At 44.8% G+C, this 72,089-nt stretch overlaps 1 protein-coding gene across 6 annotated transcripts; it reads left to right on the forward strand.

The window, feature by feature from the left end:
• Nucleotides 1-8,976: 8,976 nt before the first annotated feature.
• On the forward strand, nt 8,977-54,317 carry ENTPD4 (ectonucleoside triphosphate diphosphohydrolase 4). Of its 6 annotated transcripts, none has more exons than XM_056571178.1 (14): nt 8,977-9,175; nt 17,449-17,558; nt 19,179-19,376; nt 22,225-22,430; nt 30,941-31,009; nt 42,549-42,699; nt 43,049-43,152; nt 43,312-43,371; nt 43,451-43,581; nt 48,137-48,303; nt 49,296-49,620; nt 50,461-50,546; nt 50,675-50,836; nt 51,873-54,317. In XM_056571178.1, exons 2-14 carry the CDS (start codon nt 17,551-17,553, stop codon nt 52,099-52,101), a joined length of 1,896 nt encoding a protein of 631 aa, XP_056427153.1. In that variant the 5' UTR covers nt 8,977-9,175; nt 17,449-17,550; the 3' UTR covers nt 52,102-54,317. The 6 variants fall into 6 exon arrangements, with proteins under 6 accessions (XP_056427153.1, XP_056427151.1, XP_056427150.1 ...); XM_056571176.1 differs by having other exon boundaries at nt 8,984-9,184; nt 43,451-43,605; nt 51,873-54,314; XM_056571175.1 differs by having other exon boundaries at nt 8,985-9,175; nt 43,451-43,605; nt 51,873-54,314.
• The last annotated feature ends 17,772 nt before the right edge of the window (nt 54,318-72,089 follow it).

The following is a 72,089-nucleotide window of genomic DNA, read 5'->3' on the forward strand; positions in this document are numbered from 1 at the left end:
GAGCCATCTTTTTTGGACACAAAGAAAAATCCAGCTCCGGCAGGAGAGGAGGATTTGCGGATAAACCCCTTTTTTAAATTTTCCTGGATGTACTCAGACATAGCAAGAGTCTCTGGGGCGGACAGAGGATAAATTCTGCCCCGGGGTGGAGTAGTGCCCGGGAGGAGGTCAATAGGACAGTCATAAGGCCTGTGAGGAGGTAGAGTCCCAGCTTGTTTTTTGCAAAACACATCAGCAAAGTCCATATAGGCCTTAGGGAGACCGGTTACAGGGGGAACCACAGGGTCACGGCAGGGAGTACTGGGAACCGGTTTAAGGCAGTCCTTGAAACAAGAGGTACCCCAGCTCTTGATCTCCCCCGTGGACCAATCCAGGGTTGGGGAATGGCGTTGGAGCCACGGTAGTCCAAGGAGAATTTCGGAAGTGCAATTGGGGAGGACCAAGAACTCAATTTTTTCTTGATGAGGTCCGATGCACATTAGAAGGGGCTCCGTGCGGTAACGTATGGTACAGTCCAATCTTTCATTGTTAACACAATTGATGTAGAGGGGCCTGGCGAGACTGGTTACCGGGATGTTGAACCTGTTGATGAGAGAGGCCAAAATAAAGTTTCCTGCAGATCCGGAATCCAAGAAGGCCATAGTAGAGAAGGAGAAGGTAGATGCAGATATCCGCACAGGCACAGTAAGACGTGGAGAAGCAGAGTAGACATCAAGGACTGTCTCACTTTTGTGCGGAGTCTGCGTGCGTCTTTCCAGGCGGGGAGGACGGATAGGACAATCCTTCAGGAAGTGTTCGGTACCGGCACAGTACAGGCAGAGATTCTCCATGCGGCGTCGTGTCCTCTCTTGAGGTGTCAGGCGAGACCGGTCAACTTGCATAGCCTCCACGGCGGGAGGCACAGGAACGGATTGCAGAGGACCAGAGGAGAGAGGAGCCGGGGAGAAAAAACGCCTTGTGCGAACAAAGTCCATATCCTGGCGGAGCTCCTGACGCCTTTCGGAAAAACGCATGTCAATGCGAGTGGCAAGATGAATGAGTTCATGTAGATTAGCAGGAATTTCTCGTGCGGCCAGAACATCTTTAATGTTGCTGGATAGGCCTTTTTTAAAGGTCGCGCAGAGGGCCTCATTATTCCAGGATAGTTCAGAAGCAAGAGTACGGAATTGTATGGCGTACTCGCCAACGGAAGAATTACCCTGGACCAGGTTCAGCAGGGCAGTCTCAGCAGAGGAGGCTCGGGCAGGTTCCTCAAAGACACTACGAATTTCCGAGAAGAAGGAGTGTACAGAGGCAGTGACGGGGTCATTGCGGTCCCAGAGCGGTGTGGCCCATGACAGAGCTTTTCCAGACAGAAGGCTGACTACGAAAGCCACCTTAGACCTTTCAGTAGGAAACTGGTCCGACATCATCTCCAAGTGCAGAGAACATTGTGAAAGAAAGCCACGGCAAAAGTTAGAGTCCCCATCAAATTTATCCGGCAAGGATAGTCGTAGGCCTGAAGCGGCCACTCGCTGCAGAGGAGGTGCAGGAGCTGGTGGAGGAGATGATTGCTGAAGCTGTGGTAGTAGCTGCTGTAGCATCACGGTCAGTTGAGACAGCTGGTGGCCTTGTTGCGCTATCTGTTGTGACTGCTGGGCGACCACCGTGGTGAGGTCAGCGACAACTGGCAGAGGTACTTCAGCGGGATCCATGGCCGGATCTACTGTCACGATGCCGGCTGGCAGGAGGTGGATCCTCTGTGCCAGAGAGGGATTGGCGTGGACCGTGCTAGTGGACCGGTTCTAAGTCACTACTGGTATTCACCAGAGCCCGCCGCAAAGCGGGATGGTCTTGCTGCGGCGGTAGTGACCAGGTCGTATCCACTAGCAACGGCTCAACCTCTCTGACTGCTGAAGATAGGTGCGGTACAAGGGAGTAGACAGAAGCAAGGTCGGACGTAGCAGAAGGTCGAGGCAGGCAGCAAGGATCGTAGTCAGGGGCAACGGCAGGAGGTCTGGAACACAGGCTAGGAACACACAAGGGAACGCTTTCACTAGGCACAAGGGCAACAAGATCCGGCGAGGGAGTGCAGGGGAAGTGAGGTATACATAGGGAGTGCACAGGTGAAGACACTAATTGGAACCACTGCGCCAATCAGTGGCGCAGTGGCCCTTTAAATCGCAGAGACCCGGCGCGCGCGCGCCCTAGGGAGCATCGCGAATCGCATCCCGGCTGGAGGCGGTATCGCAGCGCACCCGGTCAGTGGGTCTGACCGGGGCGCTGCCGTAGCGAGGATGTTGCGAGCGCTCCGGGGAGGAGCGGGGACCCGGAGCGCTCGGCGTAACACCTGTCCTTTCTCTAGTCAGCCATATACCCTGTCCCTTCTCTAGTCAGCCCCATACCCTGCCCTTTCTCTAGTCAGACCAATACCCTTTCCTTTCTCTAGTCAGCCCTATACCCTGTCCCTTCTTTAGTCAGCCCCATACCCTGTCCTTTCACTAGTCAGCCCTATACCCTGCCCTTTCTCCAGTCAGCCCCATACCCTGTCCTTTCTCTAGTCAGCCCTATACCCTGTCCTTTCTCTAGTCAGCCCAATACCGTGTCCTTTCTCTAGTCAGCCCTATACCCTGTCCTTTCTCTAGTCAGTCCTATACCCTGCCCTTTCTCTAGTCAGTCCTATACCCTGTCCTCCTCTAGTCAGCCCTATACCCTGTACTCCTCTAGTAAGCCCTATACCCTGCCGTCCTTCTAGTCAGTCCTATACCCTGCCCTTCCTCTAGTTCACCCTATACCTTGCCCTTCTTCTAGTCAACTCTATACCCTGTTCTTCTCTAGTCAGCCCCATACCCTGCCCTTCCTGTAGTCAGCCCTATACCCTGCCCTTCCTGTAGTCAGCCCTATACCCTGCCCTTCCTGTAGTCAGCCCTATACCCTGCCCTTCCTGTAGTCAGTCCTATACCCTGCCCTTCCTCTAGTCAGCCCTATACCCTGTCCTTTCTCTAGTCAGCCCTATACCCTGTCCTTCCTCTAGTCAGCCCTATACCCTGTCCTTTCTCTAGTCAGCCCTATACCCTGTCCCTTCTCTAGTCAGCCCCATACCCTGTCCTTTCTCTAGTCAGCCCTATACCCTGTCCTTTCTCTAGTCAGTCCTATACCCTGCTCTTCTAGTCAGTCCTATACCCTGCCCTTCTTGTAGTTAGTCCTATACCCTGTCCTTCCTCTAGTCAGTCTTATATCCTGCCCTTCCTCTAGTCAGTCCTATACCCTGCTCTTCTAGTCAGTCCTATATCCTGCCCTTCTCCTAGTCAGTCCTATACCCTGCCCTTCCTCTAGTTCACCCTATACCCTGCCCTTCTTCTAGTCAACTCTATACCCTGTTCTTCTCTAGTCAGCCCCATACCCTGCCCTTCCTGTAGTCAGCCCTATACCCTGCCCTTCCTGTAGTCAGCCCTATACCCTGCCCTTCCTGTAGTCAGCCCTATACCCTGCCCTTCCTGTAGTCAGTCCTATACCCTGCCCTTCCTCTAGTCAGCCCTATACCCTGTCCTTTCTCTAGTCAGCCCTATACCCTGTCCTTCCTCTAGTCAGCCCTATACCCTGTCCTTTCTCTAGTCAGCCCTATACCCTGTCCTTTCTCTAGTCAGCCCTATACCCTGTCCTTCCTCTAGTCAGCCCTATACCCTGTCCTTTCTCTAGTCAGCCCTATACCCTGTCCCTTCTCTAGTCAGCCCCATACCCTGTCCTTTCTCTAGTCAGCCCTATACCCTGTCCTTTCTCTAGTCAGTCCTATACCCTGCTCTTCTAGTCAGTCCTATACCCTGCCCTTCCTGTAGTTAGTCCTATACCCTGTCCTTCCTCTAGTCAGTCCTATATCCTGCCCTTCCTCTAGTCAGTCCTATACCCTGCTCTTCTAGTCAGTCCTATATCCTGCCCTTCTCCTAGTCAGTCCTATACCCTGCCCTTCTTCTAGTCAGCCCTATACCGTCCTTCCTCTAGTCAGCCCTATACCCTGTCCTTTCTCTAGTCAGCCCTATACCCTGTTCTTTCTCTAGTCAGCCGGATACCCTGTCCCTTCTCTAGTCAGCCCCATACCCTGTCCTTTCTCTAGTCAGTCCTATACCCTGTCCCTTCTCTAGTCAGCCCCATACCCTGTCCTTTCTCTAGTCAGCCCCATACCCTGTCCTTTCACTAGTCAGCCCTATACCCTGTCCCTTCTCTAGTCAGCCCTATACCCTGTCCTTTCTCTAGTCAGTCCTATACCCTGTCCTTTCTCTAGTCAGCCATATACCCTGTCCCTTCTCTAGTCAGCCCCATACCCTGTCCTTTCTCTAGTCAGCCCTATACCCTGTCCCTTCTTTAGTCAGCCCTATACCCTGTCTTTTCTCTAGTCAGCCCTATACCCTGTCCTTTCTCTAGTCAGCCCTATACCCTGTCCTTTCTCTAGTCAGTCCTATACCCTGTCCTTTCTCTAGTCAGTCCTATACCCTGTCCTTTCTCTAGTCAGCCCTATACCCTGTCCCTTCTCTAGTCAGCCCCATACCCTGTCCTTTCTCTAGTCAGTCCTATACCCTGTCCCTTCTCTAGTCAGCCCCATACCCTGTCCTCCTCTAGTCAGTCCTATACCCTGCCCTTCCTCCAGTCAGAACTATACCCTGTCCTTTCTCTAGTCAGTCCTATACCCTGCTCTTCTAGTCAGTCCTATACCCTGCCCTTCCTGTAGTTAGTCCTATACCCTGTCCTTCCTCTAGTCAGTCCTATATCCTGCCCTTCCTCTAGTCAGTCCTATACCCTGCTCTTCTAGTCAGTCCTATATCCTGCCCTTCTCCTAGTCAGTCCTATACCCTGCCCTTCTTCTAGTCAGCCCTATACCGTCCTTCCTCTAGTCAGCCCTATACCCTGTCCTTTCTCTAGTCAGCCCTATACCCTGTTCTTTCTCTAGTCAGCCGGATACCCTGTCCCTTCTCTAGTCAGCCCCATACCCTGTCCTTTCTCTAGTCAGTCCTATACCCTGTCCCTTCTCTAGTCAGCCCCATACCCTGTCCTTTCTCTAGTCAGCCCCATACCCTGTCCTTTCACTAGTCAGCCCTATACCCTGTCCCTTCTCTAGTCAGCCCTATACCCTGTCCTTTCTCTAGTCAGTCCTATACCCTGTCCTTTCTCTAGTCAGCCATATACCCTGTCCCTTCTCTAGTCAGCCCCATACCCTGTCCTTTCTCTAGTCAGCCCTATACCCTGTCCCTTCTTTAGTCAGCCCTATACCCTGTCCTTTCTCTAGTCAGCCCTATACCCTGTCCTTTCTCTAGTCAGCCCTATACCCTGTCCTTTCTCTAGTCAGCCCTATACCCTGTCCTTTCTCTAGTCAGTCCTATACCCTGTCCTTTCTCTAGTCAGCCCTATACCCTGTCCTTTCTCTAGTCAGCCCTATACCCTGTCCCTTCTCTAGTCAGCCCCATACCCTGTCCTTTCTCTAGTCAGTCCCATACCCTGTCCTCCTCTAGTCAGTCCTATACCCTGCCCTTCCTCCAGTCAGAACTATACCCTATCCTTTCTCTAGTCAGCCCTATACCCTGTCCTTCCTCTAGTCAGCCCTATACCCTGTCCTTTCTCTAGTCAGCCCTATACCCTGTCCCTTCTCTAGTCAGCCCCATACCCTGTCCTTTCTCTAGTCAGCCCTATACCCTGTCCTTTCTCTAGTCAGTCCTATACCCTGCTCTTCTAGTCAGTCCTATACCCTGCCCTTCCTGTAGTTAGTCCTATACCCTGTCCTTCCTCTAGTCAGTCCTATATCCTGCCCTTCCTCTAGTCAGTCCTATACCCTGCTCTTCTAGTCAGTCCTATATCCTGCCCTTCTCCTAGTCAGTCCTATACCCTGCCCTTCCTCTAGTTCACCCTATACCCTGCCCTTCTTCTAGTCAACTCTATACCCTGTTCTTCTCTAGTCAGCCCCATACCCTGCCCTTCCTGTAGTCAGCCCTATACCCTGCCCTTCCTGTAGTCAGCCCTATACCCTGCCCTTCCTGTAGTCAGTCCTATACCCTGCCCTTCCTCTAGTCAGCCCTATACCCTGTCCTTTCTCTAGTCAGCCCTATACCCTGTCCTTTCTCTAGTCAGCCCTATACCCTGTCCTTTCTCTAGTCAGCCCTATACCCTGTCCTTCCTCTAGTCAGCCCTATACCCTGTCCTTTCTCTAGTCAGCCCTATACCCTGTCCCTTCTCTAGTCAGCCCCATACCCTGTCCTTTCTCTAGTCAGCCCTATACCCTGTCCTTTCTCTAGTCAGTCCTATACCCTGCTCTTCTAGTCAGTCCTATACCCTGCCCTTCCTGTAGTTAGTCCTATACCCTGTCCTTCCTCTAGTCAGTCCTATATCCTGCCCTTCCTCTAGTCAGTCCTATACCCTGCTCTTCTAGTCAGTCCTATATCCTGCCCTTCTCCTAGTCAGTCCTATACCCTGCCCTTCTTCTAGTCAGCCCTATACCGTCCTTCCTCTAGTCAGCCCTATACCCTGTCCTTTCTCTAGTCAGCCCTATACCCTGTTCTTTCTCTAGTCAGCCGGATACCCTGTCCCTTCTCTAGTCAGCCCCATACCCTGTCCTTTCTCTAGTCAGTCCTATACCCTGTCCCTTCTCTAGTCAGCTCCATACCCTGTCCTTTCTCTAGTCAGCCCCATACCCTGTCCTTTCACTAGTCAGCCCTATACCCTGTCCCTTCTCTAGTCAGCCCTATACCCTGTCCTTTCTCTAGTCAGTCCTATACCCTGTCCTTTCTCTAGTCAGCCATATACCCTGTCCCTTCTCTAGTCAGCCCCATACCCTGTCCTTTCTCTAGTCAGCCCTATACCCTGTCCCTTCTTTAGTCAGCCCTATACCCTGTCCTTTCTCTAGTCAGCCCTATACCCTGTCCTTTCTCTAGTCAGCCCTATACCCTGTCCTTTCTCTAGTCAGTCCTATACCCTGTCCTTTCTCTAGTCAGTCCTATACCCTGTCCTTTCTCTAGTCAGCCCTATACCCTGTCCCTTCTCTAGTCAGCCCCATACCCTGTCCTTTCTCTAGTCAGTCCTATACCCTAGCCCTTCTCTAGTCAGCCCCATACCCTGTCCTCCTCTAGTCAGTCCTATACCCTGCCCTTCCTCCAGTCAGAACTATACCCTGTCCTTTCTCTAGTCAGTCCTATACCCTGTCCTTTCTCTAGCCAGTCCTATACCCTGTCCTTTCTCTAGTCAGTCCTATACCCTGTCCCTTCTCTAGTCAGCCCTATACCCTGTCCTTTCTCTAGTCAGTCCTATACCCTGTTCTTTCTCTAGTCAGCCCTATACCCTGTCCTTTCTCTAGTCAGCCCTATACCCTGTCCCTTCTCTAGTCAGCCCCATACCCTGTCCTCCTCTAGTCAGCCCTATACCCTGTCCTTTCTCTAGTCAGTCCTATACCCTGTTCTTTCTCTAGTCAGCCCTATACCCTGCTCTTCTAGTCAGTCCTATACCCTGTCCTTTCTCTAGTCAGTCCTATACCCTGTTCTTTCTCTAGTCAGCCCTATACCCAGTCCTCCTCTAGTCAGCCCCATACCCTGTCCTCCTCTAGTCAGCCCTATACCCTGCCCTTCCTCCAGTCAGAACTATACCCTGCCCTTTCTCTAGTCAGCACCATACCCTGTCCTTTCTCTAGTCAGCCCTATACCCTGTCCTCCTCTAGTCAGCCCTATACCCTGCCCTTTCTCTAGTCAGCACCATACCCTGTCCTTTCTCTAGTCAGCCCTATACCCTGTCCTTTCTCTAGTCAGCCCTATACCCTGTCCCTTCTCTAGTCAGCCCCTTACCCTGTCCTTTCTCTAGTCAGTCCTATACCCTGTCCTCCTCTAGTCAGCCCTATACCCTGCCCTTCCTCCAGTCAGAACTATACCCTGTCATTTCTCTAGTCAGCCCTATACCCTGTCCTTTCTCTAGTCAGCCCCATACCCTGTCCTTTCTCTAGTCAGCACCATACCCTGTCCTTTCTCTAGTCAGCCCTATACCCTGTCCTCCTCTAGTCAGCCCTATACCCTGCCCTTTCTCTAGTCAGCACCATACCCTGTCCTTTCTCTAGTCAGCCCTATACCCTGTCCTTTCTCTAGTCAGCCCTATACCCTGTCCCTTCTCTAGTCAGCCCCTTACCCTGTCCTTTCTCTAGTCAGTCCTATACCCTGTCCTTTCTCTAGTCAGCCCTATACCCTGCCCTTCCTCCAGTCAGAACTATACCCTGTCATTTCTCTAGTCAGCCCCTTACCCTGTCCTTTCTCTAGTCAGTCCTATACCCTGTCCTCCTCTAGTCAGCCCTATACCCTGCCCTTCCTCCAGTCAGAACTATACCCTGTCATTTCTCTAGTCAGCCCTATACCCTGTCCTTTCTCTAGTCAGCCCCATACCCTGTCCTTTCTCTAGTCAGCACCATACCCTGTCCTTTCTCTAGTCAGTCCTATACCCTGTCCTCCTCTAGTCAGCCCCATACCCTGTCCTTTCTCTAGTCAGCACCATACCCTGTCCTTTCTCTAGTCAGTCCTATACCCTGTCCTTTCTCTAGTCAGTCCTATACCCTGTTCTTTCTCTAGTCAGTCCTATACCCTGTCCTTTCTCTAGTCAGTCCTATACCCTGTTCTTTCTCTAGTCAGCCCCATACCCTGTCCTTTCTCTAGTCAGCCCTATACCCTGCCCTTCCTCCAGTCAGAACTATACCCTGCCCTTCCTCCAGTCAGAACTATACCCTGCCCTTCCTCGCAGCCCGTGCGCTACTGCTCTCCCGTTTCTAGTGTACAGCGCCTCTGTTGGATGCAGGGGTAAGAGCAGGGCTAGTCACACATGGCGACAGATCTGCAAATTCTTGTCGCCATCTGCACATTTCTGGTCGCCAATAAGCGGCCTGTGGCTTCCCCCACCGCAGAGATAACTGGTACAATTACCCTAAGGGCAATCTGACCTCTTCAAAGATGGCGCATGCTGCCACGTCAATCTACCCAACGGGCTTGCAATCTCGCGAGATGTAAACAGGTGTTCGGCAGTTGTTAGGGTCGCCTGGTTACCGGGCCTGTGGCAGGGAGGATGGGCCGCGGGCCACGGATACACCGCCCCTGACCCCTCCCTCCCCGGGGGACACACGTCTACCTGACTGCGTTGACGTTGACGTGTCCTTCACCGGACGGCGGCGGCTGACAGCGAGCATGTACCGGTATGTGAGGTAATGGGGGGCGGAGGCCATGACTGTCACCTACCGGTCCCTGAGCCAGTGGGTGATATGTGTGTGTGTATAGCCATATGTTTCATACACGTGTATATAGTCCTGTCATGTGTGTATATAGTCCTGTCATGTGTGTGTATAGTCCTGTCATGTGTGTGTATAGTCCTGTCATATATGTGTGTATAGTCCTGTCATATGTGTGTATAGTCCTGTCATGTGTGTATAGTCCTGTCGTGTGTGTGTATAGTCCTGTCATGTGTGTGTATAGTCCTGTCATATGTGTGTGTATAGTCCTGTCATATGTGTGTGTATAGTCCTGTCATATGTGTGTGTATAGTCCTGTCATGTGTGTGTATAGTCCTGTCATGTGTGTGTATAGTCCTGTCATGTGTGTATAGTCCTGTCATGTGTGTGTATAGTCCTGTCATATGTGTGTATAGTCCTGTCATATGTGTGTGTGTATAGTCCTGTCATATGTGTGTGTATAGTCCTGTCATATGTGTGTGTATAGTCCTGTCATATGTGTGTGTATAGTCCTGTCATGTGTGTGTATAGTCCTGTCATGTGTGTGTATAGTCCTGTCATGTGTGTATAGTCCTGTCATGTGTGTGTATAGTCCTGTCATATGTGTGTGTATAGTCCTGTCATATGTGTGTGTATAGTCCTGTCATGTGTGTGTATAGTCCTGTCATGTGTGTGTATAGTCCTGTCATATGTGTGTGTGTATAGTCCTGTCATATGTGTGTGTATAGTCCTGTCATATGTGTGTGTATAGTCCTGTCATATGTGTGTGTATAGTCCTGTCATATGTGTGTGTATAGTCCTGTCATATGTGTGTGTATAGTCCTGTCATATGTGTGTGTATAGTCCTGTCATGTGTGTGTATAGTCCTGTCATGTGTGTGTATAGTCCTGTCATGTGTGTGTATAGTCCTGTCATATGTGTGTATAGTCCTGTCATGTGTGTGTATAGTCCTGTCATGTGTGTGTATAGTCCTGTCATATGTGTGTGTGTATAGTCCTGTCATATGTGTGTGTATAGTCCTGTCATATGTGTGTGTATAGTCCTGTCATATGTGTGTGTATAGTCCTGTCATATGTGTGTGTATAGTCCTGTCATGTGTGTGTATAGTCCTGTCATGTGTGTGTATAGTCCTGTCATGTGTGTGTATAGTCCTGTCATATGTGTGTGTATAGTCCTGTCATATGTGTGTGTATAGTCCTGTCATGTGTGTGTATAGTCCTGTCATATGTGTGTGTATAGTCCTGTCATATGTGTGTGTGTATAGTCCTGTCATATGTGTGTGTGTATAGTCCTGTCATATGTGTGTGTATAGTCCTGTCATATGTGTGTGTATAGTCCTGTCATATGTGTGTGTATAGTCCTGTCATATGTGTGTGTATAGTCCTGTCATATGTGTGTGTATAGTCCTGTCGTATATATTTGTGTCCTGTTATGTATGTATATATGTGTGTGTGTGTGTATAGTCCTGTGGTATATATTTGTGTCCTGTTATGTATGTATATATGTGTGTGTATAGTCCTGTCGCGTGTGTGTGTGTGTGTGTGTGTGTGTGTATAGTCCTGTCGCGTGTGTGTGTGTGTGTGTGTGTGTGTGTGTGTGTGTACAGTCCTGTCGCGTGTGTGTGTGTGTGTGTGTATAGTCCTGTCGTGTGTGTGTGTGTGTATATAGTCCTGTCGTGTGTGTGTGTGTGTATAGTCCTGTCATATGTGTGTGTATAGTCCTGTCATATATATATGTGTATAGTCCTGTCATATATATATATATATATATATATATATATATATATATATATATATGTGTGTGTGTGTGTGTATAGTCCTGTCGTATGTGTGTGTGTGTATAGTCCTGTCGTATGTGTGTGTGTGTGTATAGTCCTGTCGTGTGTGTGTGTGTGTGTGTGTGTATAGTCCTGTCGTGTGTGTGTGTGTGTGTGTGTATAGTCCTGTCGTGTGTGTGTATAGTCCTGTCGTGTGTGTGTGTGTGTGTATAGTCCTGTCGTGTGTGTGTGTGTGTGTGTATAGTCCTGTCGTGTGTGTGTGTGTGTGTATAGTCGTGTGTGTGTGTATAGTCCTGTCGTGTGTGTGTGTGTGTATAGTCCTGTCGTGTGTGTGTGTGTGTGTGTGTATAGTCCTGTCGTGTGTGTATAGTCCTGTCGTGTGTGTGTGTGTGTATAGTCCTGTCGTGTGTGTGTGTGTGTGTGTATAGTCCTGTCGTGTGTGTGTGTGTGTGTGTGTGTATAGTCCTGTCGTGTGTGTGTGTGTATAGTCCTGTCGTGTGTGTGTGTGTGTGTATAGTCCTGTCGTGTGTGTGTGTGTATAGTCCTGTCGTGTGTGTGTGTGTATAGTCCTGTCGTGTGTGTGTATAGTCCTGTCGTGTGTGTGTGTGTGTGTATAGTCCTGTCGTGTGTGTGTGTATAGTCCTGTCGTGTGTGTGTGTGTGTGTATAGTCCTGTCGTGTGTGTGTGTGTGTATAGTCCTGTCGTGTGTGTGTGTGTGTATAGTCCTGTCGTGTGTGTGTGTGTGTGTATAGTCCTGTCGTGTGTGTGTGTGTGTGTGTATAGTCCTGTCGTGTGTGTGTGTGTGTGTGTGTGTATAGTCCTGTCGTGTGTGTGTGTGTGTATAGTCCTGTCGTGTGTGTGTGTGTGTATAGTCCTGTCGTGTGTGTGTGTATAGTCCTGTCGTGTGTGTGTGTGTGTATAGTCCTGTCGTGTGTGTGTGTGTGTATAGTCCTGTCGTGTGTGTGTGTGTGTATAGTCCTGTCGTGTGTGTGTGTGTATATAGTCCTGTCATATGTGTGTGTATAGTCCTGTCGTATATATTTGTGTCCTGTTATGTATGTATATATGTGTGTGTATAGTCCTGTCGTATATATTTGTGTCCTGTTATGTATGTATATATGTGTGTGTGTGTATAGTCCTGTCGTATATATTTGTGTCCTGTTATGTATGTATATATATGTGTGTATAGTCCTGTCGTATATATTTGTGTCCTGTTATGTATGTATATATGTGTGTGTATAGTCCTGTCGTATATATTTGTGTCCTGTTATGTATGTATATATGTGTGTGTATAGTCCTGTCGTATATATTTGTGTCCTGTTATGTATGTATATATGTGTTTGTATAGTCCTGTCGTATATATTTGTGTCCTGTTATGTATGTATATATGTGTGTGTATAGTCCTGTCGTATATATTTGTGTCCTGTTATGTATGTATATATGTGTGTGTATAGTCCTGTCGTATATATTTGTGTCCTGTTATGTATGTATATATGTGTGTGTATAGTCCTGTCGTATATATTTGTGTCCTGTTATGTATGTATATATGTGTGTGTGTGTATAGTCCTGTCGTATATATTTGTGTCCTGTTATGTATGTATATATATGTGTGTATAGTCCTGTCGTATATATTTGTGTCCTGTTATGTATGTATATATGTGTGTGTATAGTCCTGTCGTATATATTTGTGTCCTGTTATGTATGTATATATGTGTGTGTAGTCCTGTCGTATATATTTGTGTCCTGTTATGTATGTATATATGTGTGTGTGTGTGTATAGTCCTGTCGTGTGTGTGTGTGTGTGTATAGTCCTGTCGTGTGTGTGTGTGTGTATAGTCCTGTCGTATATATTTGTGTCCTGTTATGTATGTATATATGTGTGTGTGTGTATAGTCCTGTCGTATATATTTGTGTCCTGTTATGTATGTATATATGTGTGTGTATAGTCCTGTCGTATATATTTGTGTCCTGTTATGTATGTATATATGTGTGTGTATAGTCCTGTCGTATATATTTGTGTCCTGTTATGTATGTATATATGTGTGTGTATAGTCCTGTCGTATATATTTGTGTCCTGTTATGTATGTATGTATATATGTGTGTGTATAGTCCTGTCGTATATATTTGTGTCCTGTTATGTGTGTATATATGTGTGTGTGTGTGTGTATAGTCCTGTCGTATATATTTGTGTCCTGTTATGTATGTATGTATATATGTGTGTGTATAGTCCTGTCGTATATATTTGTGTCCTGTTATGTGTGTATATATGTGTGTGTGTGTATAGTCCTGTCGTATATATTTGTGTCCTGTTATGTATGTATGTATATATGTGTGTGTATAGTCCTGTCGTATATATTTGTGTCCTGTTATGTGTGTATATATGTGTGTGTGTGTATAGTCCTGTCGTATATATTTGTGTCCTGTTATGTATGTATATATGTGTGTGTGTGTATAGTCCTGTCGTATATATTTGTGTCCTGTTATGTATGTATATATGTGTGTGTGTGTATAGTCCTGTCGTATATATTTGTGTCCTGTTATGTATGTATATATGTGTGTGTATAGTCCTGTCGTATATATTTGTGTCCTGTTATGTATGTATATATGTGTGTGTATAGTCCTGTCGTATATATTTGTGTCCTGTTATGTATGTATATATGTGTGTGTATAGTCCTGTCGTATATATTTGTGTCCTGTTATGTATGTATATATGTGTGTGTATAGTCCTGTCGTATATATTTGTGTCCTGTTATGTATGTATATATGTGTGTGTATAGTCCTGTCGTATATATTTGTGTCCTGTTATGTATGTATGTATATATGTGTGTGTATAGTCCTGTCGTATATATTTGTGTCCTGTTATGTGTGTGTGTGTGTGTGTATAGTCCTGTCGTGTGTGTGTATAGTCCTGTCGTGTGTGTGTGTGTGTATAGTCCTGTCGTGTGTGTGTGTATAGTCCTGTCGTGTGTGTGTGTGTGTATAGTCCTGTCGTGTGTGTGTGTGTATAGTCCTGTCGTGTGTGTGTGTATAGTCCTGTCGTGTGTGTGTGTGTGTGTATAGTCCTGTCGTGTGTGTGTGTGTGTATAGTCCTGTCGTATATATTTGTGTCCTGTTATGTATGTATATATATGTGTGTGTATTGTCCTGTCGTATATATTTGTGTCCTGTTATGTATGTATATATGTGTGTGTATAGTCCTGTCGTATATATTTGTGTCCTGTTATGTATGTATATATGTGTGTGTATAGTCCTGTCGTATATATTTGTGTCCTGTTATGTATGTATATATGTGTGTGTATAGTCCTGTCGTATATATTTGTGTCCTGTTATGTATGTATATATGTGTGTGTGTGTATAGTCCTGTCGTATATATTTGTGTCCTGTTATGTATGTATATATGTGTGTGTATAGTCCTGTCGTATATATTTGTGTCCTGTTATGTATGTATATATGTGTGTGTGTGTATAGTCCTGTCGTATATATTTGTGTCCTGTTATGTATGTATATATGTGTGTGTGTGTGTATAGTCCTGTCGTATATATTTGTGTCCTGTTATGTATGTATATATATGTGTGTGTATAGTCCTGTCGTATATATTTGTGTCCTGTTATGTATGTATATATGTGTGTGTATAGTCCTGTCGTATATATTTGTGTCCTGTTGTGTATGTATGTATATATGTGTGTGTATAGTCCTGTCGTATATATTTGTGTCCTGTTATGTGTGTGTGTGTGTGTGTGTGTGTGTATATATATATATATATATATATATATATATATATATATATTTATATATTTATATATCAATATTTTTTTTTTTTTTTTTTTTTTTTTTTTAGTGCTGTCATACATGTGTATAATGTCCTTGTGAATGCCTGTGAATGGTCGTGGAGTCTGAGCTTTTTCTGTCACCGTAGCACTTCATTCTTCATACATGTGTGATGTCTTTGAGGTGACTTGGTGATAAACCCTGCATTGTATTAGGAGGCTCTTTTTTTGCCACCTATGTCACGCATATACAGGTCGCCCATCTTTACACCCTCTAGTTACATACTGTGACATGCCTCCATGATAAGATGGTGACTACACTCCAGAGCAGTGGTCTCAAACTGTGGCCCTCCAGATGTTGCAAAACTTCAACTCCCAGCATGCCCGGACAGCCAACGGCTGTCCGGGCATGCTGGGAGTTGAAGTTTTGCAACATCTGGAGGGCCACAGTTTGAGACCACTGCTCCAGAGGATCAGTCAGTGGATGTTGTCAGGTCATAGCTGTGTACTGTCCAGCATTGTTATATCTCCTTATCAGCAGAACTTATAGACGTCCTACATAGAAGTGATACAGAATTTGTCATTTATGTGATATCTACACATCTGATAACTGGATTCTCATATTATTACTCATCCAGGATTTACGGATGTGTTCACGGGAACAGGTTTATAGCAATTAGAGATGAGCGAACTTATAGTAAATTCGATTCGTCACGAACTTCTCGGCTCGGCAGTTGATGGCTTTTCCTGCATAAATTAGTTCAGCCTTCAGGTGCTCCCGTGGGCTGGAAAAGGTGGATACAGTCCTAGGAAAGAGTCTCCTAGGACTGTATCCACCTTTTCCAGTCCACGGGAGCACCTGAAAGCTGAACTCATTTATGCAGGAAAAGTCATCAACTGCCGAGCTGAGAAGTTCGTGACGAATCGAATTTACTGTAAGTTCGCTCATCTCTAATAGCAATGTCTCTTATTTGTCCTCAGTTGTTGGAGAAGATAAAGAAAAACTAGTACAGATGTAGCAACATTTATATTGACATTTAAGGCATCAAATGCTATTGAAATACATGATCTGTTACCATATTGCAGAGTATTATAGAAGATTTGCTGTTTTGCGAGTTTAGGAAAGCTGGTTAGATCTGTAATGTCAGCCATATTTGTTATTAACCAGCTTTCTCCGAAGCAGAGACTGAGGTACAAATTGACACTCATTTGACATTTATTTGGTAACGTGTGCATGTCTATAGCTCATGAGCATCTTCTTCTGTATTTAAAGGGGTACTCCGGTGGATTATTATTTTTATTTATAAATCAACCGGTTCCACAAAGTTAAACAGATTTGTAAATTACTTCTATTAACATTCTGAATCCTTCCAGTACTTATCAGCTGCTCTATGCTCCACAGGAAGTTGTATACTTATTTTCTGTCTGACCACAGTGCTCTCTGCTGACACCTCTGTCCATGTCAGGAACTGTCCTGAGCAGAAGAGGTTGGCTATGGGGATTTGCTTGTACTCTGGACAGTTCCTTACATGGACAGAGGTATCAGCAGAGAGCACTGGGGTCAGACAGAAAATAATTATACAACTTCCTGTGGAGCATAGAGCAGCTGATAAGTACTGGAAGGATTAATATTTTTTTTAATAGAAGTAATTTACAAATCTGTTTAACTTTCTGGCACCAGTTGATTTGAAATAAATAAATAAAAGTTTTCCACCGGAGTACCCCTTTAATCGGCCTGACAAAGATTTCATTACGGATTCTGTGAAGGAATCCGAATTTGAATCTGACAATAGTCTGCATCCTATGCATTATAAAGCAGTTTCCACCGCCTGGTTAGATACTCCAAAAGATTTTCACTGAAGATTTTGGGCTGTGCAAATACGTAGCTTACTACTTATTCCTCATGGCCACCCCAAAGATTAGCAATAGTGACTGACGGTGCGGAGCTGCTGCAGATCTTCTAGTAAAATACAGGTCAGACTTGCATAATGTAATTCTGACTCGTGAGCATACTGTAAGTAAAACTCATTTATTGTGTAATGAGAACTTTCTAATATAACTTGTGTTTTATGTCTGTATGACTTTTCAGATCTTTATTTTCAGATGGTGAATGGAAACCTCAATTGCTTACTTTAAGAGGATGAAGAGAGGTCTCAGTATTGCAAAAGTGTCTGTAGTCCAGCTCACTCCCTCAGCCCGTCGCGCCAGGACTGGTGTGGGCAGCACCGACTGGAAACAACAAACAAGGCAAGATGTCCAGCGCGAGTATCAGAAAACAGGATGTTTTAAATAAAAGCTACAAATAAAAGCTACAAAGCTACAAAGACCAGGAGAACATGACAGGGTGACGCGTTTCGGTCCTAAGACTGGACCTTAGTCATACACATGTGTATGACTAAGGTCCAGTCTTAGGACCGAAACGCGTCACCCTGTCTTGTTCTCCTGGTCTTTGTAGCTTTTATTGGAATAAACATCCTGTTTTCTGATACTCGCGCTGGACATCTTGCCTTGTTTGAGGTCTCAGTATTGTCACCTTTTGCTTGCCACATGACCAAGTCAGATCTTCATCTTCTGGAAGCAAGCAATAAAGGTTTCCATTCAGTAGTTTGTAGCAGATATTTAAAAAATGCTGAAATGAATGAAGATGAATCCCCAGGACCATGTGAATAAAGCTGCTGTATGTTCTGTCTGTGCAGGTGGAGAACATGGCTGAAACTTCAGTGATAGAAAACCGCTAGCAAAGCAGCAATGATGGGTTGAATGTGATTATTATTCTGCTCATCTGAACTTAGTCCAAAATGGGAAGGTGAGTAATCAGAAATAAGAGAGAGCACAGTGTAAGGCTGCATGCGCACCACGTTTTTGTTATACAGTTCCCGTATACGGTTTCAAGTTAAAAACCGTATGGAACTATATAGAAAACCCTATGCATTGACTTAACATTGCAAACCGTATGTCAAACGCATGATCCGGTTTAGTCTGTTTTGCGTCCTATACGGTTTTGTCCGTTTTTTTACCCATACCCAAACCGTAGTCTACCACTTTTTTTTTGTCCGGGTGAAAAACTGTATTAAACCGTATACATTTTATTTTTTTTTAACATGGGAGTCAATGGGAACTGTACAGAACTGTATGTGCGTACGGTTCCATCCGGTTTTCTCCATACAGTTTTTGACTTTGCACAGTTTTTGTTCTTGGAATTTCAATCAAACAAGTGAAACTTTATTCATAATGGAGTGAAAAGGTAAAAACGTATACTTTTTTTTTTTCTTAAAAACCGGATGCAACTGGACATAATTTTTTAACCGTATATGGATTAAAATTTGTACCCACGTTTTGATACAGATTAGTCAGGTTTTGAGGAATCCGTTTTTTTTTATACCAAAAACCTGATACGGGAACTGTATTGCAAAAACGTGGTGTGAACCCAGCCTTAAAGGAGTAGTCCAGTGGTGAACCCAGTGGTGAACAACTTATCCCCTATCCTAAGGATAGGGAATAAGTTTGAGATCGTGGGGGGTCCGACCGCTGGGGCCCCCTGCGATCTCCTGTACGGAGCCCCGACAGCCCACGGAAAGGGGGCGTGTCGACCTCCGCACAAGCGGCGACCGACACGCCCCCTCAATACAACTCTATGGCAGAGCCGAAGCGCTGCCTTCGGCAATCTCCGGCTCTGCCATAGAGATGTATTGAGGGGGCGTGTCGGTCGCCGCTTCGTGCGGAGGTCGACACCCGCTATCTGGCCGGAGAGCCTGGCCCCCGTACAGAGAGATCGCAGGGGGCCCCAGCGGTCGGACCCCCCGCAATCTCAAACTTATCCCCTATCCTTAGGATAGGGGATACGTTTTTCACCACTGGACTACCCCTTTAAAAGGGTCGTGTCTCTGTCTCTGCTGGGGTTAAACTAACTACACCTGGAGTCTGTGGCTGCAGGTAATCAGCTTCAGTATCCGCTATACCGGTGTTTCCCAACCAGGGTGCCTCCAGCTGTTGCAAAACTACAACTCCTAGCATGCCCAGACAGCCAACGGCCAGCAGCGCTGGACACATTATCGGCAGGTTAGATGCCAATACCGATCACTTTCAAATTGTGAAAATCGGCCGATAATATCGGCCAATCCGATAATCGGTCGATCCCTAAAATTTACAGCAGTTCATAAAAGAAAAAAAGTCTTCCCTGTGCCGATTCACGTTGGGTGGCATGAGACTTGGCAGGAAGTAATGAGGAAAAGGTCAGCTATTCACCAGTTCAGATAATCCAGTAGTACGGTATATCATGGCCTATCTAAAGGGAGAAGGTCAAAATGATTTTTGATCAGGTTTACAGTAACCTAAATCTTTGAGCTGTGCTAAAGGACATGAGTGTTTTCTAAGTAGCTTTTATTCTGAAATCAGACACTTATGGGGTATTTTGTGTGTTTTCCAGGCTAAGCATATCCTGCCTACTTCCCGCTTCCTGGCACTTTAGCATATCGCCTGGTGGGTGCCCTCGGGCTCTCAACACCACACTGCGGCAGATGGTGATTATTGGTGCTGTGGCGGGCGTCCTGTTGTTTTTGATCTACTCTCTACTATTGGCCAGGACAATGTACAGTCCTTCCCAGCGAGATCGAAATTATCACAGGTAAGATGTCTCTGTAAGTGTCGAAATGGGGGTTCCAGACTGCCCTGGGGAGAGGAAAGTTTCTGTTTTTGTGGCCAAACTGGATTTTTTCAGAAACCACCTTAGGCCTTTGGTCTTCTTTATACATTATTTCTCTTTACAGTAGCTTAGTTGTAATTGGCTTCATGCCATTTCAGTGTTGTTCTTCCTAATACATGTAGATTTGATATCTAATCTATCTATGCTAAGTGATTAAAAAATGACGTTAGCTATCACACCAACTTCTCCAACCAATGGTAAAAGGGAGAGTCAAAAAATAAAGGCGTTTCTAGGATTTATTTATTTTTAAAAGGGTTTTGTTTTTAACAGCACCACTCTTGTCAGTAGGCTCTGTCTGGAGGAAAATAACTTAGCTTTTTTCTTCTATTCGACAATACCATCTTTAAATGTAAAGATATATATGTGTGTAGCTCATGAGTATCACATTTAACTGTCTAAGGGTTTGCTGCTGTGTATTTTCCTACCCTTTCATGTCAATGGGTAGCAAATTCAGCAGTAGAAAATATGCAGCAAAATATGGCACATGTGACCCTACCCTAAAATGTCAGGGAGCACTAAATAATTATAGTTCTGTCCTTTTGCTCTAAGTTCTGCGCCGCTGTTGTTCTAGAGTCCCTGGCGAAGGTGCCCCGATGCTGTCACCATACACTTGGCATGGGAGATTGCAGCCAGCCACTGGTCTCAATAGTCATGTATGTGACACATGCATATCAACACAGGTCATTTTTTGGCTGTATCACCCAGTACATAGTATGGTGACTGCATTGGGGCATTTCCACCAGGGACTCCGAAGCAAAGGTGGCAAATGACCGGAAGCATCAGGAGGGGAAAGTACAAGTTTTTTTTTTTTTTTTTTTTAATATTTCCCCTCTCAATCCCTGCTGAATAATAGAAAAAAAGAAAAAAAAAAAAACGGCACATACAACTCTACCCTTTAAGTGTAACTCTAATGTGCTCTCCTGCCCATTTTGGAAAGTTCAGTATGGAGAAGCTTTGGACGGTTGGATTTCCAAGGCAACCATACAACACCCAGTGAGCCCTTTTCTATTTAAAGGGGTTATTCTGCGGTAGGTTTTTTTTTTTACATGTTTATTCTGTCTTCTATTGGGGGGGGACTTTACTTACCTCCCATATTTCCCTTGTATTTTTGCCATCCTGCTAACAACCTCCTGTGCGATCCTCTTCCTGATGCTCAGGTCCATCACTGTGCAGCTCAACGATTAGTAGCGGCAGCGGTGATGTATTGAGTCCCAGCCCCGGTCTTCTTCCTGGCGCCAGGGCTCAATATGTCACACTGACTCTTAGCCATTCTTACATATTTCAAATGGTCAAGCACTTCTAAAAATTCCTTATCTCCCTATAACCCTGCTTTGTTTTAATACCCTCATACTGCCCTTGGTAACGATACACTAAGGTGGTCACTCATGCTCAGTTCAACTGCATCTCCTGTCTGTCGAGAAAATACTGGCTTAGTTAGTCTCTATGGGGGAGATTTATCAAAACCTGTGCAGAGAGAGAGGGGTGCAGTTGTCCATAGCAACCAATCAGATCCCTTCTTTCATTTTTAAAGAAGCCTGTGAAAAATGGAACAAGTGATCTGATTGGTTGTTAAGGGCAACTGCACCACTCTTCATCTGCACAGGTTTTTATAAATCCCCCCCCCCCCCCCCCCCCCCCTGTGTGTATGCAAGCAAGGGAAATTGTTGGGAAGTGATCAGATCTATGGGAAAGAATAGCTCATCAGGGATGTAAGTTACTCTACTTAAAAACAGCACCTTTGTTCTCCTTTACAAACTTTGCTTCTTGAAATAACCCATTTAATAGGCCACAGCAACCTGAAAATCCCCACCACGCAGAACTTTGCAGAACGGGCAGGAGAGCAACGCTTTTGTTTTGTTTCAAAGCATTACTGTCATTAGTAAGAAAATTGAAAAAATGCTTAAATCAGTGTAGTTATGTGCCCTAAGACCTGTATGCATAATAATTTGCATGTGCTAATATGTAAAATACATTTTGATCTATGTATATCTGATCAGTCCTCTGAATTTCTCTCAAAGGCTGGGGGTGTTTCCCCTGGAGCATGATGAGCTGCTCCCCCCCCCCCCTCCTCCCCTCTCCCCTGTCATGAGGTCTGCACAAACATTTTTACTTTTGCAAAGCATATTGGCTGAATGCATGCTCTATATAACTCTCATGCAGCCATGCATGCTCTATATAACTCTCTCATGCAGCCATGTGAAACTATATGGTGCAAGGACAGAAGAAAAACCTGCCAAAAATCTAAGATTTTTACATTTTCACAGCTTTGTAACCAAAGTGCATGCTTTTTATAACCCTAAAGCAGCCATGTGGATCCTATATGGTGCACATACACATAAAATAAGTTCATAAAATGACAAAAGAGAAACCATTTTGCATATAAATAATAGTTTAGCACCTTGTATTGCTTGTAACTGGATGTGAATGCTTCTCCTGAAGAGGCTGCACGCTGTCTTCTTCTTGTCTGTGCTCTGAGGAACAGCATAGAGAAAACCACACCTCCCTCCCCTCAGAGATTCTGGTCCTTTTTAGAAAAGGACCAAAAAGGCAGAATTTTCTGGGTTTGTTTGCAGAAGAGACCCCTAGTGGCCATTTAAAAAAAAAAAAAAAAAAACATTTTTCACATCTTTAGCAATCACATTTTTTAATGAAGTAGATTAGGAAAATGCTTGGTTTTTAAGGAAGTATATGATTGAAAAAAGTTGTTTCTGACAACAGTAACTATTTAAGTCCTTGTATGTACATTCACTTGTGTATCTCTGCTTTATAGGTACCTGGCTCGTGTTACTGATATGGAAGCCACTGACACAAGCAACCCCAATATTAATTATGGAATAGTGGTGGACTGTGGAAGCAGCGGATCACGCATATTTGTATACTGCTGGCCCCGACATAATGGCAATCCTCATGACCTACTGGATATAAAGCAAATGAGAGACCAGAACAGAAAGACTGTGGTGATGAAGATCAAACCAGGTAATGACAAAAGACCCTGCTCCTGCTTGTGGCATACTTCATGTTTTTCCAGAGGCTTGCTTGTTAGATAAAGGTGGTCTTAAACTGAATTATTTGTTTACTATAGGTCTATGGGACCATGTGATAAAGCTTGATGGAAATTGAGGCGAGGAGTGAAGCGCATAACTGCTTGCTTCTCCATGCTCGTTCTAATGATCGCAGGGGTCTCTGCACTGAGATGTCTCTGCCACATGTCAAAAGTATATTTAAAATGACAGGGCCACTTTAACCTCTTGGGGACGAAGGGCATAACTGTATGCCCTGCACCCGCTCCCTTTCTATAACGCGGGGTCACTCCCGGGACCCGTGGCTATTAGTGTGCGTCACCAATCATGGTGACGCGCCCTATTAAAGGAAAACTGTCAGCTTGCTCCCCCCACACTAACAAGCGGTACTGGCTGACGGTGACCAGTTTGATGCTTACTGTGCCCGGATCCGCCCAGGCGTTCTGCAGATATCTTCGTTTTTCCCTATATGCTAGTTAAGTGCTAACTGGCACAGGCGGGATGACTGTCACTCTGATGTCAGCGGCTGCAGCGCCGCCCTGCTCATCAATATTCCTTCCCCTTCATTACAGAGCAGGGAGAGGTGGAGAGAGGGGAGGAATATTGATGAGCAGGGCGGCGCTGCAGCCGCTGACATCAGAGTGACAGTCATCCCGCCTGTGCCAGTCATCCCGCCTGGCAGCGCTGCGGCCGGCGGAGGTGGCGTCAGAGTGCCAGTTACCTTGCCTGTGCCCCCTATGGGGGCTAGAACATTGGAAAAAAAAAGAAGCTAATAAAGATCATTTAACTGCTCCCCTAATAAAAGTTTGAATCACCCCCCTTTTCCCATAAAAAAAAAAACAAACTGTGTAAATAAAAATAAACATGTGGTATCGCCGCGTGCCTAAAAGTCCGAACTATAAAACTATAGTTATTTAAACCACACGGTCAATGGCGTAAGTCCAAAAATAGCCTATTTTTTGATCACTTTTTATGTCATAAAAAAAATGAATAAATAGCGATCAAAAAGTCAGAACAAAACAAAAATGGTACAGATAAAAACTTCAGATCACGGCGCAAGAAATGAGCCCTTGTACATCCCCGTACGCAGAAAAATAAAAAAGTTATAGGGGTCAGAAGATGACATTTTTAAATGTATACATTTTCCTGCATGTAGTTATGATTTTTTTCCAGAAGACAAAATCCAACCTATATAAGTAGGGTATCATTTTAATCGTGTGGACCTACAGAATAAAGATAAGGTGTCATTTTTACCGAAAAATGTACTGCGTAGAAACAGAAGACCCCAAAAGTTACAAAATGCAATTTTTTTCCTTCAATTTTGTCGCACAATGATTATTTTTTTTATTTTATTTTTTTGTTTCGCCGTAGATTTTTGGGTAAAATGACTGATGTCATTACAAAGTAGAGTTGGTGACGCAAAAAAAAAGGAATCCTATGGGTCTGTAGGTGCAAAATTTTAAGGGATATGATTTTTAAAAGGTGAGGAGGAAAAAACAAATGTGCAAAAACAGAAAAACCCTCTATCCTCAATTGAAATACATATGCATCTGTATTTCATTTGTATTAAATCCATTTTTTAAAGTGTAAGGATGGGTTTTTACTTTTATTTGTTTATTTTTTTGCATATTACCGTATTTTTCGCCCTATAGGACGCACCGGCATATAAGACGCACCCTATTTTAAAGGTGCAAAATCTAGAAAAAAAAGATTCTGCACCCAACAGTGATCTTCAACCTGCAGACCTCCAGATGTTGCAAAACTACAACTCCCAGCATGCCCGGACAGCCGTTGGTTGTCCGAGCATGCTGGGAGATGTAGTTTTGCAACATCTGGAGGTCTGCAGGTTGAAGACCACTGGTATAGGAGGTAGTACTCGCGTGTCCCCGCCGCTCCGGACCCGTCACCGCTGCCCTGGATGTCGCTCCATCGCTGTCGCCGCGTCCCCATGGTGTCCCCGACGCTCTGGACGTCTTCTTCCCCGGGATCCACGCTCTCCGTCATCACGTCGCCGTCATCACGTCGCTATGCACGCCGCTCCTATTGGATGATGGGCCGGCGTGCGCGACAATGTGATGACGTCGAAGGAGAGCGCCGGCCATGCAGGAGATCCCGGCACGGAGCAGACACAGAGGAGGCAGGTAATGTCCCTCCCGGTGTCCTGTAAGCTGTTCAGGACGCCGCGATTTCACCGCGGCGGTCCCAAACAGCCCGACTGAACAGCCTGGTTAGTGTTATTTTCGCTTCAGACGCGGCGGTCAGCTTTGATCGCCGCGACTGAAGGGTTAATGCAGGGCATCACTGCGATCGGTGATGTCCTGTATTAGCCGCGGGTCCCGGCTGTTGATGGCCACAGGGACCACCGCGATAGGTGTGTATTCGCCTTATAAGACGCACCAACTCCCCCCCACAGTTTTGGGGAAGAGAAAGTGCGTCTTATACGCGAAAAATACGGTAATCTGTGCTATTGTTTCCATCATAAAAATTACACATTGTAAAGGTTTTTTTTTGTTTGTTGTTTTTATTTTTTTTTATTTTGAAGTTTTACGTATTAATTTTACTCTTTTTTTCCAGAGAATTACCGTATATACTCGAGTATAAGCCGACCTGAATATAAGCCGAGGCCCCTAATTTCACCCCAAAATCCCAGGAAAAGTTATTGACTCGAGTATAAGCATAGGGTGGGAAATACATCATCCCCCCCCTGTCATCATCCAGACCCCCATCATCATCCAGACCCCCATCATCATCACCCTGTCATCATCCCCCCTTCATCATCACCGCCTGTCATCATCCCCCCTTCATCATCACCGCCTGTCATCATCCCACACCCCCCCTTCATCATCCTCTTGTGAACTCTCCGCCCTCAGTGGTCTTCAACCTGCGGACCTCCAGAGGTTTCAAAACTACAACTCCCAGCAAGCCCGGGCAGCCATCGGCTGTCCGGACTTGCTGGGAGTTGTAGTTTTGAAACCTCTGGAGGTCCGCAGGTTGAAGATCCCTGCGGCCTTCGACATCATCCAGCCCCCTCTCACCCCCTTTAGTTCTTTACTCACCTCCGCTCGGCGCTGGTCCGGTGCTGCAGGACTGTCCGGTGGGATAGTGGTTCCGGGCTGCTATCTTCACCGGGGGCGCCTCTTCTCCGCGCTTCGGGCCCGGAATAGAGGCGTTGCCTTGACGATGACGCAGAGGGACATTGGTAATGAACGTACCTCTGCGTCGTCGTCAAGGCAACGTGACTATTCTGGGGCCAGGGCCCGAAGCACGGAGAAGAGGCGCCCCCGGTGAAGATAGCAGCCTGGAACCACTATCCCACCGGACGACCTCCCCACCGGATAGTCCTGCAGCACCGGACCAGCGCCGAGAGGAGGTGAGTACAGAACTAAAGGGGGTGAGAGGGGGCTGGATGATGTCGAAGGCCGCAGTGGTCTTCAACCTGCGGACCTCCAGAGGTTTCAAAACTACAACTTCCAGCAAGCCCGGACAGCCGATGGCTGCCCGGGCTTGCTGGGAGTTGTAGTTTTGAAACCTCTGGAGGTCCGCAGGTTGAAGACCACTGAGGCCGGAGAGTTCACTTGAGTATAAGCCAAGGGGGGTGTTTCAGCACGAAAAATCGTGCTGAAAAACTCGGCTTATACTCGAGTATATACGGTAAACATAAAGATTAAATGTCAACACTACAGTGTGTGTGTTGGAGGGTATCATTGGTTTTACCCTGTTCTTGCGGTGTTGATATGTCTCCGTTGCTTTTACAGAGACTTTTCATTGCGACTTTTGCATTTTTTTATTTTTTTATTGTGTAGCTATGCCATAGTGTGGTTACATTTTTACAGTAGTCATGAATTTTATCATGTGCAATATGTCACACTACTAGTTGCGAATCTACACCAGCCCAGACCTGGCATACAAACTGGCTGTGGACAGCATTTTGGGAAATAGTCACACATTTTGGTGCAGTTGATTAAAAGGATACCATACAAAGTGTAATTTAATTTTTTTAAAAAATGTTTACGAACACCATATTTTTCACAGGCCGTGCAACCATTTTAATAAATTTGGCGCACATACACATTACCACCACACAAATAAAAGATGTAGAAAAATCTTTCACCTACAGCATCCATGATAAATTCTTTCCTAAGGCAGTGTAAATCCAGACAAATTTAATTCCCTGTCTATTATTAAACGGTCTATCAGTATTTACTGTATAGAAATACTCTGGGAGGCCAGAGGAAGCAGGAGACCGTGAAACAGGCTGTTGCCTCCTGTCTTCAGCTCCGGCTAAAGTAATTTTTATTCTACCGACCGGCGATTTTTACATGCATCAATAAACGGCGCGTTTTAAAATGGATGCCAATGTATTTTTTTTATTTTTTTTGCTTGTATGTAACAGGCCTTTATGGTGGTGAATATGTGATAAAAAAAAATATGCACCATGTCTGGGTTTACCCTAAAATTCTAATTTCGCTTAGTGAAAGTCCTATATATTGAAATAAGTAAAAGCTACTATTCTTCAGGAAAAGGAATGTGTCTAGGACAGACCACTATAGTGTAGGACGATACACTTTTATATTTGTTGGCTAATTTGTCCCCTTTCAATGTCTCTTGGAATTGGGGACAGCAATAAGTGTCAGCAATGTACAGATACTGTTCTCCATGTTCAGTGTCAGAGATTTCCTCCACATCATATAACACTTTCTTATCACTGTCTCCTTAACAACAGACTAGCACTGTAGATAGTGGTGAATGCAGTTAAAGTGACCGCTTGGAATTTGATTTATTATTAACCACTTAAGGACTCTGGTACAGGTACGCCCTGTGGTTTTCCAGTCCCCGCCGCTTGCCAGGCGGGGACCGGACCGGGATGCCTGCTGAAATCATTCAGCAGGCATCCCGTGACATCACCGAGGGGGCGATCCCCCGCGTCGGCGATCGCCGGTCAATTTAGACCGGCGATTTGTGGCGTATCCGGGTCATACGGGTCTCCGGTGACCCGGAAACTAAGGGTGATTCCCTGGGAGTGAGGTTGCAGGGGTGCTACCCCTCCCATCCCTGCGACTGGTTAGAAGCGACCGACCAATTGCAGAAGGGGGGAGGGGGTTAGCTCTGCCCACCCATGGGTGTCCGGGCAGAGCGGGGTAAAGGTAGGAGAAGCGGCTTACCCGAACCAGGTGGTGATGACGTCATCCGGCGGCGACCATGGCGATGGCGGCGCAGAAATTCAGCAGTGGCGATCTGGGTAAGTGGCTTGGCGCTCTGGCGGACCACAGTTTAGAATCTCTAAACTGTGGCCCTCCAGATCTTGGAAAACTACAACTCCCAGCATGCCCAGACAGAAGTTTGCTGTTTGGGCATGCTGGGATTTGTAGTTTTGCAACATCTGGAGGGCCACAGTTTGGAGCTCACTGTGCAGTGGTCTCTAAACTGTGGCCCTCCAGATGTTGCATAACTACAACCCCCAGCATACACGAACAGCAAACTGCTGTCTCGGCATGCTGGGAGTTTTAGTTGCGTGCCTCAAGCTGTTGCATAACTACAACTCCCAGCATGCTCTTCGGTGATCAGTACATGCTGGGAGTTGTAGTTTTGCAACAGCTAGAGGCACACTGGTCGGAAAATACTGAGTTTCCCCACCTGTGTGCCTCCAGCTGTTGCAAAGCTTCAACTCCCAGTGCATGCTGGGAGTTGTAGTTTGGCAACAGCTGGAGGCACACTGGTACAGAAACACTGAGTTAGGTAACATGTGAATGTACAGGGAACATTCAGACGGGCGGGGGTTTACAGTAAGTTTTCCCCTGAAAGTTTGAGCTGCGGCAAATTTTTCCACCACAGCTTAAACTCCCAGCGGGAAACTCGCTGTGAACCACCGCCCATGTGAATGTACCCTAAAAACACTACACTACACAAAATAAAGAGTAAAACACTACACATACACACCCTTATACAGGTCTCCCCTCATAAAAATGTAAAACTTCTCATACGGCATTGTCAATTTTCTTTACAAGCAGAGAGTTTCAAAGTTAGAATAATGCTACATTTTCAAAATTTGCATGAAATTTGGGGATTTTTCACCAAGAAATGATGCAAGTATAAATGAAAATTTACCATTATCTTAAAGTAGAATATGTCACAAAAAAAAACATTCTCGGAATCAAATTAATAAGTAAAAGCAGTGACTTATCAAATTAATAAGTAAAAAAGTGACAGTGGTCAGATATGCAAAAAAGGGTGAAAATGGGCTGAGTCCTTGATTAAAGGATGCATTCTCCTTAACAACCATATTTTTGTTCTAAAAAAAACTACTTGATTGTCCAGATTAAAAAAAAAAAAAAACTACAGAAATCTTTTGGTTTGTGTATATGCCTTCTGTGCGGACCTCTGTTTCTACTTGTTTATAGACTCTTCTGTAGTCAGGTTACCCTCCTCTGCCCCCTCTTCACTTTTAGTAGGTTGGCCAAGAGAATGATTGAAGGATCAGACTATACACAAGGTTTGTTGTCTACAACCATAGGGGTACATGGCTCTGTATACTCAGTTTGATATTTTGTGGCATATTGAGTTGTTTTATAAATAGATTAAAGTTACCTCCTCAGTTACCACCTCTTCGTGAAGGTCTGCTAGCCAGGAACTTGGTAGCCAATGAGCCTAGATATTTGCTATTGGCCTGTAACTTTTTGGAAGTTACACTGCTCAAAAAAATAATAATAAAGGGAACACTTAAACAACACAATGTAACTCCAAGTCAATGACACTTCTGTGAAATCCCACTGTCCACTCAGGAAGAACACTGATTGACAATCACTTTCACATGGTGTTGTGTAAATGGAACAGACAACAGGTGGAAATTATAGGCAATTAGCAAGACACCCCCAATAAAGAAGTGGTTCTGCAGGCGGTGACCACATACCACTTCTCATTTTCTATGCTTCCTGGCTGATGTTTTGGTCACTTTTGAATGCTGGAGGTGCTTTCACTCTAGTGGTAGCATGAGACGGAGTCTACAACCCACACAAGTGGCTCAGGTAGTGCAGCTAATCCAGGACAGCACATCAATGCGTTGGAGGCGCTACCAGGAGACAGGCCAGTACATCAGGAGATGTGGAGGAGGCTGTAGGAGGGCAACAACCCAACAACAGGACCGCTACCTCCTCCTTTGTGCATGGAGGAGCACTGTCAGAGCCCTGCAAAATGACCTCCAGCAGGCCACAAATGTGCATGTGTCCACTCAAACGGTCAGAAACAGACTCCATGATGATGGTATGAGGGCCGACGTCCACAGGTGGGGGTTGTGCTTACAGACCAACACCGTGCAGGACCAATATTGGCAAATGCGCCACTTGTGCCCTGTGCTCTGAAAGCAGGTTCACACTGAGCACATGTGACAGTCTGGAGACGCCATGGAGAATGTTCTGCTGCCTGCAACATCCTCCAGCATGACCGGTTTGGCGGTGGGTCAGTAATGGTGTGGGGTGGCATTTCTTTGGGGGTGGGCTGCACAGCCCCCCTCCATGTGCTTGCCAGAGGTAGCCTGACTGCCAATAGGTACCGAGATGAGATCCTCAGACCCCTTGTGAGACCATATGATGGTGCTGTTGGCCCTGGGTTCCTCCTAATTCAAGGCAATGCTAGACCTCATGTGGCTGGAGTGTGTCAGCAGTTCCTGCAAGAGGAAGGCATTGATGCTATGGACTGGCCGCCCGTTCCCCAGACCTGAATCCGATTGAGCACATCTGGGACCTCATGTCTTGCTCCATCCACCAACAGTTGCACTACAGACTGTCCAGGAGTTGGCGGATGCTTTAGTCCAGGTCTGGGAGGACATCCCTTAGGAGACCATCCGCCACCTCATCAGGAGCATGCCCAGGCATTGTAGGGAGGTCATGCGGGCACGTGGAGGCCACACACACTACTGAGCCTCATTGTGACTTGTTTTAAGGACATTACATAAAGTTGGATCAGCCTGTAGTGTGGTTTTCCACTTTGATTTTGAGTGTGACTCCATATCCAGACCTCCATGGGTTGAGAAATGTGATTTCCATTGATAATCTTTGTGTGATTTTGTTGTCAGGACATTCAACTATGTAAAGACAAAAGTATTTTTTACGATTAGTTCATTCATTCAGATCTAGGATGTGTTATCTTAATGTTTCCCTTTATTTTTTTGAGCAGTGTATGTTATATTGTAATTGCTGTACTGCTATAATAATTTTTGGCTTCTGTATTGTATCACCTGTGGATAGACATTTTGACAGTAGTGTTTATCTAAGCAAGTGTTTCCCAACCAGGGTGCCTCCAGTTGTTGCAAAACTACAACTCCCAGCACGCCTGGACAGCTTTCAGCTGTCCAGGCATGCTGGGAGTTGTAGTTTTGCAACAGCTGGAGGCACCCTGATTGGTAAACACTGATCTAAGCATTGTGTCTGACCAAGTCCATCCTGTTGTGATAGCTGTTTTTCTTTATGGCAGAAGGATGCTGTCATCACGAAACCACCTGCAAGGGTCATATATTCATTGACTGGTTACAAGAACATGACTGTGAGTTTTCCTGGCTACCTTGCCATTCACCATGCCCATATCTTAATCCTATAGAGCATCTTAAGAATGAGGTACACCGATGTTCAGAGCATGTCAGTACCTCCATCTAATGTCCAGCAACTACAAAAAGCTACCCAGTCCACAATTTCATTTTTGACTGCACTACTCCTAGTACAGCACTAGGTGGTGCTGGAGTTCACAGTTTACATAACTTGATAGTTGGTTGTGGGTCTAAAACTTTGATCTGTTCCAGTGTCCTGTTTATATGGCATCCGGCAGAAATGAGGTAAGGGAAATATAGGAAAATCCAGACGGTTTTTAAATAGTCTGCAGTCTTGGGGTGCATGCACACCATGTTTTTGCTATACTGTTCCCGTGTACGGTTTCAAGTTAAAAACCGTACGGAACCGTATAGAAAACCGTATGCATTGACTTAACATTGTAAACCGTTTGTCAAACGCATCATCCGGTTTAGTCCGTTTTGCGTCTTATACGGTTTTGTCCGTTTCTTTTTTTTTTTTACCCGTACCCAAAACCGTAGTCTACCACGTTTTTTGGTCCGGGGAGAAAAAATGTATTAAACCGTATACGTTTTTTTTTTTTAAACATGGGAGACAATGGGAACCGTATATGTATGTGCGTACGGTTCCATCTGGTTTTCACCATACGGTTTTTGACTTTGCACAGTTTTTTTTCTTTGAATTTCAATCAAACAAGTGAAACTTTATTCAAAATGGAGTGAAAAGTTAAAAACGTATACGTTTTTTTTCTTTAAAAAAACTGATGCAACCGGACATCATTTTTCAAACCGTATAAGGTTTTTAACCATATACGGATTGAAATTTGTACACACGTTTTGATACAGTTTAGTCAGGTTTTGAGGAATCCGTTTTTCATCCAGAACCTGATACGGGAACTGTATTGCAAAAACGTGGTGTGCATGCAGCCTTACAAGGTTCATCAATGATTAGAGAAGCCATATTGTAGAGTATAAACAGTGAAGGTAGGTCTAGTGTTTCCCAAGCAGGGTGCCTCCAGCTGTGGCAAAACTACAACTCCCAGCATGCCCGGACAGCCTCCGGCTGTCCGGGCATGCTGGGAGTTGTAGTTTTGCCACAGCTGGAGGCACCCTGCTTGGGAAACACTGGTCTAGACAAAGGACATCTGTAGACAGGCAGAATTCTCACACTCCTTAACACATGCTGCTTACCTGTGCACCCCCTATTTTTGCTGTCTGATTCCTGTTTGTTCAGCAACCCTCTCTACAGTGGTTTCTCTATCCCAGTGAGCTAAGTTAGTTACAGACAAGAAAACACTTTTATAGGAACCTTTTTCAATGCGCTTTCTTATAATTCAGACGAGGAAAAATTTTGTGGTATCACACAGTACAGAGCATGATTCTGCTGGAGACAAGGCGGTCATCCATAGATATTAGAGCAGTGTTTCCCAACCAGCTGTTGCAAAACTACAATTCTCAACCTTTGGCTGCCTGGGCATGCTGGGAGTTGTAGTTTTGCAACAGCTGGAGGCACCCTTGTTGGGAAACACTGGATTAGAGAACTGACCTGTAAATATAGTCATCCACCATGAGAGGTAAGAAATCACCACAGGTTGTAATTCTGTAGGAGGGTCCTGCCTTCATCTATCCACATTCCAGACATAACGCTTGACGAGTAGTGAGGAATCCTAAACCTTCACATCAATGACAGGTGACCCTGGAGGCCCCATTACATAGACCTCCCCTTATACCTGGGGCTTAATGCTGCTATACAGTGGTCCCTCAAGTTACAATATTAATTGGTTCTGGGATGACCATTGTATGTTGAAACCATTGTATGTTGAGACCAGAACTCTGTGGAAACCTGGTAATTGGTTCTAAAGGCACCAAAATGTCATCCAAAAATAGGAAAAAGTGAGGATTAAAGAAAAATAAGTAGATAACTAATATAGATAAAGCAAATCCTTACATATAAAAGTAAGAAAGGCTGTCCGGGCATGCTGGGAGTTGTAGTTTTGCAACAGCTGGGGGCTCCCTGGTTGGGAAAAACTGGTCAATGTAGAGGACAGGAGCTTCTTCCGGGTCCTGTGCAGCACATGCAATGTCCTAAAAAAGTAACATGGAGTCGCCCTTACCTGGTGTCCAAAGGAGCAGCTAACACTGGTACAGGTAATGTGTACAGAACATGTTGTACCTCCCTGTACTGTAGGGGGCGCTACCAGACATCAGTCAGTGCATACACTTCAGTAATACAGGGGTTTTACCAGTAAATTGCCCATTCTGATTGACCAGTTCTTCTGGCCATTGACACGTTTCAAAGATCTGGACTGTCAACATACAATGGTCCAGAAAAGACCATTGTATGTTGAAACTATTGTATGTTGAGGCCATTGTAAGTTGAGGGATCACTGTATTAATGTCTTCAATGCTGTAGTGTCAAGAATTTAAGTAGTGCAGTGTTGGTGAAAAAGACTCAAAAAAACAGTATGTGGGTTTAGGGCAACGAAAAGGAACTTTCTTTTCTGTAGACAGTAGGAAATGAGACCCTTAACCTGACCATAGATGTATAATACTTGTCAGCTGAATGATCTATTACCCAGAAATGTGATTGCATTCGGAAAAAGATGAGTGCATGTATGACTATATGTATAAGCCTAAACCACCTGCGCTTACTGATGTAAATTGGCTATAAAAAATTGGAGCTCGATATTTGGAGTATTCTGGAATAGAGATTTGCAGCCATAAAGCCACCAACCCACGCTAATGCCGATTCTGTATAGTCATAGGAGGCTCAGACTTTATAACATTTCTGGAGGTTCCACATCCTGTCATTTGTGGTAAAGCTGAGCATTGGCACAGAGCACAGTGTGTTCTCTCTGTCAGCCCTCACATCTGTTATCTGCATTCACTGCGTCCCTGCGACACCTGCATGCCGAGCACTGGACACATTCTGCACTATTTCATCTCTTCTCAGAGGCATCTAGAGGCCCATAGTATAGGCAGCTCTAGTAACCCTTTTTGTGTTCTAAGCAAGGACTTGTAATACTGAAATGTAAGAGATATGTAGCCTTGAGCTTCTGCTGCACTGTGTTTAACCTCCTTTTACGTGGCTTTCCAGCAACCTGTCAATATTCTCTTTTTGGTCCTGATATATTCTGACGTTGACAACATTTATCCATGGATGAATCTACCCATCCACTTGGGTTTTGAGTAGAAAGTATAGAACTTAGTTATGCACAGGACATGCCATGTAGGAAGGTTTAGTCCACTTCAGGAACACAACATTTATATGGTCATTGCGGTCACTTAAAAGGGTTCTCCACCATAAGGTGATTTTTGTATGTACCTGGCAGACAGTAAATGGACATGCTTAGGAAGGATCTGCGCTTGTCTTGGGGCTAAATGGCTATGTTGTGAGATTACCATAACACTGTGGCTAGCTTTTTGGGAACTGGTATTTCCTGTTTGACTTATTCTTTTTTGCCTACAAATCCCATAATTCCATTTTCCTCCCTCCCACACATCAGCCACCCCACCCATTGAAAAATAAATGAGCTGCATCCATTTTAAAGACCTGTGGTTTTCAATCAGGGTGCCTACAGCTGTTCAGTGCTTCTCAATTATTTTCTGTCATGCCCCCCCCCCCCCCCCCCCCCCTAGGAAGAAGAAAACATTTCACGCCCCCCGCGCGACTGTAAATAGTATCATTTGTCTATAAAATTGTTATAAGTACACCTCTGTATCCTTATTAAAGGGGTATTCCAGGCAAAACCTTTTTTTATATATATCAACTGGCTCCGGAAAGTTAAACAGATTTGTAATTGACTTCTATTAAAAAATCTTAATCCTTCCAATAGTTATTAGCTTATGAAGTTTTCTGTCTAACTGCTCAATGATGATGTCACGTCCCGGGAGCTGTGCATGATGGGGGAATATCTCCATAGGAACTGCACAGCTCCCGGGACGTGAGCCATCAGAGAGCAGTTAGACAGAAAACAACAACTCAACTTCAGAAGCTAATAACTATTGGAAGGATTAAGATTTTTTAATAGAAGTAATTTACAAATCTGTTTAACTTTCCGGAGCCAGTTGATATATAAAAAAAAGTTTTGGCCTGGAATACCCCTTTAACGTATATGAGGCTCTGTACACTGACAACAAGCAGGGCTCTGTACACTGAGGACAAGCAGGGCTCTGTACACTGACAACAAGCAGGGCTCTGTACACTGACAACAAGCGGGGCTCTGTACACTGACAACAAGCGGGGCTCTGTACACTGACAACAAGCGGGGCTCTGTACACTGACAACAAGCGGGGCTCTGTACACTGACAACAAGCGGGGCTCTGTACACTGACAACAAGCGGGGCTCTGTACACTGACAACAAGCGGGGCTCTGTACACTGACGACAAGCGTGGGCTCTGTACACTGACGACAAGCAGGGCTCTGTACACTGACGACAAGCAGGGCTCTGTACACTGACGACAAGCAGGGCTCTGTGCAGTGAGGACAAGCAGGGCTCTGTGCAGTGAGGACAAGCAGGGCTCTGTGCAGTGAGGACAAGCAGGGCTCTGTACACTGACAACAAGCAGGGCTCTGTACACTGACAACAAGCAGGGCTCTTTACATGGAGGACAAGCATGGATCTGTACCTGAGGACAAGCAGGGCCTGTACGAGAGAGAGCAGGGCGGCGGGCGCACTGCTCGGTGGCACAGTGAACTCCGACATGGTGGGCTGCTGCGCTTAGACGTGAGGTCACATCACCCCGGTGACATGACCTCATGTCTGAACGTAGCAGCGCGCCACGCCGGAGTTTAAAAGCGCCTCTCCCAGGCAGCCACACTGACAACCCAGGGCCGTAAGTAAGATCCAGCCATAGAGTTGCTAGGCAACCGACGCCGTGTGGAACGCCGCTTGCGAGTGAGTCGGGCCCCCCTTTACGGAGCCTCGCGTGTGGTGTGAATGCAGCCTTAGACGGAGGAATGTCAAAAAGAGCTGAAATTGTCATAGATGCTGTTACAATCTCATGCTGGTGATATAGATTCTTCAATGTCACAATTCCACTATGGAAATTTAGCGAGGAATTTCCTCACTGAATTCCGTCAGCAGATCCATACCAAATCACAAAATGGCGCAGCATAGGTCAATGGCCCTGCGTCCAATCACGCTAAATGTATGTCACCCAGCATAAAGAATTAAATCATAAAGAACAACCCTTTAGGCACACCGGAGCACTTTTTTGATTGTTCTTTATGATTTAAGCAGATCCATACCACCCAGAATCAGGGTAAGTTCTGTACAGAAATTGCAGTGGAAATTAACCACTTTCAATTCCAAATCCCATAGAGAGTGGTAATTTCTGGGTGGAATCTTGATCTGCATCGGAGATGCTGCTACAGCACCATAGTGCGCACTGAGCAGCAGAATCCTATTGAGATCAATGGGATTCTGCTGCAAGCTGATACCGCTCAAAATAACTCTTTTAAAGGGGTTCTCCATCATAAGGTGATTTTAGTACGTACCTGGCAGGCAGTAATGGACATGCTTAGGAAGGATCTGCACTTGTCTTTGGGCTAAATGGCTATGTTGTGAGATTACCATAATACTGTGGCTAGCTTTTTGTGAACTGGTATTTCCTGTTTGAGTTTTCTTTTTTGCCTACAAATCCCATAATTCCATTTTCCTCCCTCCCACACATCAGCCACCCCACCCATTGAAACATAAATGAGCTGCATTCATTCAAAAGACCTGTGGTTTTCAATCAGGGTGCCTACAGCTGTTGCATTAGTTGCAGATTGATCTCTCTCACACCAAGCGATCCCTCCACCCATTGAAGCAGACAGGCTCCCTGTCATGAGTTGACTAGTGAGTCAGGTCTCGGCCGAAGTGCAACCTGGGAAAAATCTGAGACAACAGTCATTTTGTATGCTGTTAAAAATTTATATCGAGGTGAAAATCACAGAAGAATTGTGAGAAAACCATCACACACAGGTACAGACAATATATTATGAACTAAACTAACTTTACAGCCCCTGTAGCATAGTCAAATAGAAAAAATTCCTGGAATACCCCTTTAACTCATTGTTTTCTCCCTTAATTCTTGAGGCGTGTCTTTTGCTGCAGGAAGATCCCCATGTCATGGTCCCCAGTATAGTCACAGATAGGCAGCAGTAGCTCCAAGTCATTAGTAGTGTCGTCAGGAACATTGCCAGGAGTCATCACCAGGAGAGCAGTCAGGATATGTCGGGGCAGGGAACAAAAGGGAAAAGTCAAAACCAGGAGCTGAACAACAGGTACCTGAAAAACAATTCTAGTACCAAAGACCGGAGTGAGGTCAGTAACAAAGTGAAGGTCTGTATCAGTAACAGCAGCAGTTAAAGGCAATGTGCAGGAGCCAGGAAAGGTTTGTACATTAACCCCTTCCCGCAGAATGTCATATATAAACGCCGGGTTGTGCAGTGCGTTCGCGCATCCCGGCGTTTATAAATGACATTCAGTTAACCCGGCGATGCGCAGCATCGCACGGGTTAACTGGCAGAAGTCCCGCTGTTTCCAGCAGGGGACAACTTCTGCTTCACCCCCAGGACCATCCATTGATGGTCCTGGTCAGCGATCACTGTGATTGGTCCCTGTGGACCAATCACAGTGATCTGGGGTGAAAGTTCAGATCCCCCGCACTGCCCGCCCCTGGAAGTCAGGCAGAACGGGGGACGATGGCTGCGGGGGCTCGCGGGGACCTGCGGCATAGGGGGGGGGAACATCAGGGGACCGGCGACCTTACCTGGCGGGACCGAGGAGCAGCGGCAGGACGGGCCACGTGGACGAGCAGCGACGGGACCGGCAGGTAAGTATATGGTCCTCAAAAGCAGCAGTGAATATCTTCACTGCTGCTTCTAGGAGTCTGAAAACTACAACTCCCAGCATGCCTAGACAGCCTTTGGCTGTCTGGGCATGCTGGGAGTTGTAGTTTTGCAACATCTGGAGGGCCCCAGTTTGGAGACCATTGTATAATGGTCTCCAATCTGTGCTCTTCCAGCTGTTGCAAAACTACAACTCCCAGCATGCACTGACTGTCCAGGCATGCTGGGAGTTTTAGTTCAGCAACATCTGGCCCTTCAGATGTTGCCGAACTACAACTCCCAGCATGCCCTTCAGCTGTCTGGGCATGCTGGGAGTTGTAGTTTTGCAACAACTGGAGACACACTGGTTGGGAAACATTGTTTCTAACTCAGTGTTTCCTAACCTGTGTGCCTCCAGCTGTTGCAAAACTATAACTCCCAGCATGCACTAACAGAATATGCATGCTGGTAGTTGTGGTTTTGCAACAGCTGGTGCACCCCCCCCACCTGTGAATGTACATTCACATGGGCGAGGCTTTTACAGTGGGTTTCTCGCATCTTGAGATGCAGCAAATTTTGCGCCGGGAAACTCGCTGTAATCCCCCGCCCATGTGACTGTACCGTAAAAACACTACACTACACTAACACAAAATAAAATAAAAAGTTAAAAACACTACATATACACATACCCTTACACAGCCCCCCTCCCCCAATAAGAACGTCCGGTACACCACTGTTTCCAAAGCAGAGCCTCCAGCTGTTGAAAAACAACAACTCCCAGTATTGCCGGACAGCCGTTGACTGTCCAGGCATGCTGGGAGTTTTGCAACAGCTGGAGGCACCCTGTTTGGGAATCACTGGCGTAGAATACCCCTATGTCCACCCCTATGCAAATCCCTAATTTAGGCCTCAAATGCGCACGGCGCTCTCACTTTGGAGCCCTGTCGTATTTCAAGGCAACAGTTTAGGGCGACATATGGGGTATCGCCGTACTCGGGAGAAATTGCGTTACAAGGTTTGGGGGGCTTTTTCTTCTTTAACCCTTCATGAAAAGGAAATGTTGGGGTCTACACCAGAATGTTAGTGTAAAAAAATTAAATTTTTTACACTAACATGCTGATGTTGCCCTATACTTTACATTTTCACAAGAGGTAAAAGGGAAAAAAGCCCCCCAAAATTTGTAACGCAATTTCTCCCGACTACAGAGATACCCCATATGTGAGCGCAAAGTGCTCTGGGGGCGCACAACAAGGCCCAGAAGGGAGAGTGCGCCATGTACATTTGAGGTGATTTGCACAGGGGTGGCTGATTGTTACAGCGGTTTTGACAAACGCAAAAAAAACAAAACCCCACATGTGACCCCATTTCGGAAACGACACCCCTCACGGAATGTAATGAGGGGTGCAGTGTGAATTTACCCCCCACAGGTGTCTGACAGATCTTTGGAACAGTGGTCCGTGAAAATGAAAACTTGTACAGCCCACTGTTCCAAAGATCTGTCAGACACCAGTGGGGGGCAAATGCTCACTGTACCCCTTGTTACGTTCCTCAAGGGGTCTCGTTTCCAAAATGGTATGCCATGTGGGGGTTATTTTGCTGTCCTGGCACCATAGGGGTTTCCTAAATGCGACACCCCCCCCCCCCCCCCCCGCCCCCCGAGCAAAATTTGCTCTCAAAAGGCCAAATATGACTCCTTCTCTTCTGAGCATTGTAGTTCGCCCATAGTGCACTTCAGGTCAACTTATGGGGTACCTCCATACTCAGAAGAGAAGGGGTTACAAATATTGGGGGGTATTTCCTGCTATTAACCCTTGGAAAAATGTGAAATTTGGGGGGAAACACACATTTTAGTGAAAAAAAATATTTTTTTTTTTACATATGCAAAAGTCGTGAAACACCTGTGGGGTATTAAGGCTCACTTTATTCCTTGTTATGTTCCTCAAGGGGTCTAGTTTACAAAATGGTATGCCATGTGGGTATTTTTTGCTGTTCTGGCACCATAGGGGCTTCCTAAATGCAACATGCCCCCCAAAAACCATTTCAGAAAAACGTACTCTCCAAAATTCCCTTATTGCTCTATCCCTTCTGAGCCCTCTACTGCGCCCGCCGAACACTTTACATAGACATATGAGGTATGTGCTTACTCGAGAGAAATTGGGCTACAAATAGAAGTATACATTTTCTCCTTTTACCCCTTGTAAAAATTCAAAAATTGGGTCTACAAGAACATGCGAGTGTAAAAAATGAAGATTGTGAATTTTCTCCTTCACTTTGCTTCTATTCCTGTGAAACACCTAAAGGGTTAAAACGCTGACTGAATGTCATTTTGAATACTTTGGGGGGTGCAGTTTTTATAATGGGGTCATTTATGGGGTATTTATAATATGAAGACCCTTCAAATCCACTTCAAACCTGAACTGGTCCCTGAAAAATAGTGAATTTGAAAATTTTGTGAAAAATTGGAAAATTGCTGCTGAACTTTGAAGCCCTCTGATGTCTTCCAAAAGTAAAAACTCATCAATTTTATGATGCAAACATAAAGTAGACATATTGTATATGTGAATAAAAAAATTTTTTATTTGTAATATACATTTTCCTAACAAGCAGAGAGCTTCAAAGTTAGAAAAATGCAAAATTTTCAAATTTTTCATCAAATTTTAGGATTTTTCACAAGGAAAGGATGTAAGTTACCACAAAAATGTACCACCATGTTAAAGTAGAATATGTCACGAAAAAACAATCTCGGAATCAGAATGATAACTAAAAGCATTCCAGAGTTATTAATGTTTAAAGTGACAGTGGTCAGATGTGCAAAAAACGCTCTGGTCCTTAAGGCCAAAATGGGCTTGGTCCTGAAGGGGTTAAGGATATGCATATTAGAGTAAAGCTCCTTAAAATATACTGCCAGGCCTGATGAGATGCCAAGACATTTGGATGCTGCTGTGTAGAATGGAGGATCACTGTGGTCCGGACCACCAGGGCTTTAGTGGAGAGCAGGGGAAGTAGGAGATGAAGCATTCGGCTGGGATAACCACAGCTGCTTACTGGGACACTGCACAGGGTCTGGGTAAGGTGAGGAACAATAGTACTGTGGACTTCACAAATATTACAGGGTTACAATGGCACAATGTATGGAGTAAATGCAAATGCTTTTTGTAACGGCTATAAAATAGAAATAGCAAAAAAGTAAAATACGGTAAGAAAAATAGCCAGCACAACTACCTAATATATGGGTGCACACTGCTGTGGCAAATACCGTACAAAATATACAAAAAAGAAGGTTGCAGCAGCAATCTCGGTAAAAAAAAAAAAGCCTCCATTCCACCACCTTTTTATTTTATTTTTTTTTTTTTTGTATACAATAGAAATGTTTGTGGACTTACATTCCTTTAGCTTATACAAGCCATATGTATGTTTTCAGGCTATTTTGCTGGAATAAGGTATTAAAGAGGTATTCCACTCATAGACTTCTTATCCCCTATCCAAAGGATAGAGAATAACTTGTCTGATCGCAGGGGTCACACCACTGGGACCCCCCGCAATATCTCCGTGCAGCGCCTGGCATTCTGTGGTGGCTGCTGCTCCAGTCTTGGAAACCGCTGGGTTTCCGGGGCTGGACACATGACATGGATGAAGGGGGGGGGGGGGCGGTTTCCAAGTCTGGAGCAGCAGCTGGCACAGAATGCTGGGTGCTGCACGGAGATCGCGGGGGTCCCAGCGGCAGGACCCCCGGGATCAGACATCTTATCCCCTATTCTTTGAATAAGGGATAAGATGTCCATGAACGGAATACCCCTTATTGTACTTTCGTTTTTTCCTCCTCTCCTTCTGAAAATCATACCGCTTTCAATTTTGCACCTACAGACCCATATAAGGGCTTGTTTTTTGTGCCACCAATTGTACTTTGTAATGACATCAAGCATTTAATAACAAAATCTACAGCAAAACCGAAAAAATATATATTTGTGGGGTGAAATTGAAAAAAACAAAACAAAACCATTTTGTAACTTTTGGGGGCTTCCGTTTCTACACAGTGCAATTTTCGGTGAAATTACACCGTATATTTATTCTGTAGGTCCATACGGGTACAGGGATACCCAATTTATGTAGGTTTTATTTATTTTACTACTTCAAAGAAAAACCTACACGCACCAAAATTAGGTTAAAATTGTCATCTTCTTACCCCTATAACTTTATTTTTCCATATACGGGGGTGGTATGAGGGCTCGTTTTTTGCGCCGTGGTCTGTAGTTTTTACTTTACACCATTTTTGTTTTGATGAGACTTACTGACTGCTTTTTATTCGTTTTTTATGGTATATGGGTATATGAAGTGACCAAAAATGCACAATTGTGGACTTTGGTATTTTTTTTTACGTGTACGTGATCGACCATGCGGTTGTACTGATTTGTCGCCATAGTCCCGATCAGCTCCGCTGAGCTTCCGGGATAGTTTTAGTTTCATTTTAGACACCAATTGGCGGTGCCCAGCATTTGCCCATAGCACCCGAGACCCACCAGGTTTAACCCATTCTCTGCTTGTGAGAACGGTTTAAACCCAGTTAACGGGACTGGGGCGTACAGGTACATCCTGGGTCCTTAAGTACCAGAGCGTCAGGGTGTACCTGTACGCCCTGTGTCCTGGACGGGTTAAGCTCCCAGAAATGTTTCACCAGCTATTATTTCTTTTTTTTTTTTTCTAGGTATTTCAGAGCTTGCCACTACCCCGGAGAAAGCCAGCGACTACATATCGCCTTTGCTTAACTTTGCTGCTAGCCACATCCCCAGGGAAAAGCACAAAGAGACTCCCCTATATATTCTGTGCACAGCAGGGCTCCGGATTCTGACTGAGAGGTGAGAGGTCTTCCATCCTCAAATCCTTCTGGGAAAAGCAGCATTATTACGAGCCTCAAACCACACAAGACTAGACATCTTGTACTGCTATGGAAGTGCTTATTGGTGGTTCGTCAGAATGTAGAAATCTGCTTGTAAATATAGCAATGTTCTGGTATGAGAAGTTTATTATTATTACTATGTTTTTTTTTTTTTTATGTAATGTAGTTTTGTAGACCTCTGAACTTGTGTGGTTTGGCATCTACACCTGTGAAATGTTTCTGCCTACATTTTTTTGGTAAAACGGCATCTGAGCCACATCCTGGTCCCCAGCGCACATACATGTACTTAGTGCACTTGTCTGTTTCAGCCAGCAGGAGGCCATACTTGAAGATCTACGGACCGACATCCCTGTACGCTATGACTTTCTTTTCTCTGACTCCCATACTGAAGTCATCTCAGGAAAGCAGGAAGGTAAGTCAGATAGAACAGACCGTAGGGAGGTCTGTTTAGGGTTCCTACTCTGTAACAACAAATAGATGCAGTAACAGTTTGTCCTGTAAAGACGTTATAATATAATGTTACAGATGTGTAAATTGACTTTTTTTCTCATGCATTTGTTGAATTTTATAGGAGTTTACGCCTGGATTGGCATCAATTTTGTTCTCGGTCGTTTTGATCACATAGATGACGGTGAGAACATTTCCTGTGGGTGAGGTATCTTGGGGCCACTACTTTCTATTTACTTACCTGTCACTTTTGGTCCCCACAGAAGATGATGCGGTGGTTGAGGTAAATGTACCTGGCAGTGACAAAAAGGATGCTATATTACGCAAGCGCACAGCTGGTATTTTGGACATGGGTGGAGTCTCTACTCAGATCGCATATGAAGTACCTAAAAGTGTAAGCTTTGCCTCCTCTCAGCAGGTCATTATCAGTATTACTTTACTTTTTATTTTGCTTCTGTTTGGCTTCTTATTTTATTTTTATCCACTTTAACTCATCTCTAGCTTTTATCATGGTCACCGGGGATACAAGTCTTAATCCTATGGGTTAACATACGCCGGCCACACGTGGGTCAGTATTCCTGATGCAATGTGATTACAGCATGTTCTGTCCCAATGTTATTTATAATATATAGGGTCTGTATTGTGTGTTAAAGGAGTACTCCGGTGCACACTTTTTTCATTTTATCCCGTCCGAGCTGCAAAATAAAAGAAAACACACTTTCTCTTATCTGCCAACGAGCCCCCGGAGCTCCGGTACACTCCGGTACAGGTGTTCGGTCCCTGGGCTGTATTCTTCTTACTTCCTGTTAGCTTGTCACACGGAGCTTCAGCCTATCACCGGCCGCAGCGATGTCCCGCCTCGGCCAGTGATAGGCTGAAGCTCCGTGTCGGGCTAACAGGAAGTAAGAAGAATACAGCCCGGGGACCGAACACCTGTACCGGAGTGTACCGGAGCTCCGGGGCTTGTTGGCAGGTAAGAGAAAGTGTGTTTTCTTTTAATTTGCAACCCGGACGGGATAAAATGAAAAAAGTGTGCACCGGAGTACTCCTTTAAGATAATACAAAGCACGTTCCATACAGGGAGAGTATATTGTAAGCAGCCACTCTATATACAATTGACAGAAAAAATACCTTCATGTAATTTTCTCTTCATTTTTGGGGTTATGCTATGTGAAATCTGGAAAATGCCAGAGATCATTAAAGGAATACTATCGTGCAGGACAATTTACGGGGTCTGACTGCTGGGACCCTTCGATCTCTTGTACGGAACCCAGGCTCTCCCCAGGAAAGGAGCTTGTCGATCGTTATTGAAAGACCTTTATTGATCGTTCAGTCATAAAATAAATTACAATCACACAAAGCATGACAGTACAATAAACAGCAAAGTTTCCCTAAGCAATACATAGCACACATGCTACTCTAACACTCCACTCAATCCTGGAAGAGAAAGGCACAAGAAATCGAGAAAACCAAACAATACAATCTGAGATTGGGGTAGGGGTGTGGGCTATGGGGCAGGACTGGGGGCATGGGGGAGTGGGCGACTATGAGGGGGTAGGGAGAGGGTGGATCACAAGGCCAAAACTTCTTCATCGACGGCCAGGCTATCCAAGATAGAATAGTCTTTGAGCAGGCTCCGGATGAACCTGTGGCAGTCCCGGACAGACATGTTCTCCCTGTTGATCACGAGACGGTTCCTGGCAAGCCACACAGCATCCTTAAAACAGTTCATAAGGCGCCAGGCCTCCTGGATGGCCTCCATCCAGGGAACTTCTTGACCTCCCCGCATGAAGCAGCAGCCTTCATGCCCCTCCATGTATCTCTATGAGAGATACAGCGCTTGGGTATCTCCCCTCTCCCATAGAGATACATGGAGAGGGCGTATTGGCCATCTCTTCATGCGTGGGTCAACACGCTCCCTTACTGGGGAGAGCCCGGGTGCCGTACAGGAGATCTCTGGTTCCTCCTCTTGAAGTAACATTCTGCATATTCCAGGAAAAGCGAACCAATCGTGAATGGAATTGTTTCCTCAAATTGAAACCAAGAATTATTTAAAAAACAGACCCTGTGATGTGTAGGTATCCTTTACATAGAAAGAGGCAGCCCCCTGCTATAGCTCTAGATCAGTGTTTCCCAACCAGGGTGCCTCCAGCTGTGGCCAACCTACAACTCCCAGCATGCCCGGACAGCCTTCGGCTGTCCGGGCATGCTGGGAATTGAAGGTTGGCCACAGCTGGAGGCACCCTGGTTGGGAAACACTGCTCTAGATGTTTGTCTTGCTAGCTACAAAGAGGTGGGTGAATATCAACAAACTCAAAGGAATTCTGAGCTACAGGCAGGTACTAGACATGTATTGTTAGATGCATTTGATTGGCTGGATGCCATTTAGCAGCAAATTGGTGCTGAATTTTGTCACTTTCAGCTATGCTTGAGGCAGACTGCTGCTTAATTCAATAGCTGGATAAAGAGCTGTCACTTGGAAGTCACTTTGAATGGGGCTGAGGGTTGTTTCCGAACACCTATAGATATTGATATTTAAATCACATTTTCTGTCTCTTTTGATCATACAATGGGAAAAGGTCCCATTGTATAACTCTAACAGAGGCCTGTGACAATGCCCAACAGTGGTGTCTGTCATCCATAGGCTGAGGTTTAATGCCCCTCTGATGTTGATCAGCTGGATTCATAGATTATTTCATCTATATGTTAATCTGTACTATTTCAGGCCAATTCAGAGAACACAGTGTAATATTAAATTACAGAGCTGGCAAAGCAGCATCATAAGCTGGCTAGCAATCAGTAGGGAAAATTAGAGGTCATCTAAGAAAATCAAAAGCCATTAGTGCTGAATGCATGGAATGGGACCCTACCCACCTTCATTACATCCTCTCATGTTACTTTTCTGTTGGTTGTATATGTGTAGGAGGGATGGAAATTGTACCCTGTAGTTCTTACTGGCCCATCTAAAGTTTCCGTGCTGGTATATAAGTGCATGTAATATAATTCACACAGATGTATGTATGTAGAGGTTCTACATAGAGGTGCAACTTTTAGTAATGCCACTAATCTCATCAATGGGGGCCCTGAGTCTCATGTTGAAATTTAAAGTGTACCTGTTACTAGCAAAGACTTTTTATATAATGAAAAAAATAACACAATCTGTATACATTGGTTAAAAGATGTGTATTTTTGTCCTTGCAGCTATTGTCTGTGTGTCTCTATGAGGAGTCCAAATACAGGAAGTGAGGGTGGACAAGCAGGGCTCTGTACACTGAGGACAAGCAGGGCTCTGTGCACTGAGGACAAGCAGGGCTCTGTGCACTGAGGACAAGCAGGGCTCTGTGCACTGAGGACAAGCAGGGCTCTGTGCACTGAGGACAAGCAGGGCTCTGTGCACTGAGGACAAGCAGGGCTCTGTGCACTGAGGACAAGCAGGGCTCTGTGCACTGAGGACAAGCAGGGCTCTGTGCACTGAGGACAAGCAGGGCTCTGTGCACTGAGGACAAGCAGGGCTCTGTGCACTGAGGACAAGCAGGGCTCTGTGCACTGAGGACAAGCAGGGCTCTGTACACTGAGGACAAGCAGGGCTCTGTACACTGAGGACAAGCAGGGATCTGTGCAGTGAGGCTCTGTGACATGTTCCCAGCTCAGGCAGCAGGAAGCCAGGAGCCTGTACAGAGCCCTGCTTGTCCTGCCCTCACTACCTGTATTTGGACTCCTCACAGAGACACACAGGCAATAGCTGCAGTGACAGATTTTTTTCACCCAAAAATATACACCATTTTTAACCAATGTAGATTACAAATATAATGGTATCTAAATTATATAAAAAACATTTTGCTGACGGGTACACTTTCATGGTGGTCATGTTTGCCCACTGCCACCCTATTCTGAATGTAATGAATGTTTATAGGACAGCCCTGTTTAAGTGAGAAAGAGCCAATGTCTGAAAAATGAGCCTTGGTTTATCTCAAGAAACAAATGACTGAATTTCCGAATCCATTTCGTGATGTTTCAGTGGAATGACCTCTATCAAACTACAACTGGACAAACAAGTCTAACGCCGCATACATGGGAAAAACCCTAAACCCCAAGCAAACAATAGTTTTAATAAGTGATACAGTAAGACAATAAAAATATTTTCACACCTTTTCTTCTGCATTTAATATTACCGCTGCACCTCTTTGCTTTTTCATGCTCTTATCTATAGATTTCTCCAGCACCACAGACATAATTGCACCACAGACCCGACCCTTACTGAATACGAAGGCTAGGGTCTTATCTGCATTGAAGCACAGTGGCAGAATCCATTTAAATAGCAGGATGTGAACTTGTTGCTCAAATCCTTATAAATAACACACACTAGATAGGACCCTATTAAAGCTGTGGGATCCATTGGTGTACGTTGTCTAACGGAACAACCGGCTCAGTTCCCAACTAGTTCTCCCTGTGGGAAAGCATAAGCTATCTATTTTACCGTAGATACAATTTACTTTAGCATTTGACTATGTTTCTCAACCAGGGTGCCTCCAGCTGTTGCAAAACTACAACTCCCAGCATGCCCGGACAGCCGAAGGCTGTCCGGGCATGCTGGGAGTTGTAGTTTTGCAACAGCTGCAGGCATCCTGGTTTGGAAACACCGGACTATGCTGATACACCTCCCTTCAAGCCTTGAGAAGGCACATGACTAACTAACATACCAAGTTATGTAACTCTCCATCTCCACTCTCCATTATTGCTGCCCTGTAAGTCAATTTCTGATCCATTTAAGAGCCTTAGAACATGACAAGGGCTAAGACTGATGAAAGTTTCTTACAAGAAGAAATCTACTTGTGTCTTAATGTCTGGAAGACCTTTCTGTCCCTTAGGTGCTTGCTGTGTTTCCATGTGTGCTGCATGTGCACTTAGCTGCCATTTGACATCTCTCCCACCTTTCCATCCTTCTACAGGAAGAGATGGCTAAGAACCTGCTGGCAGAGTTCAACCTTGGCTGTGATGCCCACGAGACACAACACGTGTACAGAGTTTACGTGGCCACTTTCCTAGGATTTGGGGGCAATGCTGCTAGACAGAGGTATGAGGAATACATCTTCTCCAGCACCATGGAAAAGAACAGGTCAGTGTTATGCTAACTTCATACATAAATCTGTGTAAAGGCTGGTTCACATCACGTTTTCTCCCATACGGGAGCGCATACGGCGGGAGGAGCTAAGACCTCGCGCTCCCGTATGCCTTCGTATGCGTATGTAATTCATTTCAATGAGCCGGCCAGAGTGAAAGTTCAGTCCGGTCGGCTCAATTTTGCGCCGTATGCGCTTTTACAACCGGACCTAAAACCCTGGTTGACCATAGTTTTAGGTCCGGAGAAAAAGCGCATACAGCGCAAAAATTAGCCCACCGGACCGAACATTTCACTGCGGTCGGCTCATTGAAATGAATTGCATACGGGAGCGCATACGGCAGGGGGGAGCTAAAACCTTGCACTCCCGTATGGGAGAAAACGTGATGTGAACCCAACCTAAGCCTGGATTCACACCACGTTTTTGCAATACAGTTCCTGTATACATTTTCAATTTGAAAACCGTACGGAACTGTATTGAAAACCGTATGCATTCACTCTCCATTGAAAACCGTATCCCAAAAGATGCATCCGGTTGTGTCCATTTTGCATTGTGTACGGCTTTGTCAGGTTTTTTATCCGTACCCAAAACCGTAACTTACCACGGTTTTTGGTCCAGGTAAAAAACCATATTGAAACTTATACATTTTTTTTAACATGGAAGTCAATGGGAACCGTACAGAACCGTATGTGTGTACAGTTCCATACGGTTTTCAAGTGAAACTTTTCTCATAATATAGTGCAATTTTAAAAACGAATAGGTTTTTTTTCTTAAAAAACGGATGCAACCGGACATCATTTTTCAAACTGTATACTGGTCAAAATTTGTACACGTTTTGATACAGTTTGTCAGCTTTTGAGGAATCCGTTTTTTATCAAAAATCTGATACGGGAACTGTATTGCAAAAATGTGGTGTGAATGCAGCCTAACGTAGCTAAAGGCCTTGTATGTCTGTCTGCAGTATACTGATCATTGTTGTTTGTCTTAGACTTCTAGGGAAGAAGGTTGGGTTGACTCAAGATGTGCCATACCTTGACCCGTGCCTTCCGTTAGACATCCCAGATACAATTAAGCAGGGGGGGCAGACCATGTTTTTACGTGGCAGTGGTGACTTTAATCTCTGCCGCCTCATCATCCAGCCTCTAATGAACTTGTCCAATGAGACGCAGACCACCTTAAACGGCATCTACCAGCCACCGCTGCCCTATCACAACAGCGAGTTCTATGGCTTCTCAGAGTTCTACTATTGCACAGAAGACGTACTGCGCATGGGGGGAGATTACCGCTCCACTCGTTTCCTGCCTGCAGCAAAGGTAAAGGGAAGGATATCCTAGGACCATGTTGAAGGAGAATTCCCTAGATTTATATAAAAGCCTTATGGTTCAGTACGAAACATGTATGACCCATAATAGTGATACTATGACAATTTCTAGTACCCTTCAGTCTTTCTCTTAAAGGAAAACGATCAGCTTTCTCCCCCCCACACTAACCAGCAGTACTGGCTGGTAGTGCGGGGGAAGCTGATTAGTTTTACTTTAAGAAGTGATCTGTACAGTCAACTTCTACTGGGGAAACGTTTCTCCTTGTAATACGGAGGAAAGAAATTTGAGCAATCCCTGAGAATCCCTTTCTGTCTTTTTTGTTTTTTATATTTATTCTCATTTTGTAATGTATTTTTACCTTTGCCTTTAAAGTCAGGCTAGACTCTGTATATCACAATAAATACATTTTGATATCACTTGTAACATTAAACCACAACTATTGTCATGGGGACACAGGAAAAGAAGCTCTTGTCTAAGACGACTTATGTTTCTAATGAATTAGCACAGAAATAAATCAGATTTTGTTTAAAATTTTTATAGAATGCTTAAAGAAATGTTACATAGGACTTGTCTAGGTTCTTGAAATATCATTAGGGCTTTTCTAAGTTTCAATTACTACTTCTTTCCCAAGTCTACAGCCAGTTTCCAGCAGGACAATAGCCAAAGCTTTGTCCAGGTTTCAGCCATGTCTGAAAGGGAAATTGCTTCTGCTACTTTCATTCTTCCAAGACCCCACACATAAATAACATAAGGGTCCAATGAAGGGGCCTATTACACAAGGGTTAATAGGAATGCTAATAAAGTAATTAAAAAAATTCTTGTTTTTCCCAGGATTACTGTGCTACCAAGTGGTCAGTTTTGAAGGAGCGGTTTGACCGTGGCCTTTATGCATCACACGCTGACGTGCATCGGTTAAAGTGAGTATTACAATGATTACTCACTGCTGTGTAATTCTCCCTTAGGAGTAACATTCCTGCATGTATATGCCATAGATGAGGAAGTGATACTTGGCGTTGGTATTGAAAAACCAATCTCTCTATTACAGGTACCAGTGCTTTAAATCTGCCTGGATGTATGAGGTTTTCCATACAGGCTTCTCTTTCCCTTCCAATTACAGCAACCTCAAAACTGTCTTGCAAGTGTATGATAAGGAGGTGCAATGGACGCTTGGAGCTATTTTATACCGAACTAGATTCTTACCTTTGAGGTAAAAAGCAAAATCAACATTATTTGATTACAAGGTTTTGGTCATCCAGAAGTTTAACGTTAATCTCTCCACAGTTTCAGACCTTAAAACGGCTGATAACCCTATATTAAAGGGGTACTCTGCTGCTCAGCGTTTGGAACAAACTGTTCCGAACGCTGGAGCCGGGAGCGCGTGATGTCATAGCCCCACCCCCTCATGAAGTCACACCCCGCCCCCTCAATTCAAGTCTATGGGCAGGGCTATGACGTCACGAGCTGCCGGCTCCAGCGTTCGGAACAGTTTGTTCCAAACACTGAGTAGTGGAGTACCCCTTTAAGGACAGTGAGAAGAGCATTATGATACCTTGCATTGTAGTCAAGCTACCTGCATAGCTTAGAGCCCAAAGCTCTCTGTTGTACAGTCCTCCTTGCTATGATTGATGTTTTCACTGGTCTTCTGATTGGATGCTAGAAATGTCATTTATTGTGTTACGAAAGAAGATGTCCATATAGAGACCTCTAGACACCTAATGTGAAGTGCCTATCTATTGGACACTTGCCATAACGGGCTGGGATATCAAACAGGAGCACAGGATACAGTTACACTCCTTTTTCTTTTAAGGGCTGTCGGCAAATTAGAATGTTTAAAACTACAAGATATCCTTTAAAAATTATGGCGAGGACTCTCAAGGTCTCAATAACAGCAGTGACAGCCCTAAAATCATCTTGCCACCATTGAAGAATTAATCTAACTAAACAATGCAAAAACAAAAATTTGAAATTACAGGTACACTTTAAGGCTGGATAACCCATTTTAAAGAACTAAGTATTACATGATTTAGATCACTGGTCTCTAAACTGTAGACCTCCAAATATTGCAAAACTACAACTCCCAGCATACTCGGACAGCCAAAGACATGCTTGAAGTTATAGTTTTGAAACATATGGAGGTCCACAGTTTGGGGACCACTGATTTAGATGCTTTATGTTATTACATTATGCTGTGATCTCCATATGAGTGTTGTCTCAATAATTTCCTGTGCTTCTGTCACCCGCAGAGACATCCAGCAGGAGCAGTTCCGTGGCAGCCACCCTCACTGGCGAGGAGCCTCCTTTGTGTACAACCATTACCTGTTCTTGGTCTGTTTCCTTGTAGTCCTGCTCTCCATCGTGTTATACCTGCTGAGGCTCCGGCGCATCCACCACCGTATGCAGAGGAACACCTCTTCTTCTGCCCTGTGGGTGAAGCAAGACTTACAGCCGTCTGGGCTTCCCAGCCCTATATAAAGTACTAGTAGCAATATGCTGCACATCTTCCCAACCCTGCTGGATTTAAAAGGCTTTACCCTCCTGTCACTCCTAAAGGGACCAGTGTGAACTGTCCATTGGGTCTTTTTAATGGTGAGGGTTTGGATTCGGAATAAGTCTGGCATTATGGGGGTAAACATGGCTCTGGAAATAGCTATCTCCAGCATGATCGAAAGCAACAAATAAAAAGCCATGTTTTAAGTCTCAGGGTATTTATATCTTGTCAATAATTTTGGGGTGAGGCTTGTGTTCCCCATTACCCATATGGAGTCTGTGATCATTTTTCACCTAGAATCTAAGCTTAGGAAAAACAAATGGCCTCCCAGCTAATGCACATTTCTCCCAGCATCAAGAGACAATGGTCTTTGTAAGAGAAAATATTGTTTCAGAAATGATCCAGATTCTTTCAGTAGGACAGTAACTCAGTGTCTTATTTACGGACCGATTTGTTATGGGCACCCTACCAGTACAAATGTGACGCCCATGATGGGAGCTGAACCAGGACTATATTTACTGGGTGCTAGATCTCATGTACGTCCAATGCCTCCTCCCTCAACGTCATTTGTTTCGAGAAGGTTGATAGAATGATCACTGGTTGACCACAATAAAATGGCCGCCTTTATGAGGTACAACAGGCAGTCTCACTAAGTTTTCACTTCTGTCCCGCTTCTTTCTGTGCACTTGTTACTTCTGTTACAGCTTTGCCTCTTTCTCTTACTGCATTATGACATTGTTTGGTTCTTAGGAACAGCTGCTGCTATCCATAAGTGGTTGCTGAAGAGTTAATCTGCAGGGAGTAGAGGTGGGTGAATAGGGTAAGTGCAAGTAATTTCTGAAGAAATCTGCTCCCTGGAGGAAAAGGATTGTTAAATTCACAAATAAATACTTGCAGATGCCCCCAGAAATGGACTTGGCGTTACTCGTGTCAGTCCTCTGTTATGTTAGATGCCTTAAAGTCTGTTATTAAGAAGTCTTACCACCTCTGCCAGCACTGGCACCAATCTGCTCAGGATCTTTTGGCACCTTGTAACTTTTGTGTACTTTATGTAAGTCATGGAGTCCCCTGTAAAGAGTTAAAAACACCCATCAACATATGACAGTGGTTCCCAGTCTGTGACTTGTGAGGCTTTCATGGTGCCCTGTGTCTTTAGCAAGTGGCGCCCCAGCTATCAGCAACTACAGATGCTATTGTGCTTTGGTATTGCCTTAGCATTTACAAGTCTCCGTAATAGAGAAAAAGCTATATAGATTGCAGGTAATAGGATTTTATTGATGGTTTTTAATAGATTGGTGGAGTCTGAAACAATCTGAGAATGATCACTCAAATGAGTGGTAAGAGCCATGTCATTTGTCACATTATTGACTTTCACCTTTCTGATACCTAATATGGCTTAATCCTGTGTCATGTGTGAAAGTGGGACCAATAGCATATGTGATTGGGTTGTTATTTGCATATACAGAGCAAGTCCTGAGGTTTGAGCTGGTGCCAGTGGTGGAGTTGGTGTTCTGACATGACAACAGGCCATACTTGTGTGTGTTTATATATAAAGAAGTCTATCCCCCATGAGAAGTCCCTTTGAGAGAGTCCTTTATTTATATGTACATTGTTCTCTGTATAGTGGTATACCAGATGTTTGTATATAGACGTGGAAGAAAATGATGGATACATTTCTGGACGCTTCCTACTCCCACATTTGCTCTATGCATTGAACTTCCCCTTTAAGTAGATGTTTTCAGAGCAAAAACTAGTAGCTGCATTTTGGGATGTCTTGCTGGATCCCAGAACGGTACATGTCCTATAAACAGTTTCATATTTTCTCTGAATAGCCACATTTGGGACACAATCCATTCGCTGAGCGTTGACGTCAGCCGCAGTCCAGCTGGAAAGACAGATTCCAGAAAATGTCTTACTAATGCCAGCTTTGCTGCTGTTATCCTCTGCCTGGGTCTGAGTGTTCCTTCTCGCTCGCCTCTTCTCTCCCTGGCCTATTGTCTTTCGGCTGTAGTCTCCGCTTCATCCCTATCTTCTTACCAACGCTCCTCTTAAGTCCAAATGGAAGTTTACATGGGAATGTGTTTTATTTTTCTCTTTTGTTGTCTCACTCACCTCTGTTCATTTGTGAATTTTTATTTAAAGTAAAACACAAAAAAAAAAAAATATGAGTTGTGTTTTGTTCTGGAGCTGTCTAGTCCTTCACATAAACAATCTTGTTTCTAGTTGGAACTCTTGTGCATTTATTAAAGCAAGATGTCTCCAGGACCCTCCCTGTACAGAAAACATGTGTGATCTGTGCTTAGAGACTGTGTAACAACAGGGTGCCGGAAAGAGGCAATAGGAAAGGATATGGAAGAGGACATTGACCTTTTTAGATTTAAGACCACCTAATATGGATGTCATAATTCATTCTTACCATTAAGAGGTTACTGTTTTGGAACAAGACAGTCACATGTTCTGCAAGAGGGAAACACAAGGACTGTGCCATTAAACCTGAAAAGGAAGCTTCATTTATGTCCATAGGAGGAAGTATGGCAATGTTATTATGTAGCTGTAAATACTTTATTATAATAGGTATTCTAGTTCCTAGGAGTAATAGATATTGCCAGATAAAAGGGATTGTCCGGAAAACAGAACAGGTTACCTGGTGCTTACTTCTGACCTCTGCATTGTTGGAAGTAAATCTTCTCAGACCAAATGGGCAGGTACCAGCCATATTGTGAGCAAACCTACAACTGCATGCAATGATCAGTAGCTGTAGGATGTCACCACAACATCCTGCAGCTATCGGTCACCGCATGTGGGCATGGTTTTGCCTGCATGAGATGATGGCGACTGGCACCTGCCCGTTGTGGAGAGGCTGGGGTAAGTGCCAGGTAACATGATGGCAACTGGCACCTACCCTTTCTTGTCTGGGCAGATATACTTCCGTGACACAGAGAGGCAAGTGCCAGGTAACCGAATCGGTCAAACCTTGTTTGCGCCCTGGAAACCCCTTTAAAGGGGTTCTCCAGTGGAAAAACTTTTTTATTTTTTCCAAATCAACTGGTGCTAGAAAGTTAAACAGATTTGTAAATGACTTCTATTAAAAAAAATCTTAACCCTTCCAGTATTTATCAGCTGCTGTATACCACAGAGGAAGTTGAGTTGTTCTTTTCAGTCTGACCATAGTGCTCTTTGCTGACACCTCTGTCCATGTCAGGAACTGCCCAGAGCAGGATAGGTTTGCTATGGGCATTTGCTCCTACTCTGGACAGTTCCTTACATGGACAGAGTTGTCAGCAGAGAACACTGTAGTCAGTACTGGAAGGATTAAGAATAGAAGTAATTTATAAATCTGTTTAACTTTCTGGAGCCAGTTAATAAAAAAGAATAAAAAAAAAGTTAACCACCGGAGTACCCCTTTTAAAACCACTGACGTGTGAAGGCAATAGAAGTTTTGACAATGGCACCTGTGAATGGGTGGGATGCATGCATAAAATCCTAAAGTTTATCTTATTGACTTTGACAAGGACTTAACTCGTACCTGTCGTAGTACAAAAAAAAAAGTGATATGTTACTCAGTACTTAATCCTGATAATGTTTGTGTGTCTAGGACCTATATATCCCCAACAAATAGCATTTATATGTTGCTCACTTGCTTTGTGTTTTTGCCTTGTGGAGGGGGCTTGTCCATCTCTCTCCCTCACTGTGGTGACTCATCTGCTCTGTGTCTGGGAGCAGCCTGGCAGTCTGCAGATTACTGCACAGTAGTTTTTATGCATACATTTTCTATCTGTTCCTAGTAAAGCTGGATGCTAATCAGCTGTCACTGTGTGTGTCATTCAGCTTTCATAGACTACTGAATGTCTGATCAGCTTCATTGTCATTTAGGAGTCAGAGAAAGCTTTGGCTGTTTAAGCATGCTGGGAGTTGTAGTTTTGCATTGCAACAGCTGGATCTGCAGTGTTTATAAAGCACTGTGTCAGTGTTGCCTCTAGCTGTTGCAAAACTACAACTCCCAGCATGCCCGCACATTCTTTGTAGTTTTGCAAGAGCTGAAGGCACACACCTGGAGAATACACAGCTCTAAAACAGAGTTTTACAAAGATTGTACCATCATGGGAGTTGTAGTTTAGGAACAGCTGAAGGTTGTAGTGGTGCAATGGTGATCTCCTATACTGGATACCACTTTATGGCCGGTATCCCATATGCTGCAAAATACAGAGTAGTCTTTCAGCATAAAGATTGATGACCCCTAGTGGCGGCTATTTTCATTTTTGATTTTTTTTTTTTTTTTTTTGTTAAATTGACTTTTTTTTTTTTAATTAATATTTAAAAAAGTGATCTTATCAGTAGTACTACAAAATATAAAAAGTTTTTCATAATGACAGTGCCTCTTTAATTGTTCTGGTTGGATGACTGGAGCAGGTCTTTTAGGATATTCCCGATATAGTGGTTAGTACCTACCAAAAGTGATCCAACTGGTGGTGAACTAGCGATAGGTTGATGGGTGCCAATGGCTCAGTGAATTGCATCGAAGCAAAGGCTAGTCCAGTGTGTCCTAACCAGGATGTCTCCAGCTGTTGCAAAACTACAATTCCCAGCATGCCCGTACAGCAGGGATCATATGGATTACTGGGGGTGTGTGTGCATTACTAACCTGGGGAATAGATGGCATTATGGGAAGAAGATATTAATATAAATTCTGCTGCTGTATACTGGGATATCTTCCTGGCATGTCTATTTACAAATTTTTACTTTTGTCTGGGACTCAAAAGCATAGCAGATCACGCTTCTGAGTCCCAGACAAAGTTATACATTTTGGTAGGGCTGGGCGGTATGGTCAAATATGTGTATTGCTGTATTTTTAAACCTATGGCGGTTCCATGGTATATAATGTTATCCCCCCCCCCCCTAAATTAATTAATAGCCCAGTGCTGCGCTGTCCCCATCGGGGTACTACTCGCGTTACCCGCAAGTGCTGCCCTCCTCGTCCCCCTGATTGTTACGGCCGCCGGTGCTGACACTCTATAGCTGTATCCCTATGCCCAGGCTGCAAAAGGTAAACAAAAATAAACTTTAACGCATGTTCCTACATTGGCCTTACGCTCTTCCTGGGAATGGAACGTCGGAGAGCCGTCAGTCTATCACCGGCCGCAGCGATGTTCCGCCTCGGCCGGTGATAGGCTGAGCCCACTGTCATGTGAGAAGCCGGCTTCTTACATAACAGTGCGCTCAAACCTATCCACAGCTGAAGCGGAACATCGCTGCGGCCGGTGATAGGCTGACGGCTCTCCGACGTTCCATTCCCAGGAAGCTGGTCCAGACCGACAGGGAAGGTGAGTTAAAGTTAATTTTGTATACAGTATAGAGCAGTGGTCTTCAACCTGCGGACCTCCAGATGTTGCAAAACTACAACTCCCAGCATGCTGGGTGTTGTAGTTTTGCAACATCTGGAGGTTGAAGACCATTGGTATAGAGTGTCAGCACCAGCGGCCGCAACAAACAGGAGGACAAGGAGGGCAGCGCTTGCAGGTGACATATGTGAGTAGTACCCCGATGGGGACAGCGCAGCGATGGGCTAATAATTGGGGGGACAGAACAGCGCTCGCGGGTCACATATGATTAGTTCCCTGATGGGGAAGCGCTGGGCTGATAATTAATTCATTACCGAGGGGGAGGGCCCAAACCGGTATTGCGGTAAGGGTTAAAATTCATATCATGCAGCACTAAAATTTCGGTATTCGGTATGAACCGGTATACTGCCCAGCCCTACATTTTGGATCTAGATGGAATGTAGTCACCATAAGGATACATTTACACATGCGTATTTTGCTGCTGATTTTCCTCCCCATTGAAGTTAATGAGCAGGAAAAATAGCATCAAAAGGCCCATGTGAAGGTACTGTTAGACTGTGCTTGGCACCTTAAAGTCAATGGAACCCATTACGATACACATCGGCAATCCCTTTTCACAGGGTGCCGATGTATACCTGCGAAGTGTGCACAAAACATGGTGTGAACAGACCCTAAATTGTCCAAGACAATGGTTTCAGTTAGTTGTAAATGATGATTTCGGTATCTTATGGGTATAAGGTTATTGTTACAAGAGTTGTAGAATCATGGCTTTTGTAGCCATCTTTAGAATGACGACTGGGCTCCCATACTAATCTCCTCACATGTAGAGTCCTATAGGTCTATTTTTTGTCCCCACCTCTCAGCCCCTATCATGTTTATGTAGATAGTTTGTCATTGTCCCCTTGATGTACATGCCATAGCAGTCAGCTTTAGTCTCGGCCGCACCCTTTCTTTTCAGCCACCATGTCTGAGAGTGTGAGTGGCGATAGAGAGGATTTCATTAATCCTAATTTTCCTGACCCCATCCGGCCTCCTCGGCTCTATTACCTGTGTGAAAGCGTACACCTCTGCCGCTGACTGATCTTCACAAAGGCGCTGTTTGTTTGTTTGTGGTTGTTTTTCGTGCCTGAACAAGGAACACAGAAGCTTCTCGAGACCATTAGGCATAAGGCATGAAGACCATACAATGCTGGATGTCTTGATCTTTGACCTTTCACGTGAACCCTCTGGGACACTTTGACATCCGAAATCTCTCCTCTTCATGGATACTTGAGTATGTCATTCATTTGCTACCACTGGGTGACAAAGACTAGAGAAAGGTGATAATGCCACCTTGCCCCACCCAGTCTGCCTTTTTACTACCCTCAGATGTCATCTGATTCTTAGTAACCTTATATCCCGGGGTATCAATGTTATGACTACATTATTGCTCTCCCACCGCACGTCGCTGCGGAGTGCCACCTCTGAGCATGGCCTTGTCTCTAAGTGTCAATGTCTCACACATTATCCTTGTCTTGCTGCTGTTATGCTTGAAGTATCCTGTACTTATCCATTCCATGACTACAAGGAGTGTAGGCCCTTTTAAGATAATGGCAATTTTGAGCTTCTTGGAATGGTGCACTGTTAATCTAAACAGTACAATATTACAAAAAACAGAGCAGTGCCACAGTTGTCCATAGGCTGTGTCTGGCATTGCAGCTCAAGTGGTAATTATCCTAATATGCTGTTATAAATTGGGAGTTTATAAATTGACTTTACACCAGCATTAAAGAAGATATCCAGTGGGAAAAAAACGTATCTCCTATCTGCAGGACCCCCGACGGTTTCCCCTACGGGGCCCCGGCTCTGCTTCACTAAAGCACGTCTCGTACCCAGCACAACCCCCCCCCCCCCCCCCCCCCTTTCATTTATCTCTATGGGACAAGCGTGTCTCCACCTCTCCCATAGAAATGAATGGAGGGGGTGTGTCTCAAACAGCTTATGTGCTGGGTGCGAAATGTCATTACAGCAGCAGAGCCAGAGCCCCATATGGGAAATTGGGTGGGGTCCCAGCAGTAAGATCGCCCTGTGATCGACTACTTATTCCCTCTCCTGCGGATAGGGGATATGTTTTTTTTCCCACTGAATATCTTCTATAAGTAATCTAAGGGCGCATTCACGTGAAAAAATGGTTTTCAATGGGATTCTTCTGCACAGGGCACACTGTAGAATTATACATTGGATAAACATATACATCGAATATACATTGCTGTTAATGGTGACGGCACATGTCCTGGTGCCAACTTAATCAGGCAGCATTATTGTGCACTGAATGTCCTGCAGGAATTTCTCCAGGTGGACATTCCGTAGTGTGAATGCGCCATTATACTACAAAGTTATCATTTTTAAAAATATATAGAGGCATGGTTTATGAACTAGACTTCCAGTTGTTGCAAAACTACAACTCCCAGCATGCCCGGACAGCTGTTGGCTGTCTGAGCGTGATGCGAGTTGTAGTTTTGCAACAGCTGGAGGCACGCCGGATTGGAAACACTGCACTTCAGCATTGTTTCTCCTAACATGTTGCTCTCCAAGACAAGAATTCCCATGCTTTTGTAGGCTTTAACAATAGCTATGATTCTGTGTTCACTAAAGGTTACATTACATCTGGACACGAGAGTGACAAGTAACACTGCAAGAACTAAGTCTTGACTGGCAAAAATTGTAAGAATGGATTATTTCCATGACTTTAATACATAATGTAGACTCTCTAGCCGTTGCAAAACTACAATTACCATCATGCTCTGAGGGCCAAATGGATGTTGTAGTTTTGTAACAGCTAGAGAGTCACAGGTTTGGGGACCCTGCATCTATGTGCAAGATGTTATGTTGGTGCAATGATGGTGTTGTCTGCTATCCCCCAAAAAAAGTCAGTGGAAACCATAAAAAATATGCAAAATAGTCTAATTTATGGAAGACTTTAAAATCATAGTTAGGGGATGGCTGTCGGGGCATGGTGAGAGTTGTAGTTTTGCTAGATCTGGAGGTCCATAGTTTGTAGCCCAATGTTGTAATACCTTAAAAAGTATCTGTCACCATATAAACTTTTCTAAACTAACTCAGGCTATGTTCCCCAACTACTCCTAACATTCCTCCTACCCATAAAAAATGTTTTAGGAGCTTTCAAAAGCTCTGTATAATGCCTTGCTCACATACTTACCTAGCCCCTGTCCCCCACAGATCCCGTTTATCTCTGTCTGAACCTTATGTGAGAAGGTGAAAGGTATCGTGGTGGATGGGCGATATGTGCCACCAATGCTCCTGGCCTTGGTGAAGTAAGAGCCGGTATTTATTCAGTGTCTGTGCTGCGATGCTGACACTATGGCCGTAGTATGGCTGGAAGGCCAATCCGGGACGGCTCTTACTGGGAATAGTCAATTGCAGGGTGGGGGTCATTCCCCACAATCCAGGCCACTTTTTGTTGACCTTAAAGGCAACCTGTTTCATAAGCTGAGGGGAATTTGCTAGTTACAGCTCACACTGCCAGTGAGAGCTGAAGGTGGAGTTCTTCCTTAAATTTGCTCCAAGTTTAGAAGCTGGTGAGCAGCCTGCCTGGAGGCCTGGAAAAGACTTGCTTGATGCCACATGGCATGGACTCAAATGTGAACAAACACCTAAGGAATACAGGTGGACTTTTGTTACATTTTCCTTTGTTCTGCATTTAAAGACTGTTTGCTGTGTGCCAAGTGTGAATAAAACACTGAACTTTGATTTGAAAAATACTGTTTCCTTGCCTCTATACTGCAACCGCACCTATCTGCAAGAGCGAGTCATCACACTTAATATAATTCTTTGATTCTTCCTGTTTTCGAGAGACGAGCGCTTGGTGCAGGATCTCCCGAATCTGCCAATCATTGGCAAAGATGGAACACCGCTGAGGCCAATCATTGGCCTCAGCGGTGTTCCATCTTTGCCACTGATTGGCTGAATCGGGAGATCCTGCACTGAGCACTCTTCTCCAAAGCAGAAAGAAGAGAGTAGATCGGTGACCAGATGAAGGCAAAGTGGAACTGCAGGGGATGGGAGCTAGGTAAGAATGCCTTTTTTTCTTCTATCAAATCATGTAGTACTAAACCAGGTGTCTTGTTGCCACTTTAAATGGCTAATGTTGTTTTAAACAACTTCCCTTTATTTTCTATCCTATATCATTTTTAACATCTTTGTTAATAACTTAATTTACCAAAATGACTCTTTACCCTAGAAAAAAAGGTCTTATCTAAAGGCTTGTCAACTGTCTCCCTTCCCTGCAATCTGAGCCTGTCTTCCTCCCTCAGAGGGTACACACTGTGCCTAAAAGTTAAATCAGGGCTTCCATGTTATCTGACCACCCATATAGCTCTGGGAAACTGAACACAATCTCCTCCCCTTCTCCCTTTAGGTTGTTATAATTGGTATTATCATGAGCAACAGTTCACTGTTTTAGACCAGGGCTGTTTTTTGTGATGTAGCCTTTTCCTTGCTATGACCCTGTTACTGTCATCTTTCAGCTCACATAGCACATTGCAAACCTAGTGCATCAATACCCCCCTTCCCCAAAATGCTATCAATAGAAGTGTATTGTAGATCATCTCCCAGCAGAGTGACACCCTGTTCAGTCCAGTGTAATGACCTAGTAGGTGCTGTCCTGTGATTGGCCAGAGAAGTAAGGGAAAGGAAGTCTAGGGGTAGATAATGTGGCAAACAACCCAGGTCTGCTCCTGACTCATGAAATTAGGAGACTAAAAAAAAAAACTGTACACCATGGAGAGGTCTGCGGGGTGCTCAATATCTGCAGTGAGACCACTAAAATCACCTTGCTACCAAACCATGCAGGTTTTCAAAATTCTTTTGAAATTGCTGGTACTCTAAGGGTGCGTTCACACTGAGTAATTGAAGAGGAATTTACTCGAGTTCTCCGCTTAGAAATAATTAACATCTGCTTTGCCATCGACTTCAATGTATTTTACTCTGCACTGTTCACACTGCGTAAATTCCGCTCGCGGAATTATGTTCCGCCAGAAGAAAGAACATACTCATTCTTCTTGCGGAATACGCGAGCAGAAGTCCATTGAAGTCAATGGTAAAAATGTTTCCACTTGAAAAAGTTTCTGCACAAAAATTCCGCACGAAAAAATTAATAAATAAAAAGGGGAAAATTCCAGTTGGTAGTGGTAGTCCAGTAAAAAAAAAAAAGTTTCCTCCTATATTCCACTTGGAAAATCTACACGGAATTCCATGTTAATTCTGCGCGATTTTCGCACGAAAAAATAAAAAATTTATTCTGCAGCGGAATTTTTACATGAGGATTCCCCTCCTATTTCTCAGTGTCAACGCACCCTTTGGCCTCTCCTCATTGAACAATCCTTACTTGTTACAAGTGTCCATTGACTATGAACTGATCACAAAGCGTCCTCATGTTCGGGACCCCCAGATATCAGCTGGTCAATTTACTTTATAGCGCCAATTACAGGGAAAATGAAGCATTACACAGCGCCTATTCCTATTAATTGTTTGTCTGTGTAATGCAGGACAAGATGGGTTCTCCAGAGACTCTTTAATACCTCTCTCCACTGTGCACAAGAGATGAAGATCCTAAATGGAAGACCTTCCATATAGTAAGTAAATGATAGATTTTATATATATATATATATATATATATATATATATATATATATATATAGCTTTTGTTTTCTACAGGACTTTTGGATAAATTCTCAATCCCCCTGGAAAGTTTTGGTTTTCAATCTTATTTTCTGTGATGATGAAATCCGTAGATTGAAAACATTTCAGACCATGAATGTTCCTCCAAGGATAGAGGAGCCAAGTCCTAGCAAACATTCAGTACTTGGAGGCCTGGTTGGGGTTGGTGAAGCTCCCAGTCTGCATTCCAACCGGGATCCAACACTGGGAGAAAAACATTAGATGTGATTGATATGAAGAGGAAAAGTACAAAACACCAAGAGACAAGAACACAAGTGTCATGTGCATCCTTTTATAGCTGCTTTTGTCTTTCTGCACTATTCCCTACATCAATGTTTCCCAACCAGGGTGCCTCCAGCTGTTGCAAAACTACAACTCCCAGCATGCCTGGACAGCCTTCGGCTGTCCAGGCATGCTGGGAGTTGTAGTTTTGCAACAGCTGGAGGCACCCTGGTTGGGAAACACTGCCCTACTTACATGGAGTTTTCCTGACACTGAGGGGTCATGTAGGCATGTGTGCTGTGTGCTGTGGGCATGTTTTAATTTCACATACACGGTCGGATTTTATAATACTAATTTAATCAACATAAAACTAGACAAGACAGGCAGAAATTGTGCTTTATGTTATAAATTTGGCACATCTTCCTAGATATTTTAAACTTTCTTTTTTTTTTCTCTTGTGCCACCTAGTGGCTGACTTACATTCCACTGATACAGTGATCCCTCAACCTACAATGGCCTCAACATACAATAGTTTCAACATACAATGGTGTTTTTTTGGACCATTGTAAGTTGAAACCAGACTCAACATACAATGCTACGGACAGTCCAGATCTGTGCAACGTGTCAATGGCCGGAAGAACTGACCAATCAGAATGGGCAATTTACTGGTAAAACACCTGTATTACTGAAGCGTATGCACTGACTGGTGTCTGGTAGTGCCCCCTATAGTACAGGGAGGTATTACATGTTCTGTACTCTTTACCTGTGCCAGGGTTAGCTTCTCCTTTGGACACCAGGTGAGGACGGCTTCATTTAACTTTTTTAGGACATTGTGTATACTGTACAGGACACTGAAGAAGCTCCTGTCCTCTACATAGACCAGTGTTTGCCCAAACAGGGTGCCCCCAGCTGTTGCAAAACTACAACTCCCAGCATGCCCGGACAGCCTTTGGCTGTCCGGGCATGCTGGGAGTTGTAGTTTTGCAACAGCTGGAGGCTCCCTGCTTGGGAAACACTGACATAGACCGTGATTACAGCTCCCAGCAGATGTTTCTTTCTTTATATGTAAGGATTTGCTTTATCTATATTAGTTATCTACTTATTTTTCTTTACTCCTCACTTTTTCCTATTTTTGGATGACATTTTGGTGGCTTCAGAACCAATTACCAGGTTTCCATATAGTTCTGGTCTCAACATACAATGGTTTCAACATACAATGGTCATCCTGGAACCAATTAATATTGTAACTTGAGGGACCACTGTATTTTTGTGCCAAAATAACAGCACACACCATAAAAAGGGAACCTGTCATCAGTATGACCCACACTATATTGTTCTCCAGGCTTGTAATGCAGGTGACACTGATGACGATGATACTAATACCGGTCTCCTCTATAGAAGGAGTGAGGCTGCAGTATTGTGCAATACAAAACTATTAGGCCGAGTGGTATTCTGCTTTGAAATTCCCATGCAGCAGAATCCCATTGGTGTCGATGGGATTGCGCTGCGCAGTACGCATCATGGAATTTCAGCTGCGGACGTTCCGCCGTTAAAATTCTGCCGCCGAAATAATGGTCTTGCTCATTGTTTTTCGGCACAATCCATCTGAAATACATTGCCATCTATGGGAATGATAATGTGCGCACAGTCTTAGGCTGGGTTCACATCACGTTTTTGCAATTCAGTTCCCGTATCAGGTTTTTGATAAAAAAAACGGATTCCTCAAAACCGGACTAAACTGTATCAAAACGTGTGTACAAATTTTAATTCGTATACGGTTTGAAAAATGATGTCCGGTTGCATCCGTTTTTTTTTAAGAAAAAAAAAAGTATACATTTTTAACTTTTCACTCCATTATGAATAAAGTTTCACTTGTTTTATTGAAATTCCAAGAAAACTGTTCAAAGTCAAAAACCGCACATACGGTTTTCTATGGTTCCCATTGACTTCCATGTAAAAAAAAAAAAACGTATACGTTTCAATACGGTTTTTCACCTGGACCAAAAACCGTGGTAGGCTACGGTTTTGGGTACGGGGAAAAAAAACTGACAAAACCGTACGGTATGCAAAACGGACACAACCGGATGCATCTTTTGGCATACAGTTTTCAATGGAGAGTCAATGCATACGGTTTTCAATACGGTTCCGTACGGTTTTTCAAATCGATTTGCACATTTGCATGTATTGCAAAAACGTGGTGTGAACCCAGCCTTATCACTGACTCATTCAGTCGGCGATGGCTACACTCTGAACCTCTATGTGGAATTTTTCCAGACAGAGATTCTGCAGTGTGAACCTATCCCTAGCATTAACTATTAGCACTAAAGCTCAATCTCAGTAAAGCCTCCAACCAATGACATGACATCATTCTTTCCAGTAAGGGTTTGTTCACACTACGTAATTCCACAAGCGGAATTACACACTGTGAACATAAACAGTGTGAATGGGCATTCACTGAGACCCCTTCACACTGAGGAATTTCAGCGGCGGACAATCCGTGAGCACTGCATAGCCGTCAATGGTGACGGCGTAGTGCTGCGTGGTCCTCCCGCCATAGTGTTTCAGCGGGAGCCGCCAGAATGGAACCTCCGCTCGTGGAATTCTGCGAGCAGAGATTCCGCAGTGTGAACGTACCCGTAATAGTCCCATACAACAGTGTTTCCCAACACAGGAAACCTCCAGCTGTTGCAAAACTACAACTCCCAGCATGCCCGAACAGCCTTTGACTGTCTAGGAATGCTGGGAGTTGTAATTTTGCAACATCGGGAGGTTTGGTTTGGAGATCACTGTACTGTACTTTACTATGATATATTGTAAGGTCTCAAAAAAAAGTACATCCCCTACTGCTGGACAGATCTGGTACTACAACCTCCATCAGAAGGATAGTTGGTGGTAGTAAGATTGAGTTGTTTTATGGGACACTGTTTATAGGAGACTGGTGGTAAGACCCATAGAAGATTAGAAGAAGGAATGCATTTAAGTATATAGAACCCCAATGTGTATTTCATGATTGTTTAACACATTTGGGATAAATGGAATCAAAGCAATGCTTCTTGAGTGACAGATGCTTTGCATGTGTTATTTGTCTCATGACCCTCCTGTACAAGATATGACTAAGCTCAGATCACCACCTAGAGGTGATTCTCAGGTGCTGCAGCCAAGCGCACCGTTCTGGCCCCATTGTCCAATCTTATACCTGCTGTCACATTTAGAATATTCCTAAAGTTATAGGATGTTATTCCAATGTAAAAGCCACCAGCAGTCTTCAACATTTGTTTAAAACTACAACTCTCAGCATTGCCTGACACTGTCCTGAAAACTTCCAACCAGTGTCCAGATCTTTATGCTGTTTATAATTCGTAATAAATGGAAAGAAGTAGAATTCATAAAGGGGTACTCCGGTGGAAAACAATTTTATTTTTAAATCAACTGGTGCCAGAAAGTTATACAGATTTGTAAATTACTTCTATGAGAAAATCTCAATCCTTCCAGTACTTATCAGCTGCTGTATGCTCCAGCAGAAGTTTTGTAGTTCTTCTCTGATGATGATGAGGGAGAGGGATGAGGGAGAACATGAATATTCATAAGCCGGGCGGTGCTGCGGGCCAGGCAGCGGTTACATCACAGTGCCAGATGAAGGCAGTAACCCCGCCCGTGCCAGTTAACAGCTAATTTGCATATCAAGAAGAAAGATAACGGGCAAAGGGCATGGCGGATCCGGGCATGGTATGCATCAAACTGATCAGCATTCCCTGCACTACCAGCCAGTACTGCTGGTTAGTGCGGGGGGAGCAAGCTGACAGTTTTCCTATAAAGGGGTTGTCCGAGACTTTAAAGGAGAAGTAACATGCATAAAAACGTATCCCCTATGCGCAGCAGGGCCGCTTCTTCCTGTAGGCAAAATAGGCAGCTGCCTAGAGCGCCCTCTTGATGGGGGGCGCCACTCTGCACGCTGCAAGATGGGGTCACGGTCTAGCCAGCACCACCATGTCACCTAAGTAGTAAGGTAATCACATGACGAGGAGGTTTGTTACAGTGTCACCCCAGTAGTAAGGTGATTAAATGAAGAGGGGGTTTGTTACAGTGTGTCACCTCAGTAGTAAGGCAATTACATGACAAGGAGGTTTGTTAGTGTGTCACCCCAGTAGTAAGGAGATTACATGAGGAGGAGGTTTGTTACAGTGTGTCACCCCAGTAGTAAGGAGATTACATGAGGAGGAGGTTTGTTACAGTGTGTCACCCCAGTAGTAAGGTTATTATATGAGGAGGAGGTTTGTTACAGTGTGTCACCCCAGTAGTAAGGAGATTACATGATGAGGAGGTTTGTTACAGTGTGTCACCCCAGTAGTAAGGAGATTACATGTGGAGGAGGTTTGTTACAGTGTGTCACCCCAGTAGTAAGGAGATTACATGAGGAGGAGGTTTGTTACAGTGTGTCACCCCAGTAGTAAGGAGATTACATGAGGAGGAGGTTTGTTACAGTGTGTCATCCCAGTAGTAAGGCGATTACATGAGGAGGAGGTTTGTTACAGTGTGTCACCCCAGTAGTAAGGAGATTACATGAGGAGGAGGTTTGTTACAGTGTATCACCCCAGTAGTAAGGAGATTACATGAGGAGGTTTGTTACAGTGTGTCATCCCAGTAGTAAGGAGATTACATGAGGAGGAGGTTTGTTACAGTGTATCACCCCAGTAGTAAGGAGATTACATGAGGAGGTTTGTTACAGTGTGTCACCCCAGTAGTAAGGCGATTACATGAGGAGGAGGTTTGTTACAGTGTGTCACCCCAGTAGTAAGGAGATTACATGAGGAGGAGGTTTGTTACAGTGTATCACCCCAGTAGTAAGGAGATTACATGAGGAGGTTTGTTACAGTGTGTCATCCCAGTAGTAAGGAGATTACATGAGGAGGAGGTTTGTTACAGTGTATCACCCCAGTAGTAAGGAGATTACATGAGGAGGTTTGTTACAGTGTGTCACCCCAGTAGTAAGGAGATTACATGATGAGGAGGTTTGTTACAGTGTGTCACCCCAGTAGTAAGGTGTCAAAAGGGCGGAGTGAAGGGGCAGCAAAATTAGGTTTCATCTAGGGTGGCAAAAATCCTTGCACCAGCCCTGATCCGCAGGATGGGAGTTGTAGTCTTGCAACAGCTGGAGGCACACTGTTTTGGAAAACACTGGGTTTTAGTCACACGATTTGTGAGAAGAGTCTGTGGAGTTAAGAATTTTTTTTGTTTGTTTGTTTGTTTTTTGTTTTCTTTTGCCTTCTTTTGCCTTCATCTCAATGAAAACTGCTACTGATACTTTACTTTGACATTTCTCAACCGTTAAATTTTCCGCCTCTCTAGTGTCCATGGATCATTGGTCCCCGATGGTCTTTTTTTTCCGTACATCCATGTGACCAATGCAGCCAATCACTGATCTCAGCAGATGTGTGTTTGTATATCACTGCTAAGGCCAGAAATTGTCTACAGCAGCCATAATATGTATGCACAGCAGGCTGCCAGGGAGCACTAGCATAGGCACTATGCTTACACAGCGGAATTTGCGAGCAGAATCCGGCAGAAAATTTCCGCTTTGAAATGCAGTTGAGGTAGAGTCCCAATATTTTTAATGGGATTATTCTGCATTATGCACAAAGGTGGATTTTCTGCAGTGGAAACACATGCCGTGGAAATTTTTTCTGTCAATTGTTTCTGTGGAATCCATTGGGAAAATGCATTGGCGCATTTCTGAGTTATTCTAGTGCTGGCATGTTCTGCCGGCATCTGCTGTTTGCGTAATGTCCGTCTGGAAATTTTCCAGGTGGACATTTTCGCATGTGAACATAGCTTAAGGGCACATGCACACTAAGGATTTTCTGCTCAGAATTACTTCTGAGCGGAAACCTTTTGCAGCAGAATCCCATTGATCTTAATAGTATTCTGTTGTTCCGTGCACACTACAGAAGTTCCATAGCAGAAATTCCAATGCGGTTCGGTCTCTGCCGAAAGAATAAACATCTTTATTCCTTCAGCGGAATTTTGCACTGAAAAGCCCATGTGAATTGCAGGGGTTAATTTCCGCTGTAAATTCTGTGCAAAAATAACCCGGATTCCGGACGCCGATGATTCGTTGACGGAATTAGCTGAGGAAATTCCTTGCTGAATTTCTGTTGTGTGCATGCGCCCCTTTTGTATGAAATTTCCTGCTGCAACTTTGAAGAGGAACTCCGGTATTTAAAGTGTATCTGTCAGATCCCACAAAGAAAAAAAAATATGTTACTCAGTACCTAATCCTGACCATGTACATCTAATTTTTATCAGTCTGTCACCTACATTTATTATAAAAATGCTTCTTTTCATTATCAGTGTTAGAAATCCTCTCAGGGAAAGGGGGCGTGTCCCTCCCGTGTGGTGGTGGGAGGTGATTGGTGTGTGGTTGAAGGGGGGCATGTCCTTCCCTTGTGGTGGTGGGAGGTGATTGGTGTGTGGTTGAAGGGGGTGTGTCCTTCCCTTGTGGTGGTGGGAGGTGATTGGTGTGTGGTTGAAGGGGGTGTGTCCTTCCCTTGTGGTGATGGGAGGTGATTGGTGTGTGGTTGAATGGGGCGTGTCCTTCCCTTGTGGTGGGAGGTGATTGGTGTGTGGTTGAAGGGGGCATGTCCTTCCCTTGTGGTGGTGGGAGGTGATTGGTGTGTGGTTGAAGGGGGCGTGTCCTTCCCTTGTGGTGGTGGGAGGTGATTGGTGTGTGGTTGAAGGGGGTGTGTCCTTCCCTTGTGGTGGTGGGAGGTGATTGGTGTGTGGTTGAATGGGGCATGTCCTTCCCTTGTGGTGGTGGTGAGGTGATTGGTGTGTGGTGGGAGGGTTTGTCTTTCCCTTGTGGTGGTGGGAGGTGATTGGTGGGAGGGCGTGTCCTTCCCTTGTGGTGGTGGGAGGTGATTGGTGTGTGGTTGAAGGGGGCATGTCCTTCCCTTGTGGTGGAGGGAGGTGATTGGTGTGTGGTGGGAGGGCGTGTCTTTCCCTTGTGGTGGTGGGAGGGCGTGTCTTTCCCTTGTGGTGGTGGGAGGTGATTGGTGTGTGGTGGGAGGGCGCGTCCTTCCCTTGTGGTGTTGGGAGGTGATTGGTGTGTGGTTGAAGGGGGTGTGTCCTTCCCTTGTGATAATGGGAGGTGATTGGTGTGTGGTTGAATGGGGTGTGTCCTTCCCTTGTGGTGGTGGTGGAAGGTGATTGGTGTGTGATGGGAAGGCGTGTCTTTCCCTTGTGGTGGTGGGAGGTGATGGGTGGGAGGGCGTGTCCTTCCCTTGTGGTGGTGGGAGGTGATTGGTGTGTGGTGGGAGGGCGTGTCCTTCCCTTGTGGTGTTGGGAGGTGGTTGAAGGGGGCGTGTCCTTCCCTTGTGGTAGTGGGAGGTGATTGGTGCACCTGCTCATGCAGCCTTATCCATGAGTCATCTCTTGTCCAAGCCCGATGCTTCTGCAGGACTGATTAGTGTCCCAGTAGGTATGAGGACTCCTAGTGGTGGGATTTTCAGGAGCCGTTTTCTTTATTCATTTTTACAAAAATTTTCAAACAACCATATTACAAAAGGTCTTTGATTTTCATCAGTAACAACATATAAAAAGTTTTTGGATCTGACAGTGCCCACTTAACAATATATCCCTTATCCACAGTATAGAGGATAAGTGTTTGATCGCTGGGACCCCTCAAGATCTCCTGCCCTTCGCCCAGGCTCTCCCCATGCACACTCCTCCTCCATGCATCTCTGTAGGAGAGCAGGAGATACATGAGCTCTGTCTCTCCCATGGAGATGCATGGAAGTGGCGTCGTATAGGGAGAGTCGTGGGGAAAGGTCAGGAGATCACAGGGGCCCAGCGATCAGACACTTGTCCTCTATCTTGTGGATAGGGGATAAGTTGTTAAGTACCAAAGTTCCCCTTTAATTGTTCAATTCTCAGATATCTCCTTGAAATCGACTTTTAGGCTCTAAAAATGGGAATGGGACCACACAGTTCCATTGTTAGTTCTCAAGGTTGTTACCACAGTGGCCACTAGAGGGCAACAGCATCTATGGGTTGGGGACCAGCAACTGCTGCGGCTGACCGTGAGGAAGTTTCTCATTCCATGTTCTCTGAAATGTTTCCAGATGTTAGTCATCATTTGTCCATAAATTATACAAATCATAGGGAGAGATGAGCATTTTCCATGCAGTTATTGCATTCCTGTACAGTCATGCACTTCTAAGGATGGATGGCCATGTCACTGACTATAACCTTTCTCTGGTTCAGCTGTATGTCATCGGTGGCCGCAATGACCACCGCCAGGGAAAGTAGCCGATTCGTTTGCCAGATTAGGCCCCTGGAAGTGCCAAACACGAGACATGTTCCTTTTGGCTGCGCGTCTGTGGAAACTATTCAAGAAAATAATCCCTCAAGAAATCTATTAGCCTCAAGTACAATAACATGTGAAGTGTTCGCCGTCCCCTATGACATTATTTTTCCTGTAGGGCCCCAAATGTCCTGTACATTTAGGGTCTACCCAGCAAAAATAAAAACGAGCCCCCCCCCCCCTTAAACAGAGGGGGCTGCATGCCTGTTTCCCATTGCCTCATGGTAGGAAGGGGGGTGAATTCACACCTTGCAGTGCTTCTGTATAGTGTCAGTACGCTCATAGAAACGCGGGACTTGACCATCTGGGGTCCCCCTCTTTACTGGTCCCATAA

Source organism: Hyla sarda, chromosome 4 (assembly GCF_029499605.1).
Source record: "Hyla sarda isolate aHylSar1 chromosome 4, aHylSar1.hap1, whole genome shotgun sequence".
Classification (NCBI taxonomy): domain Eukaryota; kingdom Metazoa; phylum Chordata; class Amphibia; order Anura; family Hylidae; genus Hyla; species Hyla sarda.

Coding starts and splice junctions, on each gene's coding strand:
- ENTPD4 (XM_056571176.1), top strand. Junction 50,547..50,674: donor GCTGACGTGCATCGGTTAAA/GTGAGTATTACA, acceptor TCTCTATTACAG/GTACCAGTGCTTTAAATCTG. Junction 50,837..51,872: donor ACTAGATTCTTACCTTTGAG/GTAAAAAGCAAA, acceptor TGTCACCCGCAG/AGACATCCAGCAGGAGCAGT.